The 72,089-nt window shown below is 45.9% G+C and overlaps 2 protein-coding genes across 8 annotated transcripts; one reads left to right on the top strand and one right to left on the bottom strand.

Moving 5' to 3' along the window:
* The first annotated feature begins 46,954 nt into the window (after positions 1-46,954).
* LOC100272398 (chaperone protein dnaJ) lies at positions 46,955-52,410 on the top strand. 7 transcript variants are annotated; one of them, XM_008683133.4, is made up of 9 exons: positions 46,976-47,260; positions 48,474-48,551; positions 48,648-48,723; positions 48,888-48,961; positions 49,055-49,125; positions 49,249-49,289; positions 50,330-50,386; positions 50,676-50,774; positions 51,556-52,410. In XM_008683133.4, exons 1-6 carry the CDS (start codon positions 47,228-47,230, stop codon positions 49,280-49,282), a joined length of 366 nt encoding a protein of 121 aa, XP_008681355.1. In that variant the 5' UTR covers positions 46,976-47,227; the 3' UTR covers positions 49,283-49,289; positions 50,330-50,386; positions 50,676-50,774; positions 51,556-52,410. The 7 variants fall into 7 exon arrangements, 5 of the variants coding, with proteins under 5 accessions (XP_035823669.1, XP_008681353.1, XP_008681356.1 ...); NR_158635.1 differs by having other exon boundaries at positions 47,048-47,260; positions 50,700-50,774; positions 51,556-51,790; XM_035967776.1 differs by having other exon boundaries at positions 46,955-47,260; positions 49,249-50,386; positions 50,700-50,774.
* A 9,085-nt stretch (positions 52,411-61,495) lies between these two features.
* On the bottom strand, positions 61,496-66,553 carry LOC103627578 (DUF740 family protein). The gene has a single exon (XM_008647879.4). It carries the CDS (start codon positions 62,438-62,440, stop codon positions 61,847-61,849), a length of 594 nt encoding a protein of 197 aa, XP_008646101.1. The 5' UTR covers positions 62,441-66,553; the 3' UTR covers positions 61,496-61,846.
* Between the last annotated feature and the right edge of the window lie 5,536 nt (positions 66,554-72,089).

Genomic DNA, 72,089 nt, shown 5'->3' with positions numbered 1-72,089 from the left:
AAGATTTTGGTGAGGCAATGGGGTTAAAGGGCCAAGATTGATTCCGTTTTGGTGCTTGATGCCAAAGGGGGAGAAAATAAAGGCCAAAGCAATAGATGGATCAGCTACCACTTGAGAAACTTTGAAAATAGTATAATAGAGCTTTTGGTTTATTCAAAACTCTTGCATTGTCTCTTTCGTCAAAAGTTGGCTTCTTGTGGGGAGAAGTTTTGACTATGGGAAGTAGGGGGAGTTTTTGAAATCTTTGATCAATCTCTTTTGGAATGACTCTCTTTATGCTTCAACATGTGTGTTTGACTTAGAGATAGAGATTTGAGTTTGATTTGCAAAAACAAACCAAGTGGTGGCAAAGGATGATCCATATATGCCAAAATTGAATAAAGCTCAAATTTATTTTATTTGAAGTGATTTTGCACTTGTTCTAGTTGCTTTATGTTGTTTTGGCATAAATCACCAAAAAGGGGGAGATTGAAAGGGAAATGTGTCCTTGGGCCATTTCCAAGTATTTTGGTGATTGAGTGCCAACTCAAGTGCTTAAATGTGAATTTATGCCATGGATGAATAAAGTGCAAATCAAGAGCAAAGGTATGTTTCTAAGTATTAGTACATTGGTTTTGTGTACTAATATACTTGTCTAAGTATTGGAAACAGGAAGAAAAAGAAAAGAAAAGAGTTGGCTATGTACAGCCAGAAGGCTGCTTCGGTCTGGAGCACCGGACTGTCCGGTGGTGCACCGGACAGTGTCCGGTGCGCCAGGCTGCCTCGGCCGAAGAGGCCGCTCTCGGGATTTTGCTGACGACGTACGGCTAAAATTCACCGGACTGTCCGGTGTGCACCGGACCGTCCGGTGAGCCAACGGTCGGCCGGGCCAACGGTCGGCCGCGGAATCTGCGCGCGACACGTGGTTTGGCCAACGGTCGGAAGGAGGCACCGGACTGTCCGGTGTGCACCGGACTGTCCGGTGCGCCAGATCTGCAACGGTCGGCAACGGTCGGCTGCGCCATCTAAGGAAAGGAATCGGGCACCGGACACTGTCCGGTGTGCACCGGACTGTCCGGTGCGCCCGATGACAGAAGGCAAGGATGACCTTCCAGAATTACTCTCAACGGCTCCTAGCTGCCTTGGGGCTATAAAAGGGACCCCTAGGCGCATGGAGGAGAACACCAAGCATTCCTACAACATTCCTAAGCACCAAGACATTGATCTCGCGCATTCGTTTCATTGTGATAGCATATAGAGCTCTTGTGGAGTTGTGAACTCTTTGAGTTGTGTTGCGAGCTCTTGCTGCGACTTGTGTGCGTGTTGTTGCTCTGATCTTTTGAAGTCTTGTGTGCGTTGCTCATTCCCCCTTGCTCTGTGTTTCTTTGTGAACTTCAATTGTAAGGGCGAGAGGCTCCAAGTTGTGGAGATTCCTCGCAAACGGGATTGAGAAAAAGCAAGCAAAACACCGTGGTATTCAAGTGGGTCTTTGGACCGCTTGAGAGGGGTTGATTGCAACCCTCGTCCGTTGGGACGCCACAACGTGGAGTAGGCAAGCGTTGGTCTTGGCCGAACCACGGGATAAACCACTGTGTCATCTCTGTGTTTGATTTCTTGTGGTATTGTGTTTTGTTGAGACTCCTCTCTAGCCACTTGGCGATTATTGTGCTAACACTTAACAAGTTTTTGTGGCGATAAGTTTAAGTTTTCACAGGATCACCTATTCACCCCCCTCTAGGTGCTCTCAGAATCCAACAAACTGCTTTATGTCTTTACTCATCCCAGGTCAAAGATGTCCAGGAAAGGATTTTGATTTGTTCCTTGAGCCCCTAATTGAAGAACTGCTCAAGCTATGGAAGGGTGTCAAGACCTATGATGCATGTACTGGTAGGAAGATCGACCTTCGTGCTGCTGTACTATGGTGTATACATGTGATTACCCAACGCTGGCCACATTATCTAGGCGAACAACAAAAGGGTATTATGCATGTATTTATTGCGACAAGAATCTGTTGTCTCTGGCAATAAGGAACAAGTTATGCTACATTGGACATCGTCGTTACCTTAAAAGGACACATTCATGGCGGAATAGCTTGGATTTCAATGGTAAGCGTGAAAACAAAGTTGAGCCTGGCAGGTTTACTGTGGATGAGGTCCTACAAGAGCTAGAGAAGGTGAAAGATGTCAGGCCAGGGAAGCAGGCTAACATTACTAGAAATAAAAGGAAGCGTAGTGACGGTCCAAAGATTTATAGCGGAAATCTGGGTTGTGGCAATTGCCATATTGGAAAGATTTGATGCTTCCACATAATCTCGATGTGATGCACATAGAGAAAAATGTATGTGAAAATATTCTTTGCACACTACTTAGTATACCAGGCAAGTCCAAGGACACACATAATGCAAGGCTAGATTTGTATGATATGAGCATAAGACCTGAACTGCACTTGCAACAAGATGGCAACTCAGCCTGCAAGGCTCCACCTGCTCCATATGTGTTGGGGAAGGATCAGAAAGTCGAGTTTTGCAAGTTCCTCAAAGGTATCAAGTTTCCTGATGGATTTGCGGATAACCTAGCAAGATACATAAGTGAAGATGGTTCAAAGGTGGTTGGAAAACTGAAAACACATTCTTGCCACATACTCCTACAGAGAATCATACCCGCTGGCCTTAGAGGACTGGTGAGGAAGGATGTATATGAAGCAATTGCAGAGCTAGGGACCTTCTTCAGGGAACTATGCTGTAGAAATCTACGGATAGATGTTGTGAAACGACTGAAAGGAGATATTCCATTGATCTTATGCAAGCTTGAGAAAATCTTTCCACCTGCCTTCTTTGATGTCATGGTGCACTTGTGTGTCCATCTTCCCGATGAGGCAATGCTTAGAGGATCTGTTCAGTATGGATGGATGTACCCAATAGAAAGGTAGCTAGGCACTTTGAAAAATTTTGTAAGGAACAGGGCTAGGCCGGAAGGATCAATTGCTGAGGCATATATGGCAAGTGATACCTTAACATTTTGTTCTAGGTACATGAAGGATGTTGACACTAGATTTAACCAGGATGATGATAGTGGTACAGAGATGCCATTGCCTAATGACATGTCCGTTTTTAAGCATGGTGCTACTCTTGTTGGAGCTACTAAGACTGAGTACATTGATGATGCTATCATGAATAAGTTAGTTTGGTATGTGCTACATAATGCTGATGAAGTAGAGGAATATTTGAAGTAAGTATCATTTACATGTTTGAGATTTAATTTATGTTTTATTTATTAAATTTGAAAATATTCTTATGAATAAAGTATGCCATGCAGTCTGTACGGGGAGGAGCTATCGCAGCAAGGTGCACGTCCAAATGATGTTGATCGAATGGTTCAACAAGGATTTGCAAAGTGGTTTATGTCCCATGTAATTCACTAAACTTTTATGTTATAGGTTTACTAAAGTTTTTGGTATGCATATGTAATTGCTGAGCTGAGTAATTTTGTTGCAATAGATTGAGAAGAAGCATAATGAGAATCCAGAATTGGTTAGCGAAGGACTGTGGGCACTGTCATGTGGCCCAGCTCGGCGAGTTAAGACTAGTACAGCTTGCAAGATTAATGGAGTGCGGTTTAGCACAGTGGATCGTGAGAAGTTCATGCAGACACAAAATAGTGGTGTAACGACTGAAGGTGAACATAATGGGGAGAACATAGATTTTTATGGTGTCCTTAAAGAGGTAATTGAGTTACAATATAACTCGAATTATCAAGTTCGTCGGTCGGTGGTTCTATTTCGATGCGATTGGTACAACCAAGTAGGCAAGACTGTGGGCATTCAAGATGACAGACATTTCAAATCCATCAATGTGCAGTCATTTTGGTACAAGTCTGATCCTTTTTATCTTGGCAGACCAAGCGAAAAAGATATTTTACCTGGAAGACACAACTCCACAATGTAAAGATTTCCGAGTTGTGCAGAAATTTGAACATAGGAATATTTATGATGTGGCTAAAAAATATGAGGGCAGTGATGATGTGCATCAGGATGATTATTGTTCTGATACTGAGCATATAGTGTAAGAAGGTGATGATAATCAGGTTCTGCACAATGTTGAAGGTGGAGAAGCCACTCTAATTGAAGGCAATTTAGAGGAACTAATAAGAAAAAAGAAGGAAGCTGCTATTATTCTTGAATATAGTGAGGATGAGGAGGAAGATGATACAATGCTTCAATATTTTAATGATGGTGGCGACGACAACAATGATGACATGTCCATAGAAGATGAAGATGAGGATTTCTAGTATTGATAGTTGATTTATGAACAAGCCTATTCTTCAGACTAATACAGCATACTGAAGTGTTCAGTTCAGATTAGCCAATATAACTGTTCAGTTCAGATTCCTGTTCAGTTCAGTTTAGCTTCATGTTCAATTCAGTTTAGCTTCCTGTTTAGTTCAGATTTAGTTCAGAATACAGTTCAGAATACAGTTCAGTTTACAATTCAGTTCAATTTAGTTTAGTTTAGAATTCAGAATTCAGTTCAGTTTAGAATTCAGTTCAATTCAGTTCAGTTTAGAATTCAGAATTCAGTTCAGTTCAATTCAGTTCGGAATACAACATACAGACATATTTGAGTAGACTTCTTTTTCATTTGAGTAGAGTTATTTGTCACAGAGTTGTAGTTGAGATTATTATACTACATAACAGAATTACATTTCAGTTAATAATATTTGCCATCACAGAATTATAGTTCAGCTGAGATTATTATGTAGCAGACTTACATTTCAGTTGATAATATTTGCCATCACAGAATTAAATTTCAGTTGATTACATTTCAGTTGATAATTCTGTTTATGGAGGTGACACTATTATGTGCAGACTACTATGAAGCACAGACTACTAGCAGATCTTATTATGCTAGTAGTAGATCTTTTTTGTCCATAAATTTAAATACTGGGCAGTTAACACTATTATGCTAGCAGCTAAAGTAGAATGGAGTAAGCTAAACCATAGTCTAAATTCTCAAATCGATCTACTATTAGTCTACTGCTTGTCTGTGCACATGTCAGGACCAAAGGGGGCGACATCTGAACTGAGAGCATTCACAACCCTGAACTTTAGCCTCCTGGACAGAGGAAAGTTGATGATTAAATACAAATGCGCTCGGTTACTAATGAACAAACTTGACTAGTGCAATGGTAACCACTTGCTACTGTGAACCTTAGCGTCTAGGGTTCGAGCTTTGGGATAGGTAGATTTTTTTTGTGTTTGTTGACATTTTTCAATAATTTTGTATTCTTCTTTTTTTATTTAGATGTATAGCACCAGTTTCTCCAAATTATTTCAAAATTTTTTGGGGTGTTGACGGAGGTGAAAGGGAAATAGGCTTACACCTTTTCCTAAATGATTTTGGTGGTTGAAATGCCCAACACAAATAATTGGACTAATTAGTTTGCTCTAGATTATAAGTTCTACAGGTGCCAAAGGTTCAACACAAACCAATAAAAAGTCCAAGAAAGAGTTCAAATAAAAAGAGCAAAAAGACAACCGAAGGCTGCCCTGGTCTGGCGCACCGGACTGTCCGGTGTGCCACCGGACAGTGTCCGATGCACTAGGGAGATCAACTCCGAACTTGCCACCTTCGGGAATTCTGGGAGCCACTCCGCTGTAATTCACCGGACTGTCCGGTGTAGCACCGGACTGTCCGGTGTGCCAAGCGGAGCAACGACTACCCGCGCCAACGGTCGTCTGCAACGACTACAGTGAACAGTGTCGACTACGCGCGTAGAGTCAGAGCAGGCGTCAGATGGCGCACCGGACAGGGAACATGACCTGTCCAGTGCACCACCGGACTGTCCGGTGGCCCACATGTCAGAAGCTCCAACAGTCGAACCCTAACGGTTGGGTGACGTGGCTAGCGCATCGGACAGTGTCCGGTGGCGCACCGGACTGTCCGGTGCGCCCTTCGACAGCAGAGTTCCCCAACGACCATTTTGGTGGTTGGTGCTATAAATACCCCCCAACCACCACTGTTCAAGGTATCCAAGCATTCACTACTCCTCATTCAATACAAGAGCAATACACAACACTCCAAGACACAAATCAAAGCCTCCGATCAAATCAAAGTCCCCAATTCAACTCTAGTTCTTAGGACTTGTGAGAAGATCGGCTTGTGTTCTTTTGTTGTTCTTGTTGCTTGGTTGGCTTCTTCTTCCCCATTTCTTGTTCCCAAGATCATTGTAATCAAAGCAAGAGACACCAATTGTGTGGTGGTCCTTATGGGGACTTAGTGTCCCGTTTGATTGAGAAGAGAAGCTCACTCGGTCTAGGTGACCGTTTGAGAGAGGGAAAGGGTTGAAAGAAACCCGGTCTTTGTGACCACCTCAACGGGGAGTAGGTTTGCAAGAACCAAACCTCGATAAAACAAATCATCGTGTCATCCGCTCTTATTCGCTTGTGATTTGTTTTTGCCCTCTCTTTCAGACTCGATTATATTTCTAACGCTAACCCCGACTTGTAGTTGTGCTTAAACTTTATAAATTTCAGATTTGCCTATTCACCCCCCTGTAGGCGACTTTCAATTGGTATCGGAGCCCGGTACTTCATTAAGAGCCTAACCGCTTGAAGTGATGTCGGGAGCTCACGCCAAGAAGGAGATGGTGACCGGCGAGAAGCCCGCCACAAGCCACAGGAAGGCTCCATCGGGAGTCCGGCAACAAGAATAGGGAGGAGTCACCTCCCCGCGTCAAGTCGCACCAGAGTGGCGACAAGAAGAAGAAAATGAAGAAAGTGGTCTACAACGAGACTGACTCTTCGTCACCTTCCACCTCTGGCTCCGACGCGCCGTCCATCACTTCTACCATGAGCGCAAGAAGTTTAGTAAGATTCCCTTACGCTATCCTCGCATTTCCAAACACACCCCTTTACTTTCCGTCCCACTAGGCAAACCACCGGTTTTTTACGGTGAAGATTATTGTATGTGGAGTGATAAAATGAGGCACCATCTAACCTCAGTCCACGCTAGTATTTGGGACATTGTTGAGTTTGGTGCACAGGAACCATCCGTAGGGGATGAAGGCTATGACTCGGACGAGGTAGCCCAAATCCGGCACTTCAACTCCCAAGCCATTACTATACTCCTCGCCTCTCTAAGTCGAGAGGAGTATAATAAGGTGCAAGAGTTGAAGAGTGCCAAAGAGATTTGGGACATACTAAAGACCACACACGAAGGAGACGAGGTGACCAAGATCACCAAGAGGGAAACAATCGAGGGGGAGCTCGGTCGCTTCATGCTTCATCAAGGGGAGGAGCCACAAGCCATGTACAACCGGCTCAAGACCTTGGTGAACCAAGTACGCAACCTCGGGAGCACCAAATGGGATGACCATGAAATGGTCAAGGTTATTCTAAGATCACTTGTATTTCTTAACCCTACACAAGTTCAATTAATTCGTGGTGATCCTAGATACAAGCTAATGTCTCCCAAGGAAGTTATAGGAAAATTTGTGAGCTTCGAATTGATGATCAAAGGCTCCAAGAAAATCATCGAGCAATGTGTCTCCTCCACACCCGATGTGCAACCCGTTGCATTCAAAGCAATGGAGGAGAAGAAAGAAGAGTCTACGTCAAGTAGGCTCCCCATCGACGCCTCCAAGCTCGACAACGAGGAGATGGCGCTCATCATCAAGAGCTTCCGCCAAATCCTCAAGCAAAGGAGGGGGAAGGACTACAAGCCCCGCTCTAAGAAAGTTTGCTACAAGTGTGGTAAGCCCGGTCATTTCATTGCTAAATGTCCATTATCAAGTGATAGTGACAGGGGCGACGACAAGAAGAAAAAGAGAAGAGAAAAGAAGAAGTACTACAAGAAGAAGGGCGGCGATGCCCATGTTTGCCGGGAGTGGGACTCCGATGAGAGCTCCACCGACTCCACCTCCGACGAGGACGCCGCAAACATTGCCATCAACAAGGGTCTCCTCTTCCCCAACGTCGGCCACAAGTGCCTCATGGCAAAGGACGGCAAAAAGAAGATGGTAAATCTAGAGCTTCCACTTAATATGCAACATCTAGTGATGAGGCTATCTCTAGTGATGATGAGGATGATTTGCTCACCCTTTTTGCCAACTTAAACATGCAACAAAAAGAAAAATTTAATGAATTGATTAGTGCTATTCATGAGAAGGATGAACTCTTGGATAACCAAGAGGACTTCCTTATTAAAGAAAATAAGAAGCATGTTAAAGTTAAAAATGCTTATGCTCAGGAGATAGAAAAATGTGAAAAATTAACTAATGAGCTAAGCACTTGCCATGACACTATTTCCAACCTTAGATTTGAAAATGATAAATTGATTGCTAAGGTTGAGAAATTAAATGTTAGTGATGATTCTCTTGTCAACCTTAGAAATGATAATGCTAATTTGATTGCTAAGATAGACAAATTGAATGCATCTCTCTCTAGCCATAAAATTGAGAATGAAAAAATAATTGCTAAGGCTAAAGATTTAAATGTTTGTAATGTTTCTATTTCCAATCTTAGATATGAGAACACTATTTTACATGCTAAGATTGTTGATTTAAGTACTTGCAAACCCTCTACATCTACCGTTGAGCATGTTACTATTTGCAATAGATGTAGAGATGTTAATGTTGATGCTATCCATGATCACATTGCTATGATTAAACAACAAAATGATCATATAGCAAAATTAGATGCTAAAATTGCCGAACATAAATTAGAAAATGAGAAATTTAAATTTGCTCGTAGTATGCTTTATAGTGGGAGACGCCCATGCATTAAGGATGGCATTGGCTTCCAAAAGGGAGACAATGTCAAGCTTAATGCTCCCAAGAAATTATCCAACTTTGTTAAGGGCAAAGCTCCCATGGCTCAAGATAACGAGGGTTACATTTTATACGCTGCCAGTTATCCTAAGCACAAAATTAGGAGAATTCATTCTAGGAAGTCTCACTCTGGCTCCCATCATACATTTATGTATAAGAGTGAGGCATCTAGCTCTAGGCAATCAACCCATGCTAAATTGCCTAAAAAGAAATCTCCTATTGCATCAAATGAACCTAATATTTTATTTAAGACTTTTGATGCTTCTTATGTGCTCACTAACAAATCAGGCAAAGTAGTTGCCAAATATGTTGGGGGCAAACACAAGGGGTCAAAGACTTGTGTTTGGGTACCCAAGGTGCTTGTTTCTAATGTGAAAGGACCCAAGACCGTTTGGGTACCTAAGAACAAGGCCTAAATTTGTTTTGTAGGTTTATGCATCCGGGGGCTCAAGTTAGATCATCGATAGCGGGTGCACAAACCATATGATTGGGGAGAAAAGGATGTTCTCCTCATACGAGAAAAACCATGATCCCCAAAGAGCTATCACATTCGGGGATGGAAATCAAGGTTTGGTCAAAGGACATGGTAAAATTGCTATATCACTTGACAATTCCATTTCCAATGTTTTTCTTGTAGATTCTTTAGATTACAATTTGCTTTCTATTTCTCAATATGCAATATGGGCTACAACTGTCTATTTACTGATGTAGGTGTTACTATCTTTAGAAGAAGTGATGATTTAATAGCATTTAAGGGAGTGTTAGAGGGTCAGCTATACTTAGTTGATTTTAATAGAGCTAAACTCGACACTTGCTTAATTGCTAAGACTTGGCATCGCCGACTAGCCCACGTTGGGATGAAGAATCTTCACAAGCTTCTAAAGAGAGAGCATATTTTAGGGCTAACAAATGTTCATTTTGAGAAAGACAGGGTTTGTAGCGCATGCCAAGCAGGAAAGCAAGTTGGTGTTCATCAGCCACACAAGAACATCATGACGACCGACAGACCGCTTGAGCTACTCCACATGTACCTATTCGGCCCGATAGCTTACATAAGCATCGACGAGAGTAAGTATTGTCTTGTAATTGTGGATGATTATTCTCGCTTCACTTGGGTGTTCTTTTTGCAGGAAAAATCTCAAACCCAAGAGACCTTAAAGGGATTCTTGAGACGGGCTCAAAATGAGTTCGACTTAAGGATCAAAAACATTAGGAGCGACAACGGAACAGAGTTCAAGAACTCACAAATAGAAGGCTTTCTTGAGGATGAGGGCATCAAGCATGAGTTCTCTTCTCCCTACACACCACAACAAAATGGTGTAGTGGAGAGGAAGAATAGAACTCTACTTGACATGGCGAGGACCATGCTTGATGAGTACAAGACCTCAGACCGGTTTTGGGCGGAAGCAATCAACACCGCTTCCTATGCCATCAACCGTATCTACCTTCACCGAATCCTCAAGAAGACATCATATGAACTCCTAACCAGTAAAAGCCCAATGTTGCATATTTTAGAGTCTTTGGTAGCAAATGTTTTATTCTTGTTAAAAGAGGTAGAAAAACTAAATTTGCTCCTAAGGCTATAGAAGGCTTTTTACTTAGTTATGACTCAAACACAAGGGCATATAGAGTCTTTAACAAGTCCACTGGACTAGTTGAAGTTTCTTGTGACATTGTGTTTGATGAGACTAATGGCTCTCAAGAATAGCAAGTTGATCTTGATGAGCTAGATGATGAAGAGGCTCCGTGCGTCGCGCTAAGGAACATGTCCATTGGGGATGTGTGTCCTAAGGAATCCGAAGAGCCTCTACAAGCACAAGATCAACCATCTTCCTCCATGCAAGCATCCCCACCAACCCAAGATGAGGATCAAGCTCAAAAGATCAAGAAGAGCCACCTCAAGAGGAGGACAATGATCAAGGGGGATATGCTAATGATTAATACAAGGAAGATGATGAGGGTCCAAGACCGCTGCACCCAAGAGTCCACCAAGCAATGCAACGAGATCACCCCGTGAACACTATCCTCGGCGATATCCAAAAGGGGGTAACCACTCGATCTCGTGTTGCTCATTTTTGTGAAAATTACTCCTTTGTGTCTTCTATTGAGCCATATAAGGTAGAAGATGCATTAAGGGATTCAGATTGGGTGTTGGTAATGCAAGAGGAGCTCAACAACTTCACGAGGAATGATGTATGGCATCTTGTTCCACGTCCTAACCAAAATGTTGTAGGAACCAAGTGGGTCTTCCGCAACAAGCAAGATGAGCATGGTGTGGTGACAAGGAACAAAGCCCGACTTGTGGCCAAGGGATATTCACAAGTCGAAGGTTTGGATTTCGGTGAAACTTATGCACCCGTAGCTAGGCTTGAGTCAATTCGTATATTACTTGCCTATGCTACTTACCATGGCTATAAGCTTTATCAAATGGACGTGAAAAGTGCCTTCCTCAATGGACGAATCAAGGAAGAGGTCTATGTTGAGCAACTTTCCGGCTTTGAAGATAGTGAGTACCCTAACCATGTCTATAAACTCTATAAGGCGCTTTATGGGCTCAAGCAAGCCCCAAGAGCATGGTATGAATGCCTAAGAGATTTTCTTATCGCTAATGGCTTCAAAGTCGGAAAAGTCGATCCTACTCTCTTTACCAAAACTATTACAAATGATTTGTTTGTATGCCAAATTTATGTTGATGATATCATATTTGGGTCTACTAACAAATCTACTTGTGAAGAGTTTAGTAGGATAATGGTTCAAAAATTCGAGATGTCTATGATGGGGGAGTTGAAGTATTTCTTAGGATTTCAAGTGAAGCAACTCCAAGATGGCACCTCTATCAGCCAAACGAAGTACATTCAAGACATCCTCACCAAGTTTGGAATGAAGGATGCCAAGCCCATCAAGACACCCATGGGAACTAATGGGCATCTCGACCTCGACACGGGAGGTAAATCCGTAGATCAAAAGGTATACCGGTCGATGATAGGATCTCTACTCTATTTATGTGCATCCCGACCAGATATTATGCTTTTCGTATGCATGTGTGCAAGATTACAAGCCGATCCTAATGAAGTTCACCTTAGGGCCGTAAAACGAATCTTGAGATATTTAGTTTATACTCCTAAGTTTGGCCTTTGGTACCCTAAGGGATCCACTTTTGATTTAATTGGATATTCATATGCCGATTGGGCAGGGTGTAAGATTGATAGAAAGAGCACATCAGGGACTTGCCAATTCTTAGGAAGATCTCTAGTGTCTTGGGCTTTAAAGAAACAAAACTCTGTAGCTCTTTCTATCGCTGAAGACGAGTATATTGCCGTAGGCCATTGTTGCGCGCAATTGCTTTGGATGAGGCAAACCCTTAGGGACTATGGTTACAAATTAACCAAAGTTCCTCTCCTATGTGATAATGAGAGTGCAATCCGCATGGCAGATAATCCCGTTGAGCACAGCCGCACTAAGCACGTAGCCATTCGGTATCACTTTTTGAGCGATCACCAACAACGGGGGGATATCGAGATTGCATATGTTAGCACCAAAGAACAATTAGCCGATATCTTTACCAAGCCATTAGATGAGAAAACTTTTACCAAACTTAGGCATGAGCTAAACATTCTTGATTCTAGGAATTTTGATTGATATTTTGCACACATAGCTCATTTATATACATTTGATCATCTCTTTCATGTGCTATGACTAATATGTTTTTCAAGTATATTTCATGTTAAGTCATAGATTGAAAGGGAAATGGAGTCTTCGGCGAAGACAAGGCTTCCACTCCACTCCATCGAATTATTCATCCTTCGCCGTCGCTTCACACCGCTCTCCAATTTGGTATAATCTTCACTCCATAAAAGGGGGAGAAAGTTTGAAAAAGGGCTTATATTTCACTCACAAGTATCCGTTTTTGGCGATTCATGCCAAAGGGGGAGAAAGTATTAGCCCAAAGCAAAAGGACCGCACCACCACCAATTTCAAAAATGTAGTCTTTCAAATTTGTATTAAAAGAAGTTTTTCAATTGGTATCTTATTTTTGATAGAATTTTCAAATTGGTATAACCCCTTTCAAAATTAATATCCAAAACCCTCTTGAACACTAAGAGGAGAATTTCATTGAGGGGGAGTTTTGTTTAGTCAAAGGAAAAGCATTTGAAACAGGGGGAGAAAATTTTAAATCTTAAAAATGCTTCTCGAAATCTTATTCATTTACCTTTGACTATTTGCAAAAAGACTTTGAAAAGAATTTCCAAAAAGAGTTTGCAAAAACAAAACAAGTGGTGCAAGCGTGGTCCAAATGTTAAATATGAAGAAAGCATCCATGCATATCTTATGAAATGAATATTGGTTTAATTCCAAGTAACCTTTGCACTTACATTATGCAAACTAGTTCAATTCTGCACTTATATATTTGCTTTGGTTTGTGTTGGCATCAATCACCAAAAAGGGGGAGATTGAAAGGGAAATAGACTTACACCTTTTCCTAAATGATTTTGGTGGTTGAAATGCCCAACACAAATAATTGGACTAACTAGTTTGCTCTAGATTATAAGTTCTACAGGTGCCAAAGGTTCAACACAAACCAATAAAAAGTCCAAGAAAGAGTTCAAATAAAAAGAGCAAAAAGACAACCGAAGGCTGTCCTGGTTTGGCGCACCGTACTGTCCGGTGTGCCACCGGACAGTGTCCGGTGCACGAGGGAGATCAACTCCGAACTTGCCACCTTCGGGAATTCTGGGAGCCACTCCGCTATAATTCACCGGGCTATCCGGTGTAGCACCAGACTGTCCAGTGTGCCAAGCGGAGCAACGGCTACCCGCGCCAACGTTCGTCTGCAACGGCTACAGTGAACAATGAACAGTGTCGAATGCGCGCGCAGAGTCAGAGCAAGCGCCAGATGGCGCACCGGACAGTGAACAGGACCTGTCCGGTGCACCACCAGACTGTTCGGTGGCCCACATGTCAGAAGCTCCAACGGTCGAACCCTAACGGTTGGGTGACGTGGCTGGCGCATCGGACAGTGTCCGGTGGCGCACCGGACTGTCCGGTGCGCCCTTCGACAGCAGAGTTCCCCAACGACCATTTTGGTGGTTGGTGCTATAAATACCCCCCAACCACCACTGTTCAAGGTATCCAAGCATTCACTACTCCTCATTCAATACAAGAGCAATACACAACACTCCAAGACACAAATCAAAGCTTCCGATCAAATCAAAGTCCCCAATTCAACTCTAGTTCTTAGGACTTGTGAGAAGATCGGCTTGTGTTCTTTTGTTGTTCTTGTTGCTTGGTTGGCTTCTTCTTCCCCATTTCTTGTTCCCAAGATCATTGTAATCAAAGCAAGAGACACCAATTGTGTGGTGGTCCTTGTGGGGACTTAGTGTCCCGTTTGATTGAGAAGAGAAGCTCACTCGGTCTAGGTGACCGTTTGAGAGAGGGAAAGGGTTGAAAGAAACCCGGTCTTTGTGACCACCTCAACGGGGAGTAGGTTTGCAAGAACCGAACCTCGGTAAAATAAATCACCGTGTCATCCGCTCTTATTCGCTTGTGATTTGTTTTTGCCCTCTCTTTCGGACTCGATTATATTTCTAACGCTAACCCCGGCTTGTAGTTGTGCTTAAACTTTATAAATTTCAGATTTGCCTATTCACCCCCCTCTAAGCGACTTTCAGGAGGTGTACCATGATGTTGTGTGCCGGTGCAATTTTTAGAACTAGTTTAACTATTAATGTAATTATTTATTATTTTACTAAATGATAAGTGGCAAAAAAACCTTAGGTAGCTAGAAAATCTAAAAACTTGCATGTACACTTCATTTTGGTGTACAATGTTGACAAAAAATTTCAATTTATTATGACAAAGTGGTGACATACATCCTCCGAAAATGCGTACATCTCTCACATAGAGCCTAGTTACTGAGTGGGAGATGTTCATGCTTGTGATGGATCTATACTACCACTTTCTCCAAATCATTTTAAACTTTAATGGGATGTTTATTGAACCAACCTATGATGTTGTGTGCATTTATGCATTTTTCAGACCTAGTTTACCAATTACTGTAATTATTTGATGCATTTCGTAAAGATATTTATTACAATACCATAACCTAGCTAGAAGAATCTAAAAACTTGCATGGACAATTCATGTTGGTGTACAATGTTGACAAAATAGTTTCAATTTATTCGGACAAAGTGGTGACACACATCCTAAGAAAGACATATATCTCTCATATAAAGGCTAATTACTAAGTGAGGGATGCTATTGCAAGTGAGAGATGTATAGTACCACTATGTCAAAATTATTTCAAAATATTATAACATGATCATAAACCAAACTAATGTGTCCATGAATAGATAATTGCAAAAAAAAACAAAGAGAGAAATAAAAAACAAAGAATTAATATAAAATGGTAGGCAAAACACAAAAAATGTCCTCTTGCGGGTGCTTGAACCTAAGAGCTTGGTCTCATAGTTAGCAGGTCAACCCATTGAGCTATTCAAGTGTTCTTAATATGTACCCAGCGCTAATATATTTAAACGCATTAGCCTCCGCATTGCTAAACAAATTGGGCGCCAAAAACATGTTTCACCGTCGTTACTAAAACAGACGCCGCTGGGACACAATTCCACTCATCCTCTTTCTCCCCCACTCCTCTTCTTTCTCCCCCACTATTTTCTCCAACCCTAATCGCCGCCACCGGGACACGACCGTCGTCGACGACCTGCCCCTCGACCAGGTACCTCACCGCCGCCGCTGGGACACATCCGCCGTCGACGACCTGCCCCCTCGACCAGGTACCTCACCGCCGCCCCTTACCTCTCATCACGTCGATGAGCTGCGTCGTTGCCGACTTCACTCGCCGCATCCCGCTCTATCTCATTGCCATCTGCATTTCTCTCGCCCCTTCCTCCTAACACGCCCCATCCACATTTCTCTCGTCAACCCCTAAACCCTAACCATCGCTGGATTTGGGTCATCGCAGACGACCTTGATGGTGAACACAAGGAGGCACAGAAGTCAGAAAGGTCCACAAGAAGAAGAAGGTAAGCCACATGCCTAATACGAGTAGCACACCTTTATGCATCGGTATCTTATGGTTCACTCTTGAAAGTCGCCTAGAGGGGGGGGTGAATAGGGCGAAACTGAAATTCTCAAAATAATCACAACTACAAGCCGGGTTAGCGTTAGAAAGATAAACGAGTCCGCGAGAGAGGGCGCAAAACAAATCGTAAGCGAATAAGAAGTGAGACACGTGGATTTGTTTTACCGAGGTTCGGTTCTTGCAAACCTACTCCCCGTTGAGGTGGTCACAAAGATCGGGTCTCTTTCAACCCTTTCCCTCTCTCAAACGGTCCCTCGGACCGAGTGAGCTTTTCTTCTCAAATCACTTGGGAATCAAACTTCCCGCAAGGATCACCACACAATTGGTGTCTCTTGCCTCAATTACAAGTGAGTATGATCTCAAGAAAGAATGTGAAAGAAAAGAAGCGATCCAAGTGCAAGAGCTCAAATGAACACTACAAATCACTCTCTCTAGTCACTAAAGCTTTGTGTGGAGTTGGGAGAGGATTTGATCTCTTTTGGTGTGCTTTGCAATGAATGCTAGCTCTTGTATAGTGGTTGGAAGCTGGAAAACTTGGATGCAATGAATGGTGGGGTGGTTGGGGTATTTATAGCCCCAACCACCAAACTAGCTGTTTGGTGGGGCTGACTGTCGAATGGTGCACCGGACATGTCCGGTGCGCCAGCCACGTCACCAAACCCGTTGGGATTCGACCGTTGGAGCACTGCCTTCTGGGCCCGCCTGGATGTCCGGTGGCGCACCGGACATGTACTGTAGAGTGTCCGGTGCGCCAGTATGGGCGTGTCTGACTTCTGCGCGCGCTGGCACGCATTTAATGCGCTGTAGGTAGCCATTGCTCTGCTGGTTCACCGGACAGTCCGGTGAATTATAGCGGAGCAATTTCCCGAGGCTGGCGAGTTCCTGAGGCTCTCTTCCTTGGAGCACCGGACACTGTCCGGTGTACACCGGACAGTCCGGTGAATTATAGCGGAGTGCCTCTGGATTTTCCCGAAGGTGACGAGTTTGAGTTGGAGTCCTCTGGTGCACCGGACACTGTCCGGTGGTGCACCGGACACAGTCCGGTGTACACCGGACAGTCCGGTGTTCCAGACCAGAGGTGCCATCGGTTGGCCCTTTGCTCTTTTGTTGAACCCAATACTTGGTCTTTTTATTGGCTAAGTGTGAACCTTTGGCACCTGTATAACTTGTACACTAGAGCAAACTAGTTAGTCCAATTTATTTGTGTTGGGTAATTCAACCACCAAAATCATTTAGGAACTAGGTGTAAGCCTAATTCCCTTTCAATCTCCCCCTTTTTGGTGATTGATGCCAACACAAACCAAAGCAAATTTAGAAGTGCATAATTGAACTAGTTTGCATAATGTAAGTGCAAAGGTTGCTTGGAATTAAGCCAATAAATACTTTATAAGATATGCTTGGATTGTTTCTTTCTTATTTAACATTTTGGACCACGCTTGCACCACATGTTTTGTTTTTGCAAACTCTTTTATAAATTCCTTTCAAAGTCCTTTTGCAAATAGTCAAATATAAATGAATAATATTTTTGCAAAGCATCTTTAAGATTTTGAAATTTTCTCCCCCTGTTTCAAATGCTTTTCCTTTGACAAAACAAAACTCCCCCTTAATGAAATCCTCCTCTTAGTGATCAAGAGGGTTTTGATATTAATTTTGAAGAGGGTATACCAATTTGAAATTACATCACAAATAAGATACCAATTTGAAAATACTTTTTTAAAGACTAAAAAATTTTAAAATTGGTGGTGGTGCGGTCCTTTTGCTTTGGGCTCATACTCTCTCCCCCTTTGGCATGAATCGCCAAAAACGGAATCATTAGAGCCCTTAAATTACTTTCTTCCCCTTTGGTCATAAATAAATGAGTGAAGATTATACCAAAGTAGGAGTCCTTTTGCTCTCTCCCCTAAAGATGGAGAGTTACGCGGAGCAACGACGAAGGATGAGTTACGGAGTGGAAGCCTTTGTTTTCGCCGAAGACTCCAATTCCCTTTCAATATTCCTATGACTTGGTTTGAAATTCACTTGAAAACACATTAGTCATAGCACATGAAAGAGACATGATCAAAGGTATATAAAAGGGCTATGTGTGCAATTCAACAAAAGAAGTTTCTAGAATCAAGAATATTTAGCTCATGCCTAAGTTTGTTAAAAGTTTGTTCATCAAGTGGCTTGGTAAAGATATCGGTTAATTGATCTTTAGTATTAATGTAAGAGATCTCGATATCTCCCTTTTGTTGGTGATCCCTTAAAAAGTGATACCGAATGGCTATGTGTTTAGTGCGGCTATGCTCAACGGGATTATCCGCCATGCGGATTGCACTCTCATTATCACATAGAAGAGGAACTTTGGTTAGTTTGTAACCGTAGTCCCTAAGGGTTTGCCTCATCCAAAGTAGTTGCGCGCAACAATGGCCTGCGGCAATGTACTCGGCTTCGGCGGTAGAAAGAGCAACCGAATTTTGCTTCTTTGAAGCCCAAGACACCAAGGATCTTCCCAAGAACTGGCAAGTCCCCGATGTGCTCTTTCTATTAATTTTACAACCCGCCCAATCGGCATCCGAATAACCAATCAAATCAAATGTGGATCCCCTAGGATACCAAAGCCCAAACTTAGGAGTATAAACTAAATATCTCAAGATTCGTTTTACGGCCGTAAGGTGAGCTTCCTTAGGGTCGGCTTGGAATCTTGCACACATGCATACGGAAAGCATAATATCCGGTCGAGATGCACATAAATATAGCAAAGAGCCAATCATCGACCGGTATACCTTTTGATCGACGGAATTACCTCCTTCGTCGAGGTCGAGATGCCCATTTGTTCCCATGGGTGTCTTGATGGGTTTGGCATCCTTCATTCCAAACTTGCTTAGAATATCTTGAGTATACTTCGTTTGGCTTAGGAAGTTGCCTTCTTGGAGTTGCTTCACTTGAAATCCTAAGAAATACTTCAACTCCCCCATCATAGACATCTCGAATTTTTGTGTCATGATCCTACTAAATTCTTCACATGTAGACTCGTTAGTAGACCCAAATATAATATCATCAACATAAATTTGGCATACGAACAAGTCATTTTCAAGAGTTTTAGTGAAGAGTGTAGGATCGGCCTTTCCGACTTTGAATCCATTTGCAATAAGAAAATCTCTAAGGCATTCATACCATGCTCTTGGGGCTTGCTTGAGCCCATAAAGCGCCTTAGAGAGCTTATAGACATGATTAGGATACTCACTGTCTTCAAAGCCGGGAGGTTGCTCAACATAGACCTCTTCCTTGATTGGTCCATTGAGGAAGGCACTTTTCACGTCCATTTGATAAAGCTTAAAGCCATGGTAAGTAGCATAGGCCAATAATATGCGAATTGACTCAAGCCTAGCTACGGGTGCATAGGTTTCACCGAAATCCAAACCTTCAACTTGGGAGTATCCCTTGGCCACAAGTCGGGCTTTGTTCCTTGTCACCACACCATGCTCGTCTTGCTTGTTGCGGAAGACCCATTTGGTTCCTACAACATTTTGATTAGGACGTGGAACTAAATGCCATACCTCATTCCTAGTGAAGTTGTTGAGCTCCTCTTGCATCGCCACCACCCAATCTGAATCTTGTAGTGCTTCTTCTACCCTGTGTGGCTCAATAGAGGAAACAAACGAGTAATGCTCACAAAAATGTGCAACATGAGATCTAGTAGTTACACCCTTATGAATGTCGCCTAGGATGGTGTCGACGGGGTGATCTCGTTGGATTGCTTGGTGGACTCTTGGGTGTGGCGGTCTTTGTTCTTCATCCTCCTTGTCTTGATCATTTGCATCTCCCCCTTGATCATTGTCGTCATCTTGAGGTGGCTCATTTGCTTGATCATCTATCTCATCAATTTGAGCTTCATCCTCATTTTGAGTTAGTGGAGATGCTTGCGTGGAGGAGGATGGTTGATCTTGTGCATTTGGAGGCTTTTCGGATTCCTTAGGACACACATCCCCAATGGACATGTTCCTTAGCGCGATGCACGAAGCCTCTTCAATACCTATCTCATCAAGATCAACTTGATCTACTTGAGAGCCGTTAGTCTCATCAAACACAATGTCACAAGAAACTTCAACTTGCCTAGAGGATTTGTTAAAGACTCTATATGCCCTTGTGTTTGAATCATATCCTAGTAAAAAGCCTTCTACAGTCTTAGGAGCAAATTTAGATTTTCTACCTCTTTTAACAAGTATAAAGCATTTGCTACCAAAGACTCTAAAATATGAAATATTGGGCTTTTTACCGGTTAGGAGTTCATAAGATGTCTTCTTGAGGATTCGGTGTAGATATAACCGGTTGATGGCGTAGCAGGCGGTGTTGACCGCCTCGGCCCAAAACCGATCTGAAGTCTTGTACTCATCAAGCATGGTTCTTGCCATGTCCAATAGAGTTCTATTCTTCCTCTCCACTACACCATTTTGTTGTGGGGTGTAGGGAGAAGAGAACTCATGCTTGATGCCCTCCTCCTCAAGGAAGCCTTCAATTTGAGAGTTCTTGAACTCCGTCCCATTGTCGCTTCTAATTTTCTTGATCCTTAAGCCGAACTCATTTTGAGCCCGTCTCAAAAATCCCTTTAATGTTTCTTGGGTATGAGATTTTTCCTGCAAAAAGAACACCCAAGTGAAGCGAGAATAATCATCCACAATTACAAGACAATACTTACTCCCGCCGATGCTTATGTAAGCTATCGGGCCGAATAGATCCATGTGGAGAAGCTCAAGCGGCCTGTCGGTCGTCATGATGTTCTTGTGTGGATGATGAGTGCCAACTTGCTTCCCTGCTTGACATGCGCTACAAATCCTGTCTTTCTCAAAATGAACATTTGTTAGTCCTAAAATGTGCTCTCCCTTTAGAAGCTTATGAAGATTCTTCATCCCAACATGTGCTAGTCGGCGATGCCAGAGCCAGCCCATGTTAGTCCTAGCAATTAAGCAAGTGTCGAGTTCAGCTCTATCAAAATCCACTAAGAATAGCTGACCCTCTAACACTCCCTTAAATGCTATTGAATCATCACTTCTTCTAAAGACAGTGACACCTATATTAGTGAATAAACAGTTGTAGCCCATTTTGCATAATTGAGATACAGAAAGCAAGTTGTAATCTAATGAATCTACAAGAAAAACATTGGAAATAGAATGGTCAGGAGATATAGCTATTTTACCAAGACCTTTGACCAAACCTTGATTTCCATCCCCGAAAGTAATAGCTCGTTGGGGATCTTGGTTTTTCTCATAGGAGGAGAACATCTTCTTCTCCCCTGTCATGTGGTTTGTGCACCCGCTGTCGATAATCCAACTTGAGCCCCCGGATGCATAAACCTACAAAACAAGTTTAGTTCTTGACTTTAGGTACCCAAATGGTTTTGGGTCCTTTGGCATTAGAAACAAGAACTTTGGGTACCCAAACACAAGTCTTTGACCCCTTGTGCTTGCCCCCAACATATTTGGCAACTACCTTGCCGGATTTGTTAGTTAACACATATGATGCATCAAAAGTTTTGAATGAAAGGCTATGTTCATTTGATGCACTAGGAGTTTTCTTCTTAGGCAACTTAGCACGGGTTGGTTGCCTAGAGCTAGATGTCTCACCCTTATACATGAAAGCATGGTTAGGGCCAGAGTGAGACTTCCTAGAATGAATTCTCCTAATTTTGTCCTCGGGATAACCGGCAGGGTATAAAATGTAACCCTCGTTATCCTGAGGCATGGGAGCCTTGCCCTTGACAAAGTTGGACAATTTCTTAGGAGGGGCATTAAGTTTGACATTGCCTCCCTGTTGGAAGCCAATGCCATCCTTAATGCCAGAGCGTCTCCCATTATAGAGCATACTTCTAGCAAATTTAAATTTTTCATTTTCTAAGTTATGCTCGGCAATTTTAGCATCTAATTTTGCTATATGATCATTTTGTTGTTTAATTAAAGCCATGTGATCATGTATAGCATTAACACTACATCTAGTACAAATAGAAGTGTGCTCAACGGTAGATGTAGAGGGTTTGCAAGATTTTAATTCTACAACCTTAGCATGCAAAATATCATTTTTAGTTCTAAGGTCGGAAATAGTAGCATTGCAAACATCGAGATCCTTAGCCTTAGCAAGCAATTTTTCATTCTCAATCCTAAGGCTAGTAAGAGACATGTTTAATTCTTCAATCTTAGCAAGTAAATCATCATTATCATTTCTAAGATTGAGAATTGAAACATTACAAACATTTGAATCAACCTTAGCTAACAAATTAGCATTTTCATTTCTAAGGTTGTCTATTGTCTCATGGCAAGTGCTTAGCTCACTAGATAATCTTTCACATTTCTCAACTTCTAGAGCATAAGCATTTTTAACTTTAACATGCTTTTTGTTTTCCTTGATTAGGAAGTCCTCTTGGGAGTCCAAGAGATCATCCTTCTCATGGATGGCACTAATCAATTCATTTAATTTCTCTTTTTGTTGCATGTTTAAGTTGGCAAAAAGAGTACGCAAGTTATCTTCCTCATCACTAGCATTTTCATCACTAGAGGATTCATATCTAGTGGAGGATTTAGATTTAACCTTCTTCTTTTTGCCGTCCTTTGCCATGAGGCACTTGTGGCCGACGTTGGGGAAGAGAAGTCCCTTGGTGACGGCGATGTTGGCGGCGTCCTCGTCGTCGGAGGAGTCGCTAGAGCTTTCGTCGGAGTCCCACTCCCGACAAACATGAGCATCGCCGCCCTTCTTCTTGTAGTACCTCTTCTTCTCCTTTCTTCTCCCCTTCTTGTCGTCGCCTCGGTCACTGTCACTAGATATAGGACATTTTGCAATAAAATGATCGGGCTTACCACATTTGTAGCAAACTTTCTTGGAGCGGGGCTTGTAGTCTTTTCCCCTCCTTTGTTTGAGGATTTGGCGGAAGCTCTTGATGACGAGCGCCATTTCCTCATTGTCGAGCTTGGAGGCATCGATTGGTTGTCTACTTGGCGTAGACTCCTCCTTCTTCTCCTCCGTCGCCTTGAATGCGACCGGTTGTGCTTCGGACATGGAGGGATCGTCAAGCTCATTGATCTTCCTCGAGCCTTCGATCATGCACTCAAAACTTACAAAATTCCCGATTACTTCCTCGGGAGTCATTAGTGTATATCTAGGGTTGCCACGGATTAATTGAACTTGAGTAGGGTTAAGAAAAATAAGTGATCTTAAAATAACCTTAACCATTTCGTGGTCATCCCATTTCTTGCTCCCGAGGTTGCGCACTTGATTCACCAAGGTCTTGAGCCGGTTGTACATGTTTTGTGGCTCCTCCCCTTTGCGAAGTCGGAAGCGACCGAGCTCCCCCTCGATCATCTCCCGCTTGGTGATCTTTGTGAGCTCATCTCCTTCGTGTGCGGTTTTGAGCACATCCCAAACCTCCTTGGCGCTCTTCAACCCTTGCACTTTGTTATACTCCTCTCTACTTAGAGAAGCGAGGAGTATTGTTGTTGCTTGAGAGTTGAAGTGCTCGATTTGGGCAACCTCGTCCTCATCATAATCTTCTTCCCCTATGGTTGGTACCTGTGCTCCAAACTCAACAACATTCCATAGACTTTTGTGGAGTGAGGTTAGATGAAATTTCATTAAATCACTCCACCTAGCATAATCTTCACTGTCAAAGGTTGGCGGTTTCCCTAATGGAATAGAAAGTAATGGAGTATGTCTAGAAATGCGAGAGTAGTGTAAGGGGATCTTACTAAACTTCTTGCGCTCATGGCGCTTAGAAGTTATGGAGGGCGCGTCGGAGCCGGAGGTAGAAGGTGATGAAGTGTCGGTCTCGTAGTAGACCACCTTCCTCATCTTCTTTATTTTGTCGCCACTCCGATGCGACTTGTGAGAAGAAGTTTTATTCTCCTTCTTCTTTTCCTTCCTCTTCTCCTTGTTGTGGGACTCTCCCGATAGGGCTTTCTCGTTGCTTGTAGTGGGCTTTTCGCTGATTTCCATCTCCTTCTTGGCGTGATCTCCCGACATCACTTCGAGCGGTTAGGCTCTAATGAAGCATCGGGCTTTGATACCAATTGAAAGTCGCCTAGAGGGGGGTGAATAGGGCGAAACTAAAATTCTCAAAATAATCACAACTACAAGCCGGGTTAGCGTTAGAAAGATAAACGAGTCCGCGAGAGAGGGCGCAAAACAAATCGTAAGCGAATAAGAAGTGAGACACGTGGATTTGTTTTACCGAGGTTCGGTTCTTGCAAACCTACTCCCCGTTGAGGTGGTCACAAAGACCGGGTCTCTTTCAACCCTTTCCCTCTCTCAAACGGTCCCTCGGACCGAGTGAGCTTTTCTTCTCAAATCACTTGGGAATCAAACTTCCCGCAAGGATCACCACACAATTGGTGTCTCTTGCCTCAATTACAAGTGAGTATGATCTCAAGAAAGAATGTGAAAGAAAAGAAGTGATCCAAGTGCAAGAGCTCAAATGAACACTACAAATCACTCTCTCTAGTCACTAAAGCTTTGTGTGGAGTTGGGAGAGGATTTGATCTCTTTTGGTGTGCTTTGCAATGAATGCTAGCTCTTGTATAGTGGTTGGAAGCTGGAAATTTTGGATGCAATGAATGGTGGGGTGGTTGGGGTATTTATAGCCCCAACCACCAAACTAGCCGTTTGGTGGGGCCGACTGTCGAATGGTGCACCGGACAGTCCAGTGTACACCGGACATGTCCGGTGCGCCAGCCACGTCACCAAACCCGTTGGGATTCGACCGTTGGAGCACTGCCTTCTGGGCCCGCCTGGATGTCCGGTGGCGCACCGGACATGTATTGTAGAGTGTCCGGTGCGCCAGTATGGGCGTGTCTGACTTCTGCGCGCGCTGGCGCTGTGGGGGATAGATATCCCCTGGGTCCACTAAAGAAGTAAAAGGCCACATGAAAGGCCCAAGGGCCCAATAATTCGAAAGGTCGTTCTTTCGTGGGCCTAGGGAGGAACAACCAGCAAGGGAGAACGACATGAGGCCAGGTTGGTGCAAACCCGGATGGCCCACATCGTCAAGCAAGCGGCTGCAACGGAGACCCGACTTTCCCGCGCTGGAGCTCCCATGCAACGAAGCCGTGCGAGGATAAGTCGGGGAGGATCACGCAGGATAAACTCGAGAGGTTCTCTATCTCTTAGTTACTTGTTGTTATCATATCCAAGTGTATTGCCCCACGGTCGAGTATATAAGGCCTAGGGGGCACCCCTTCAGAATGATCGACTCTATTCTTAGCCACCCACGTAAACTCTCTGCGCCCTCAATCCAGAGAGTCCTCTTGTAACCACGCTCATATACTCACCAGGACGTAGGGTGTTACGCACTTCTAAGCGGCCCGAACCTGTAAATCTTGTCCATTGTCCCTCGTGCGACAGGCACGAACCATTTTGCTACAGTCGTTGACACCGTCCTACTCCTAAAAACACCTTGAGGGGCAACCCCGGGTGTGCGGTCGGACCCAAAACACCGACAGCTGGCGCGCCAGGTAGGGGGTGTGTCGACGATCCAAACTAGCTCAATGGCCGTCACCTTCCACAACAAGATCACCGTGCGTCCCGGATCTGTATTCTGCTTCGGGACAATCTCATCTGTAGCGGATGAAGAGGGAATTCTACGTCGCCTCGCGGATCTGCCGGAAAAGAAGTCTCCTCCAACAAACTCCGAAAATGCTGGAAAGACGCTACCTCCGGCTCTTCGGAAAAAGATTATCTCCGGGAAGGCTGGAGCTGGAAGCTCGCTGACCCGGAAGACTCCGCTGCCTACTTCCCCGACGAAGGAATGGACACAGATCGCGAGGAAGAAGGAGACCAGGGAAAAGCAAGACGTTCTTTCCGTTCCTCTGGCCTCAAAGGAGAACGGAAAGAAAGTCGCCGCGACAGCAGCACCGTTCTACCCCGACATCCTCTTCATCGGGAGAGTGGAGTCACCCGCCATCTCTGATGACGAACCGACCGCGCCTGGAGAAGAACCACCTCAACGAGAATCCCGCCGACGGAGGAACCGACGCAGGAACGTTCGACGACATCACGCGGCCGGAGAACGGGATCCGGAGCAGCCTGTCTCGCGAGACGAGGTCTCAGAGATAGGGGAAACTCCGGAGGAACGCGTCTTCAGGGAACGAAGGAACTCCCGCCGACGTGATCGCCGACGGACTCAGGAGCAAGCCGAGCAAGATGCAAGGCAACGCCGGGAGAATCCGCTCTTCGGGCGCAACCTGAACCCCGACTTCGCCCGAGCTATGAACACGCCGAGCGAGGTCGGAGGCGTTCTAGCTCGGATAGCTGACGGACTTCCTCGGACTCCCGACGCCGAGGGATACCGACGCCTGTTCACTCAGGCGGCCAACCATCTTCTACCGCTCGCTCACCCGCCGAACGATTTGCGACATGCCATCAACAGTCGCCGAGACGCGCGAAGCTCCATCAATGCTTCGCGCGAACGGCGGCATGAGAACGAAATTCGCCGTCGGGAGGAGTATGACCGAGATCATGGCTTCCCGACTCAAAGCCAGGCCGCCAGGACTGAGTCGGCAACAGCTTCAACTGGCGGCACCACCCGGGGACGGTCGAGGAACCACCACCACTACTCCCCTCCCCGGGACAGGCGTCATCCCCGACGACAGGAGGATACGTGCGGAGTATCCGCTCTTACTCCGCGCCTTAGGGCCATCCAATGGCCTCCCAACTTCAAGGTATCCAATGTCGACAAATATGAACCTAAGCAGGATCCAGGGGGTTGGTTAGCCGTCTACACCACCGCTGCTCGGGCTGCCGGAGCATCCGAAGACGTCATGACCGCGTATCTGCCCATCGTCCTTGGGCAAGACGCGCTGCAGTGGCTACGACATCTACCCCGACACTGCATCGACGACTGGGGAGACTTCAGTCGACGTTTCACCGCCAACTTCCAGTCTCTCTCCGACAAGCCAGCGCAACCATGGGACCTCAAATCCATCAAGCACCGGGGGGATGAGACTCTCCGGTCATACCTCAAAAGGTTCCAGACCATGAGAAACCGCATCCCCGAGGTCACGGAGGCGGCCGTGATCGAGGACTTCTACAGAGGATCCAATGACTCGGCTTTCGTCCGAGCCATACTACAAAAGGCGCCGATTACCTCCGAGGAGCTGTTCCGGGAAGCCGACCTCTACATCACCGCCGACGAGCGGGCCCAGGATCTCATCGGAGGAGCAAAGCCTGCACCGGCAGCACCACGACGTGACGCGAACCAGCCATCCGACAAACGCTGGGAGAAGAGGCCTCGAGAAGAAGTACACGCCGCCGGACCACCCGCCTCTCGCGCCCGAGGAGGACCTTGTGGAGGCGAGCGCACGCTGGACGACATCCTCGACGCCCAGTGCCCGTACCACAAGGACATGCGCCACACTCTTCGAAACTGCCGGGACTTCAAGCACTCCGTCGGGCACGGCCGACCCTTCCAACCTCTACCACCTCATCCGCCGAGGGGAGGACCAGATGAACCACAACAGCCCCATCGGCAGGAGGAGGGGGGAGGAGGAGCTTTCCCACGCGTTGACAGGGAGGTCAACGTCATCTTCGGCGGACATGGCTCGCAGGAGAACAAAAGACAACAAAAGCTCAACGACCGCCAGATACTGGTGGCGGCCACCGGTCCTCCCGCCCCATACCGGTGGTCGGAGCACCCGATCACTTTCACTCGGGAGGATCAGTGGCTCAACTTCGACCATCCAGGCAAATACCCGCTCCTCGTCGATCCGGTGATCCGAGAGAGCCGGGTAAAGAAGGTGCTAGTGGACGGGGGGAGCAGCATCAACGTCACCTTCCCCCGTACGCTCCAAGGCTTGAGAGTTCACCTCAAAGAGCTCCACGAGTCGGACACTCCTTTCTTCGGCATCGTGCCGACGGAAGGGGAATACCCGCTGGGCTACATCTACATGCCGGTCACCTTCGGAACTCCGGAGAACTACAGAACCGAGTTCCTGAGGTTCGAGGTGGCGAACTTTGACTGCGGGTACAACGCCATCATCGGGAGGCCGGGACTGGCCAAATTCATGGCCATTCCGCACTATACATACATGATACTGAAGATGCCGGGACCACGAGGAATCATAACTGTGCGCGCCGACTTCCAAGGCGCCGCAGAGTGTTTCCGAGTGGCCATTCAAGCAGCCCTCACCACCAAGCCGTCGACGGTTCCTTCTACATCGGCGAACTCTAAGCCTGAGGAGGACCCCACGGTACCGGCGAATGAAGCTCAGGCCGCGACCTCTATGCGGCCGACTGAAGAAACCAAAAGAATCAACCTGGGGTTCGCTGACGAGCGCAAGACGGCTATCATCAGCTCCAGCTTGGACGACAAATAAGAAAGCGCGCTCGTCCAGTTTCTGCAAGATAACCGAGACGTATTCGCATGGCAACCTGCGGATATGCCGGGAGTCCCAAGAGAACTGGCCGAGCACAAACTGAAAGTCTACCCCCAGGCGAGGCCGATTCGACAAAAGCTACGTCGCTTCACGCCCGACAAGAGAGAGGCCATTCATGCCGAATTAGCTCGCCTGGTCGCGGCTGGATTTATTAGAGAAGTATTACACCCTGAGTGGTTAGCCAATCCTGTTCTTGTACTCAAAAAGAATAAAGTGGATTGGCGCATGTGCGTCGACTATACCGATCTCAACAAACACTGTCCGAAGGATCCCTTCGGGCTCCCGAGGATAGATCAGGTGGTGGATTCCACCGCTGGATGTTTTGTGTTGTCTTTCTTAGATTGCTATTCTGGGTATCACCAGATTAGTCTGGCAAAAGAAGATGAGGAAAAAACAGCATTCATCACTCCGTTTGGTGCTTTCTGTTATACCTCCATGCCGTTCGACCTCAAAAACGCTGGAGCGACTTATCAGAGAGCCATTCAAACATGCCTAGCCGATCACTGGGGCAAGCGTGTGGAGGCTTACGTTGATGACGTGGTGATCAAAACTGAGAATTCGGAAAACTTCATCGAAGATTTACAGCTGGTTTTCAACAGCCTAAGAAGATATAGATGGAAGCTCAATCCTGAAAAATGCGTTTTCGGGGTACCAGCAGGAAAGTTGCTCGGATTTATCGTCAGCCACCGGGGAATTGAGGCTAATCCAGATAAGATTGAAGCTATCATGAAGATGGAAGCTCCTCGGTCACAAAAGAAGGTTCAGCGACTCACCGGATGTATGGCAGCTCTAAGCAGATTTATATCCAGGCTGGGGGAGAAAGGCTTGCCGTTTTACAAGCTGCTTAAGAAGGTGGATAAGTTTCAATGGACTTCAGAAGCACAAGAAGCTCTAGATGCATTGAAAAAATTCTTGACAACACCACCAGTACTGAAACCACCTCGGCGAGCTACATCAACTCAACCGGCTGAAGATTTGCTGTTGTACATCTCTTGCACGACTCACGTGGTAAGCACCGCGTTGGTAGTCGAGCGAGTAGAAGAAGGGCATGCCTATCCGGTACAACACCCTGTTTACTTCATCAGTGAAGTTCTAGGTCACTCGAAGAAAAAATATCCTCAGGTTCAGAAGCTATTATATGCAGTACTTTTAACTGCCCGTAAGCTGCGACACTACTTTGACGACCACAAAGTCATAGTAGTCACTGGTTTTCCAATAGCGGACATTCTTCGCAACAAGGAAGCCATTGGCCGAATAGCCAAGTGGGCTTGCGAGTTGGGATCACACGACATCGAGTTCCGACCTCGCACCGCCATCAAAACCCAAGCACTAGTCGATTTCGTATCAGAATGGACCGAACATCAAGTACCGGATAATCCAGAGACTGCAGAAGTATGGCGAATGTATTTTGATGGCTCGCTGAAGTTGCAGGGAGCAGGGGCAGGGATTCTCTTCACTGCACCTGGAGGCGAACACCTCAAGTACGCCCTCCAGTTGCTATTCCCGGCCTCCAACAATGCAGCCGAGTATGAAGCTCTGATCCATGGATTAAACATTGCCATATCACTGGGTGTCAAGAGATTGATGGTATACGGAGATTCTCTGGTAGTTATCAGCCAGATAAACAAGGAGTGGGATTGCTCAAGTGATTCAATGGGAAAATACTGCGCTGCCGTCCGAAAGCTTGAAGATAAATTCGAAGGTCTGGAATTTCATCATGTAGAAAGAGATCGGAACACGGCAGCCGATGTACTGTCCAAACTCGGATCCGGTCGAAATCAGGTCCCACCCGGAGTTTTCATGCAAGAAATTATGCGGCCGAGTATCTCAATGGATCAAACAGAAGAGTGCAACATCATAGATCAACCCAAGTCAGACTCTGATGACTGGAGACAACCAATTATTAAGTATATAAAGAATGAAGAGGAACCAGATGACAAGAACTCGGCAGAGCGCATTGCCAGACAATCAGCTCACTATACACTCATTGGGGAGGAATTATAAAGGAGGGGCGCGTCAGGCGTCCTCATGAAGTGCGTTCTCCCGTCCACCGGGAAACAACTTCTGGAGGAAGTCCATGCAGGGCAATGTGGAATACATGCAGCATCCAGAACACTAGTCGGGAAGGTCTTCAGGTCAGGATTCTATTGGCCAACATCAAAGAATGATGCAGCCGAGCTAGTTCAGAGGTGTGAAGCTTGCCAATACTTGTCAAAGCAACAGCATATGCCAGCACAGCAGCTACAGACCATACCAGTAACTTGGCCTTTCGCATGCTGGGGATTGGATATGATTGGACCTTTCAAGAAAGCTCAAGGAGGATACACCCATGTATTGGTGGCAATTGACAAATTCACTAAATGGATAGAGTTTCAGCCCATTGCCTCTTTAACCTCTGCTAAAGCCGTGGAATTCATACAAAGCATAATATTCAGATTCGGGATACCAAACAGTATCATCACTGACTTGGGATCCAACTTCACCAGTTCAGAATTCTTTGACTTCTGCGAGCAAAAGAGCATTCAGATCAAGTACGCATCTGTAGCCCATCCGAGAGCCAACGGGCAGGTTGAGCGAGCCAACGGAATGATATTGGAGGCACTCAGGAAAAGGGTCTTTGATAAGAACGAAAAATTCGCAGGAAAATGGATAAGAGAACTGCCTTATGTTGTTTGGAGCCTGAGAACCCAACCTAGCCGGGCCCTGCATGGAAACACTCCTTTCTTCATGGTCTATGGGTCGGAGGCAGTGCTACCTGCTGATCTCAAGTTTGGGGCGCCAAGATTGATCTTCGAAAGCATAGCAGAAGCCGAAGCCACCAGGCTGGAGGATATTGATGTACTTGAGGAAGAACGACTGAATGCAGTAATCCAATCGGCACGATACCAGCAGACTCTAAGGCGCTACCACAGCAAAGCTGTGCGGCAACGGTTCTTTTCAGTAGGAGACCTCGTCCTCCGCCGAATTCTAACGGGGGAGGGACGGCACAAGTTGTCACCCTTATGGGAAGGGCCTTTCATAGTATCAGAGGTCACTCGGCCCGGATCGTATCGTCTCACTCAGATGGATGGCACAGAAGTTGGGAACTCCTGGAATATAGAACACCTCAGAAAGTTTTATCCCTAGCTGTATCTCAAAACTGCTGGGGCAACGATGTAATCTGTAAAGTGGAAATATGTCATCAATAAAAAAGAGGTTTTCAAAGATACTCAGTTCATCTACGATTGACTTGCATTCTTACTTAACTCGGGGTGACCACTATGCCCTGCTAACGGAGCAATCGACTTAAGTCGGCAACGACTTAAGGCGGTGCAACATGCTCACGCTCACTTAACTCGGGGTGACCACTATGCCCTGCTAACGAAGCAATCGACTTAAGTCGGCAACGACTTAAGGCGGTGCAACATGCTCACGCTCACTTAACTCGGGGTGACCACTATGCCCTGCTAACGGAGCAATCGACTTAAGTCGGCAACGACTTAAGGCGGTACAACATGCTCACGCTCACTTAACTCGGGGTGACCACTATGCCCTGCTAATGGAGCAATCGACTTAAGTCGGCAACGACTTAAGGCGGTGCAACATGCTCATGCTCACTTAACTCGGGGTGACCACTATGCCCTGCTAATGGAGCAATCGACTTAAGTCGGCAACGACTTAAGGCGGTGCAACATGCTCATGCTCACTTAACTCGGGGTGACCACTATGCCCTGCTAACGGAGCAATCGACTTAAGTCGGCAACGACTTAAGGCGGTGCAACATGCTCACGCTCACTTAACTCGGGGTGACCACTATGCCCTGCTAACGGAGCAATCGACTTAAGTCGGCAACGACTTAAGGCGGTGCAACATGCTCACGCTCACTTAACTCGGGGTGACCACTATGCCCTGCTAACGGAGCAATCGACTTAAGTCGGCAACGACTTAAGGCGGTGCAACATGCTCACGCTCACTTAACCCGGGGTGACCACTATGCCCTGCTAACGGAGCAATCGACTTAAGTCGGCAACGACTTAAGGCGGTGCAACATGCTCACGCTAACTTAATTCGGGGTGACCACTATGCCCTACAAACGGAGTTATCGGCTAAAGTCATTGATGGCTTAAGTCGGTACAGCATATTTGCGCTCATACAATTCAGGGGATGACTTCCATATCCCACAAACAAACTTCATAATCATCGTGCGTCGTTTCATTACTACAAAATTACGAACTAATGAATTCCGATACAATAAAAGAGCAGTTATATCATCTGAATACCAAACTGAGGCCCTCTAACTCGACCATACTAATACGCGCTCAAAGCGCGCAAAAGGTTTTCTATTTGGCAATGTCTTTTTCAGGAGCGACCGACGAAGAAGGACGACTCGAGGAATCAGGGGCAGCGATCACGTCCGCCCTTATGTCATCAGGAACAACCACGCCGGGTCTCCTCATCAAGATTCGTCCTGCCCGAATAGCCTTGTCCATGGCTTTGTCGCGCTGGGCTTTGAGAGTAACAGCAGTTTCTTCGGCAACCCTAGTAGCCAGCTGAGCAGCTTCTAACTCCTGAGCAATGGATTTCTTAGAAGCTCGGAGTTCCCTGATGGTGGCATCCTTTGCTGATAGCAACTGCGTAAGGCGGGTCACTTCGTCCGAAGATTCCTGCAGCTTGCAACGCTGATTGTCCAGTTCTTCCATTGTAAAACGGTGGCTTCTCTCCAAGATGGTCAGCGAATTGCTAGAATCTCGGTACAATCTATCCAGATTATCGTGAGAAGCAGCGAGGATACGTTTTTCTTCCTGCAAACAAAAATCAACCCCTTCAGAAACTAAACAAGTGATAAGAGCACAGCAAGGCAAGGCACAGTTTTGTAAGTCACCTTTTCAGAGTCAAGCCGAGCATGGAGAGAAGAAATCAGAGCATTGGCGTCATCCAAGGCAGCAGAGACCTGATTCAACTCAGTTTGGCTCAAAAAGTACTTCTCCTCGAAGTCAGCGCACCGACGAGCCATCTCAGCTTGATCTTGGGAATGTTTTTCCTCAAGAGCTGCAATCTGCCGAGTCATTCCTATCAAGAGGTAATCAAACGAAATGAGGTTAGAAGGTAAAACATTCCACGAACAAAGGCAAGGAAGAAGAAGAAAGGACGCTAACCAGCATTAGTTGCCTCCAACTCGGATACACGACGAGGAAGCAACACCGGATTCCAACGCTCAAGAGATGAAGCCACTTCTGGGATGGAAGCACCATGTGACTTCAGCTGGCTGACCATTCCATCCACCAAAGCCTGATAAGAAGGGCGGATGACCATAATGACAACAATTCGTGCAACATAAAGATCAAACTAAAGCACAGCACAGCACCTGGAGGTTGGAAAAGAGCGAAGGGATTCCCAATTCAGGAGAAATCAGTTGATAACCAGGTGCCAGACCACCACCCGAAGCAGCTTGCAGCAGACCAGCAGGAACGAGCTCAGTACGTTCAGCAGAGCTTAATGCCAGACCAGTGGGGATGCTGCCCTCTAAAGCGACCCCCTGATCCAAAATTTGGGCTACCACCATGCAGCTAGAGTGTGGAGGAGATCCTGCGTGAACGTCCATGGAAGTACAGGAAGGAGACCCTGCTCGGACACCCTCGGGGGCTGGGTCATAGTTAGCGCTGCCCACTTGAGTCGGATCATCCCCGGCAGTACCCTCGGGGGCTGGGCAGTGGCTTACGCTCTTCATCTGAGCTAAGTCATCCCCGGCGACATCCTCGGGGGCTGAGCATGCGTCGGCACTATTCTTGGGGTCCAGGCTCTCTGCAGTAACCACTTCTAAGGTTGATGGGCCTTCGATTACTTCCATGGGACCAGGACGATCCAAATCAGTCTCCCGACCCTCGAGATCGCGCTCTAAGGTCGACGAGGCACGGGATGACCTCAACCCAGCATCAGGCACGGCAGCACAAGCCCCTGTCGCATCATCATCCACAGGCTCTGACAACAAGTCCTCTGGGACCATATCCTCTAGAGTTTGATCAAAGTTGGCCAGGGACAGTTCTTGCAGACCAATGAGGGCAGACAATGCAGGAGAAGGAACTCCACTACTCTCACCGTCGGCGATGAGCTGCCGACTGTTTTTCCGAGTCAAAGGAACTTCATCCTCTTCCTCCTCATCCTCCACAGTGACAACGCAAGCAGCACCCCCATTGGGATCAGCAACAGTTTGGGCACACCCATCGGGATCAGTGTCAGTAAGACCAGTTGCAGGCACTTCTTCAGCAGCAGGAGCTAAGGTACCGGCGTCCTCATCAAAACTGGATACTCGCCGGAGGCGTCTTCTCTTTTTCTTTTGCTCGTCAGCAGAAGGCTCGGGCTGACTGGTCCGGCTAGGACGCCTCGGACGGGTGCTGACAGGTTTCGGGACATCCAAAGTTGTATCAATCTCTGGAAGGGGCACCACTGCCAAGGTACCATCAGGAGCAGCATCGGACGAATCCTCGGCTAATAGATCAAGCATGTCATTTATGTCAGCATCATTGGGGTTCAGGGGCACTTCGAAATAAACCTGCCGTTCATCATCAGGAATTGCCCCGAGCGAAGCAACCAAAGTACTGACTTCCTCAGCAGAGGGTCGCACTCTAAGGCCCAAATTGCTGTCGGTCGCAGGCGGATTTGACACAAAAAGGGTGAAAGCTTTAGGAGGAGGCAGGTTCCAGGCCGAGTATGCCACTGGAGCACCAACATTGGACACCTTGCCCCTAAGGATCATTTCTAGACGGCTCACCAAGTCTGCTGAAGGGATTCTCTTGTTGGTAACCCGAGTTGAGTCGGCTAACCCTTGATACAGATATGCTGGATGGGCCCTGTCTTTCAGTGGCTGAATGTTCTTGAAAACAAAATCAGTGACCACAGCTTCGGCAGTCAGACCTCTCTCTTTCAGTAATCCGACTTCAGTAAGCAGCACGCCTGCCTCGGCAACTTTCTGATCCGTGGGGGGCTCAGTCCAACTCGGAGTACGAACGTCTGGCTGTCTTCCTGACCGGGAGGGGAGAGAATTTCCATAATTATCAACTATAAACCACTCCAGACGCCAGCCTTTAATGCTATCTTTGAGGGGTATCTCGAGATACTCGGTCTTCCGCCCACGACGCATCTCCAAACTGGCACCTCCGACCAACTGATGTTGCCCCCCGGCCATCCCAGGACGGCAGTGATACAGATACTTCCACAAACCGAAATGCGGCAGCACACCGAGGTAGGCTTCGCATAGGTGAACGAAGATGGAGATTTGGAGAATGGAATTAGGGTTCAGGTGGGTCAAGTTGATATGATAAAAGTCAAGAAGGCCACGGAAAAAAGGAGAGATTGGAAGGCCGAGGCCGCGGAGAAGAAAAGGAGCATAAACTACTGACTCGTGGGTATCTTCGGTTGGGACAGTAGTCCCGTGGCAGATCCGCCAAGAACAGAGTTCCCGCGGAGGAAGAACCCCGATGGAGACAAGACGGAGAAGCTCAGTTTCGGAAATAACGGACATGTGGTTACCTGCGAAAGGTAACTGACTGTTGGGGTCGATTGCGGGGATCACCGCAGCTGACGAGTTCGCAGTTTTTCTCTTGGGCGCCATCTTGCTTCTCACTGGCGGGCAGAGTAGGAGGCGAGTGGCAGAGGAGATTCAGATGCGGGAATGCAAGAACTAGGGCACGGAAAGCAAAGGCGGCTAAAAGCGCAACTCTTATGGGATATTCTTGAGCCAGATACCCATTCAAAAAGTGCCCAGTCATCACCCGGCGGTTATTTCCGAAATCCTAGCATGCCACGTGGACATCCAACAGTTATTTCTAAGAAAACCGACGTGCCACTCCATCACTCGGTTATTATCCTCAAAATAACTCATGAGGCTGGCTATCACTCGGCGTTGCCTCTAAAACGCTAACCTCGTGTTCAATCGCTCGGCATTACTTCTAAAATGCCGGCGTCAACCTTCAATCACTCGGCGTTGCCTCTAAAACGCTGACCTCGTGTTCAATCGCTCGGCATTACTTCTAAAATGCCGGCGTCAACCTTCAATCACTCGGCGTTGCCTCTAAAACGCTGACCTCGTGTTCAATCGCTCGGCATTACTTCTAAAATGCCGGTGTCAACCTTCAATCACTCGGCGTTGCTTCTAAAACGCCGACCTCGAATTCTGTCGCTCGGCGTTACTTCTAAAATGTCGACGCCGACCTCCAATCACTCGGCGTGGCCCCTAACACACCGACCACGCGTTCAAGCGCTCGGCGTCACTTCTAAAATGCCGACACCGACCTCGTATTCTATCGCTCAGCATTACTTCTAAAATGCCGACGCTGACCTTCTATCATTCGGCGTTGCCTCTAAAACGCTGGTCTTGTGTTCGATTGTTTGGTGTTACTTCTAAAAACGCTGATGTCAACCTTCACATCGCTCGGCGTTGTTTCTACTATATCAAAAGAAACAGATCAACATTCAGAAAAAGCAACACCGAGTCATCGAAAAGGGGGGTAAACGACAGTTCTTCATTAAGGGGAAGTTAATGAAATTACAAACCAACTCTTCGCGAGTTGGTGCTTCCCTACTTCTACTCTACATTACTACTACTACTAAACTACACTATACTACTCTACATTACTGCTACTTTATTCTAACTACACTATACTAATATCTAAAGACCAGTGGCGTTTAGCCACTGGCCTTGCTGCTGCTGCCACCGCCGCCGCCCCTGGTGCTGCCCTTGCTGCTGCCGCCTCTGGTGCTGCCCTTGCTCCCGTCGCCGCCGCTGCTGCCCCCGCCGCTGCCGCTGCCGTCACCGTCGCCGTCGCCACCGTCGTCGTCGTCGCCGTCGTCGTCGTCATCATCCTCGTCCTCGCCGCCGTCCGAGTCCTCCTCATCCGAGGAGTACTCCGACTCATCCGAGCCCTCGAGCCCGGAGCGCTCGATGGCCCAGATGTACGTCCAGACTTCCGCGGCAATCCCCTGGGAGTCGTCTGAATCATCAGACGACGCCGGGGGAGAGACGGGAGCCGGAGACCCCTCGGACTCGGAGGAGAACTCCTCCTCCGAGTATTCCGAGTCGCCGAAGTCCTCAGACGGAGGAGTCGGCTCGCGCTTGCGTTTGTTACTCTTGCCCATGGCGGAAGCAGACGGGAGAGAAGAGAAGGATGCAGTAAAGAACAGCGAAGAGATGTGAAAAAACCAGGGGAGCAAGGGCGTTATTTATAGAAAGGAAAGGCAACCGCTCACCTCCAACCGCGGTCACTGAACAGTCGCAAAGCATTCAATAAGCACTTCCACCCATCTGAAGACACGTCAGGCGGCTGACGCCGTTTCATGCAACTCTACACCCATTGGGACTCTAGTCAACAGTGCAAAGGATATGATTACACTAGATGTCCCATCACATTACTACTCAGAAGTAGCCGGCTAAAACACTCAGCGTACCAAGCCGTCCCTTGCCCACACCCATTGGGGAGGGGACGCCCAGGAATTATCAGTATATTTTTCAAAACGGTCACATCCGTGCAGGGCATGCAGTAAATACTTCAAGACAAAAATAAGATATCAGTAAGGATCAGAGGAAAGCCAAATATAGCCAGCAAAAGTACAAGATATGACCGACAGAAGCGATGTGGGGACTAGACAGAGAACGTCCATCAAACGTCCAATCAAGTTGCAGAAGCAAATAAACTGCATTACCTAGCAAGATATGGATGGATTGCAAATTCGGCTGCTAAAGACAAAATATATGCTGACCTCTGCAGCAAAATATTGGTGACATAATGCTGACCTCCAAAGCATAATGCAAATAACTTCATGCCAAATTCTACAAACGAAAGAGATGATTTTCAGCAAAGAGGCACGAAAGGAAGACCTTCGAATGGGTTATCCTTAAAAAATCCATTTGAAGGTCGGGGGCTACACCCATTGGGTGCACCTCCGGTGCACCCCATGGATTATCATTCTAAACCAATATAGCGCCGACTTCTAAGGCGTGGGACAAGATTGAAAAGACCAATTCTCAACCAAGATGCAGGAGCGCGAATGGAGATAATCTTTGGGGAAGACCTTCGAGTAGATTTGCTTCTAAAATCTACTCAAAGGTCGGGGGCTACACCCATTGGGTGCACCTCCGGTGCACCCAATGAAGTCCAGAATCCTACAATTCAAAATGCCGACCTCTAAGGCACAAGCACAAAACTAAACTTTGGTTAGACGAGTGATCAGAGCAAGAGAAGACAGCAGGGAATCACTTCTTGGACCTTGGATCTTTGAGTTGATTACCTCTAAATCAACCCAAAGATCGGGGGCTTGTGGGGGATAGATATCCCCTGGGTCCACTAAAGAAGTAAAAGGCCACACGAAAGGCCCAAGGGCCCAATAATTCGAAAGGTCGTTCTTTCGTGGGCCTAGGGAGGAACAACCAGCAAGGGAGAACGACATGAGGCCAGGTTGGTGCAAACCCGGATGGCCCACATCGTCAAGCAAGCGGCTGCAACGGAGACCCGACTTTCCCGCGCTGGAGCTCCCATGCAACGAAGTCGTGCGAGGATAAGTCGGGGAGGATCACGCAGGATAAACTCGAGAGGTTCTCTATCTCTTAGTTACTTGTTGTTATCATATCCAAGTGTATTGCCCCACGGTCGAGTATATAAGGCCTAGGGGGCACCCCTTCAGAACGATCGACTCTATTCTTAGCCACCCACGTAAACTCTCTGCGCCCTCAATCCAGAGAGTCCTCTTGTAACCACGCTCATATACTCACCAGGACGTAGGGTGTTACACACTTCTAAGCGGCCCGAACCTGTAAATCTTGTCCATTGTCCCTCGTGCGACAGGCACGAACCATTTTGCTACAGTCGTTGACACCGTCCTACTCCTAAAAACACCTTGAGGGGCAACCCCGGGTGTGCGGTCGGACCCAAAACACCGACAGGCGCGCATTTAATGCGCTGCAGGTAGCCGTTGGCGCCGAAGTAGCCATTGCTCTGCTGGTTCACCGGACAGTCCGGTGAATTATAGCGGAGCAATTTCCCGAGGCTGGCGAGTTCCTGAGGCTCTCTTCCTTGGAGCACCGGACACTGTCCGGTGTACACCGGACAGTCCGGTGAATTATAGCGGAGCGCCTCTGGATTTTCCCGAAGGTGACGAGTTTGAGTTGGAGTCCTCTGGTGCACCGGACACTGTCCGGTGGTGCACCGGACACTGTCCGGTGTACACCGGACAGTCCGGTGGTCCAGACCAGAGGTGCCTTCGGTTGGCCCTTTGCTCTTTTGTTGAACCCAATACTTGGTCTTTTTATTGGCTAAGTGTGAACCTTTGGCACCTGTATAACTTGTACACTAGAGCAAACTAGTTAGTCCAATTTATTTGTGTTGGGTAATTCAACCACCAAAATTATTTAGGAACTAGGTGTAAGCCTAATTCCCTTTCAACTCTGCCTAATTCTTAGTTGCTAACTATTAACCGCATCAATGTTTATACTCTGTTTTTGTGGTTTTCACACTGTATTGTAAATTGATTTTTGTATTAGTTTAAATATTCATTCGTTGTTGTCAGAGATATTGTAAATTGATTTATGTAATCATTGTGCACTGATACAGTTGTGTTTGGTTCCTTACATTGTGTTATATGCAGTCACATCCATGTTTTAGTAGAGAACTTATGTTTCTAGTACTGGTAGAAAGAGATGAGAATATCTTCACTTTTTTTGTTCATCAGCTTGTGTAAATCTACATCGCCTAATCAATGTACTAGCTAGTACTTTGAACATTGTTTAAGCCTGCATAAATATTTCCACAATCAAACAGGCGAAGTACACTGCAGAAGCCTAGATACAGGCTAATGCAAGCCACCAAAGAGTCCCATAATGCCTTTTTTCTTTACTTAGAAGCCAACAATTACGTAGATCAGGGAAAAAACTACAGTTATAGTGCAACCACAATTATGAAATTACAGAATCATAAGCAAGCTTCATTATGACTGAATCTACACATCTTATCTATTTGCTCTACACATGGCACTACTACCTCTTTCCTCTTACCTTCCCTGCAAATAGTAGCACCTCTTAGCTTTTAGTAAAATCCTTTACATTATCTAATACACACAGTATGCTTGTTCTTATCTATCTTGCAAGTAGTTCAACATGAGCTAACTGATTATGAGAGAAGATGGGATAAACAAGTGGAGGAGAATATAAAGAAGATGCAAGATTTGGGTCTGAACAAATATACTTCTGTTCTAAATAAATCTTTATCACCATCTGCATCAACAAAGGGGAAAATGCAGCAAACAAGATAACTAATAGTTCAGTTTCAGATTCATATGTCTCTGTCTATCTCCTTGACGATGACGATCAAGGAGATACTGATGATGATGACACTGAATCTTATGAGCAGCCATAACCCCTGGCAATTAAGGTGCTCCTTCTATCTTCAAAGTAGTGGATGGCAAATAGTTGCATTGCATTTCAATGTTTTTAATCTGGTGTTTAATATATGCTCATGCTTTTAGATTCATCTTCTTTATTTCATACCTCTTAATTAATATATGGTCTTGCTTTTAAATGCACATGACTATTTTTTGTGGACAGTATCCTAGAAGAGCTAGAAACACAACTCTTGCTTCAAAGAAGAAGAGAAACCCCAACATGGCTCCAGGGATTAGGTTCAGCAAGAGAGTGAGGGCAGGTCCACAACCAGAGGAGCAATCTTCAAAAAGGCTTCACTCTACAGAGACAGATAGCCACAATGTACAGGAACCAACAAATGCTAATGATGACATACCAAACAGCCCTACTACACCTAGACTTGTTGATCATTTCAGCAGAGCTGCAGAGGAAGTCATGGCATCTGCTGCTCATGACAATACAAGTGGTGCTGAAGGCAACAACCCTACTACACCTGGACTTGTTGATCATTTCAGCAGAGCTGCAGAGGAAGATATGGCATCTGCTGCTCATGACAGTACAGGTGATGCTGAAGGCAATGTAGCTAGAGATGAAGAAACTGAACGCAAGTTCTAGTTTTTTCAGTCAAATATGGCATCTCTTTTGCTAATTTGCATGAAACAAAGCAATTTCATTATTCAATAAATGCGAATTCTATTTTGTAGCTCCTACACAGCGAGCATCAAGGAGACCCAAGGCAGCAACTAAGGGAAAACAACTGGACAGGATGACTAAAGTTATGCAAAGGAGACTGTCCATAGCTGTTGAGGAAGGCAAAAAAAAGCCACATGAACCTGTTCAAGCTGCCAAGTTTGCATCAGAGGCTAGCATCATTATTCGGGAAACCATGCCTATCCTAACTCGTTGGAAAGATTACAAGGACGACCAGAAATACTACAACAGCTTTGTGTCACAGCTAAATGTAAGTGCATTACTGATTCTATGGTTCACTTGTATACTGCTTAACCTGAGTTGACTATCTATGGAATTGTCATATGCATAGGGGCGCTTGTCCGTTAACACTAAGGACAAGGCAACAAAGGAAGCTTGTACCGATATGCTACGGTCTGCGGTAAAAAACCAACGTTATCGGCTCAAGCAGAAATACTTCAATGGTGTACCTGCAAATGAGATTAGGACAACTTCTCCTGTATCTTACATGACTGATGAACAGTGGAGGGCATTAGTTGCAAAGTGGTCTGATCCAAAGAACATGGTATGGGTATCTTGTCATATATTCTTCTTTCACTATAAGTTTGCAAAGGATCTTCGCATATTGAACCTATGATCTAATCTGACATGTTCATTCTCTTGTAGGAAATAAGTGAAAAGAACAAGCAGAACCGCACTCAAGTCAAGTTTCATCAGGCTACGGGTTCTCGCTGCTATGTGGCACACTTACATGCATATGTAAGTAAATATTACCTTGTACTACTACCTGCACTTTTGCACTCAACAACTTCTATTGCATTTGATCTGAGCAAACATCGCTGTGATTGTTTATCCACGAAACAGAAGCAAAAGAGAAACAGATAAGAACCCAACTTAGATCAGACTGAAGAACTAGATGCGGTGGACGCCTTCAAGACCTGCCATACCAGCTCCAAACGTGGCCTAAGTGAACCGGCAAGAGAAGCACTTGTAAGTTCATTTGTTTGCTTTATTTAGTGTAATTTTTATGAGATCATATGAGGCAACACAGTTAATCATTCACTTGAAATATTGGGTAGAGATCAAACACATTTTGCAGGACAATATCTTTAACTAAGAAAGATTTAGGAAGAGTTTTGCTACTCTCTAGTATCCTTCCACCATTGATGAGTTTCACATTATTGTCAGCTCCAAATCTGCTATAATTTGTCATCACTAGATGTCAAATCTTATAAGTTTTTAATTTTCAGAAAATAGAAATTTTATTGCCTGATTGTCCAACTGATAGTCTTCGGAAAGGAACATGATATCAGGGATCATTTGTGCCTAAATCTCTGCATTTTTACCTCTCCAAAGCAAATGCCAACTGCAATCAGTTTCTGTCAGTGTAGCATTGGTTATTATTTCATTATAAACACCTTGTGTCATATGTCTTCCTCAAATTATTGCAATAACTAACAATTGGCATCTTGCTGTTGCTCATTAGCATTAACATGTAACTGTTTTCTGTCCATGACATTTCAGTCTCATATGGAGGCTTTGAGGGCTGAACCTGTTGCTGAAGGTGAGATGCCAGCATCCAGTGTGCACCTTGTGTCCAAGGTGCTGTCCCAGAGCAGCTCACACCAATTCCGGAAGAGCGTTGGCATCAAAACATCGACATCCTCCAAGGCATCATCATCAAATCAAAGTGAGCTTCGGGAACAACTTGCAGCTGAAGCGACGACTGCTGTTCAATGTAAACTCGACCAGCTCAGGAAGAAATGTGAAGAAGCTGAGGAACATCAGGCGAGGACACAAAGGGAGTTGGAGGAGTACAAGAAGATAACAGAGAAGAACAACAAGGAGATGGAGGAGACCAATGTGCTCATCAAGAAGCTCTTGTCCTTCCATGGTAACTCTTCTTCTTCGACATGAGGGCTACTGGTCAGAGCTGCTGTGTTTGGCCTCTTCTTTGACACGAGGGTACCCAAAAACTCAAGTTGCTCGTGGGTGTCAACTTTTTATTATATGCTGTTATGTTTGTGCAAACTCAACTGAAATGTGAAGTCAAGTGGTGATGCTATGAATTGAGTTCAGTGTTGTCCACTTAGTTTGTATGCTCACTAGAATACTAGTTTTATTCATCTACGGAATATGGAATTGTGTGCTCATTCCTCTGTTCTAGTATATTTTACAATTTCCAATAAAATTATTCTCTGCACATCTGTGACCAGACTGGTGGCATGTAATAAAACATATGCCACGTCAGCGCTGACGTCAGCTGCCACGTCACTAGCCACGTCAACGCTGACGTCATACGCCATCGAGGCCTTTCCAAACGGCTGTTAATGACCAAAACACGACTCTATCTATGACGATATCGTACCGTCACAGAAAGCAAACGACGTTAACGACGCCGTCAGCTTGCCCGGGCAGACGACAGATTATGACGAAAAAGTGCCTTCCTCCATGACCAAACCTGATCGTCATAGAATGAATTCACTTCCATGACAACGCGTATTTCATCACAGAATGGATACACATCGATGACGAAAATGGGCAGTCCATCACAACACAACAAATGTGACGTGACCCCTATGACCAAATTGGACTCGTCACAAATTTGTCACAAATCTTTATCTGTGACGATACCTACATATTCCGTGACGCAATACGAACGTCATCGATGATAAGATCTCTACTAGTGGAGCATGACAAAACCAAAGCCAACTCCAAAGCCACAACATCCGCCACCATAGACTCTGCCTCCACAGACTGAAACCCAAGCACCTGAACCTCAAACACCAGAGCAACAACAAGCGGGACTGGTGAGCAAATGGACATGGACAAGCCCAAAGATTCAGCGAATGTTGTGGCATAAGTTTGGTTGTGGTTGTCATTTCTGTCTTAATGTCGATCAAGAAATTCTGTTTGTGTCTGATGGGTGGATGAAAAAAGGCGTACTAGCATATTCTCCCAAGCGATTTCGTTTAAGGGGTTGGAACATTGAGATTGAGGTAACGCGTCTTGTCCAGCGTTGTTTTGGTCTGGACTGTGAATCCGAATACAAATGTTGCATGATCGAATTGTGTCATTAGATCTCATAATCAAATGTCGTGGGTGATTCAACCAATGGTACATTTATCTCATTATCTGGTTGTTCCATGTTACTTAATGTTACCTGGATTACTTGAGTTAAGCTGCATCACCGCACAAGTGATACATGTTTATTTGAACGTTACAAAGAACATAAAATGTTCTGTATTTATGTTTTATGCTATTTTTAACTCCTGTGGCAATATACGGACACATACCTAGTAAAACTATAAGATGGAGCAGTTCTAGAGTTGATTATGATTCTTAGAACAACAAATAATGTACTCTGTAAACTTGTACTGCAATCCCTAAAACTCCATAGGTTTTGCAACTTTAGAGTTAAAATCTTTGGTTGGCTCTAACCAAACGCCTCTAAGATTGGAGTACATAAAAGTTGACAATGATTTTCAGGAGATTTCATGCAAGTAAGGTTGAAAATTGGGCTATACGGGGCAATCATGGTGTGGGCCCATTGTGCTTTCGATCAATTTTTTTAGGTCTTGTCGTGTCGTATCCAAATACCAAAAACCTAGACATGACTTGACCTAAAAGCACGGCGAGCCAAAGTTGTGCCATGCCAATTAAGCACGAGACAAATAAAAAAATATTATATATATCTAAAAGATATATCTTTAATTTATTTCAACTTTTATATAGATTTAAATTATATAAGAAAGAAAAGCTTTTAATATAAGGATATGACTAGCAACTTGGATAAAATTACTATTTATATTTATTTTTAATAAAAATACTTATAATACACTGAAATGAATATAATTATTAATGTCTTCTATAACTTTTGGGAATTGGTAAAAAAATAGAGTATAAAATAACCATTTAAATGTTACTTTTCCAACCTATGTCTCATTTTGTGCAGTGTTAGTCCAAGTACGTTCTATTTAGTTATATTACGATTCTATTTAGTTATATTGTCTATCATATTCAATTTTAAGGTTGTGTCCATCATTCCCTGTATATAGTTATGTAAAACACCATTATTACTGTATATAGCACTGTTTACATAGTGGACTTCGAAAGTATGAGATAAGGTAGGAAAACCAGTGGAGATAGTCTAAGACACGATATGATCTTTGGACCATGACAAGTTGACCTGATTTTCTTCGTAGAAGGTGTTTAGTTTCAGGGACTAAAGTTTAGCAATTACTTATCACATCGGATGTTTGGATGTCTATTACGAGTACTAAATGTAGTCTAACTATAAACCTAATTACACACCTGAAGACTAAATGACGAGACAAATTTATTAAGACTAATTAATTTATGATTGCAAATCCTTACTATGGCATCACATGAGCAAATCATAGACTTGTTAGATTTAATAGATTTGTCTTATCGTTTATTTGTCATCTGTTTAATTAGTTTTATAATTAAAATCCATTTAACATTTATAATTAGCATCAAATATTCGACGTGGCAGAGACTAAGAGCGTGTTTGGTATGGCTATGTTTTAGTTTAGAGCAGCTCTACTCTAATGTTTGGATGACTACAGGTTCCACCTTCAGCGTGGAGCTACAATTTATAATATTAATCTAAATAGTTTTAAAAATATTTTAATCTAATCAATAAACAAAATGACTTATCTAAATATCTTCTAAAATCTTACAGCTCCCACTCCACGATTTTCTGGAGCACCTAATGACTTACTCCACCAAATTTTCTAGAGTTGGAGCTATCCCAAACAGCGTGTTTGGCATGACTGTGCTTCACTTCAGAGTAGCTCCACTTTCAAAACTCTAGGTGGAGCAGTTCCGCTCTAGAGTTTAATTGTTTTCTCAAAACTAGTGGTAGTGATGAGTAAATAACTCTAAACTCTATATTTAGGTTACATTTGTAGAGTTTTTGGAGCAACAAAAGAGGCACTCTAAAAAATTTACCACAACTCTGAAAACTCCATAGAGTTTGCAACATTGAAGTTGGGGTGTTTGACTAGCCCTTGCTGGCTCCTCCATGGAGTTCTGCTCTAGAGAGCGGAGAGCCATGCCAAACATATCCTCTAGGTGGAGGAGCTCTAGTTCAGAGTTTAGATTGTTTTCTAATAACCACTGACAATTACGGGTAAACAACTTTAAACTATATATCTAGGTTACTTTAATTTCAGAGTAATAAAAGACGCACTCTAAAAAAACTTCAACTCTGAAAACTATATATAGCTTGTAACTCTGGAGTTACAGTGTTTGGTAGGCTTCGCTTAGCTCCTCTTTAGAGTTTTTCTTTGCAGCTATACTAGAGACATTCTAAATTAATTTAGGGAAACAAGCAAGCTCCAACCGATGTCTTGTACTTCTGATTTTTAACCCTAGACGGCCCAAACTTTTATCTAGAATTCTAGGTATAGTATAACTATCTCATAGAAAGAACAAATGTTCTTCCCGATTTATTTCGAAACAACTTCTATTTTTTATACAATATTTTTTCTGTATTAATTACATTTACATTAGTTCGACCGGGTTAAAGCCGCCACCACCATAGGGTGAGAGCCGTTCCGGCCACGAAAGGACAGATGTTCCGCTCGGTTCCACGTCATCACCTATCTCCGTTTGCATATCCATCACGCAAAATGAATAAAAAATTAAAACAAAGGAAAACAGAAAAGCTGCGGAAGTTGTCAAGAACTCCGACGATCCCACATATCCGTCAATCGATCGACTCCCGTTCCCCTCGGAATCGAAATGGCCCCGAGAATTCCAACGCACAAGAAGGGGAACAAGGGAACCAGGCATCGCGAAGAGAGCCCGGGGTGATGAATTGTTACGGTTCATGGACGGAGCAAGCAAGGAGCCTCTCCGCAAGGTAAACACCAACACGCGATTCCTCTTCAATCGCCAGCTGTTTCCCGAGATCTGGTGTTATAACCCTTGTAGATTCGACTCATGGACTTTTAGCTTCAGTTCGACCATGGGGGCAGTAACGGATTCGGAAATTTTGGGCTGAAAGTTGTTCCTTGTGTTGTTGAGGTGCCGGAGGGGAGTGGTTAATTGTGGTGTAGCGCTATGGTGTCAAAAGGTGGATGGAGTCCGTGACATTTTCTTATTGATTTATTTTAGAGCTGCTTTTTTTGTGTGCGCATGATTGATACTACTACTGTAGTATTGCTTTGTTGCGGTATCTCTAGTGCACACAAGCTGTATGGTTGCTTTAGAAGTGGCCAAAATTAGGCTTGCCCAACCGGTGCAGGTGACTTATTTAGCATGCTGAACTGTAGGTAGTATTCTAGTTTGTGGCCGTCGTGTAAGTACATATGCGTTGGCTTTCAGTTCAACCGTCTTTACAGTATTCGGAAATTGCTTAAAATTCAGTGTTGATCATAGAGGCGACACAAATGTTTCCTATTCAGAGCTGGTATGGTCATTACTCCGAATCATAGTATCAGACAATGGCTGGCATAGTATTTATCCACCATGAAAACACACTTAGTTTGCAAGTCTGAATTTGGCATCCTCTACATGAACTGAAACCAGTTAACCTCTTACGAAGTAAGAATCCTTGGTCTTGAACAAATCAAAGCTTCCATGCTTGATGGAACCAAACATTTCCTCACCAGTAACACATTTGTTGAAACAATACTTTCATTACACTCCAAGTACAGCCGTACATTGTTCAGCTTAACCTCATGATTTCTTACTACTGTAGGTCTAACATTTACACTGGTAATCTGAAGAGCTCAATGTGTGGTCGAACAACTGAGCTCTTGTTCTTTAGTTAGGTTCTTAACCTAAATTTGACCTTCTTGCATTGGTAGTGTTCGCTTTTCCAAAATGAATTCCAGCTACCTACCTCAAGCCACAATTTGTCGTGATTTACGACTTTCAGAAATTGAACAAAAACTAAGAGGTTTATTGGCAAGTGTGACAATTGTTTTCTAGCAAATGCTATCTTTTCTAGCAATTGTTTATGGGCTAAATGCCATCATATTTAGAAGAATGTTTATTGCAATATGTCATACCAGTTAATTCATTTTGTATTATATACTATCTTTGTTTCATGAAATTAATTATGATTGCAGGACTACTACAAAGTTCTGGAGGTTGACTATGACGCATCTGATGACACCATCAAATTGAGTTATAGAAGATTAGCTTTGGTAAGATGATGTCTAACCTCCGCTCGTCTAGCTAGTATTATGTATTAGCAAGCAAAGATGTTTGGAGATCAACTCATTAACTCATGCTTCTCGTAGATGTGGCATCCGGACAAGCATAAGGGCAATAGCAATGCCACAACTAAATTTCAGGAGATTAATGAAGCATACAAAGGTATTCTTCCAGCATTTATTACTTAGGCACCAAAACTCTTTACAATCATCCATACTCCCCCACACCAAAAAAAGAAGGAATGGACGATCCCACAACCGCAGACTCATATGAAGCATTCTTACAACCTTACTAATTATATCTCATTAGTTTCTTATTTTTTTCAGTTTTGAGTGACCCAGCTAAGCGACTAGAATACGATGTTTCCGGTTGCTACGAGATCGACCAATATACTTTGCGTGTAAGATTTTCTTGTTCCGTAGCTAGACAGTAGATGTTTGAGACGATTCTTTATGCACTCATTTTATTATCTCTATCCTCTGTTGTATTTCAGGAGTACCTTACAAAATTTAAGGGTATGATACTTACCTGTAATGGCCTTGGCATAGACCATTCTTCTAAGTGGTAAACACAATACAACTGAGTTGTCACCTATTTATTTCGAAATGATGTTATGTTTTCTACTCTTGATTATTGATGGATGCAATGTAAACAACTGCATGATGATATCATATTTGTCGTTTCCAGGGCCCGACATTTGAGGGAACTGAAACCCCATTGATCAACGGGTATGGATTTACTACTCTATGTAAGACACAATGTGCTGTATCACAATTCACAAACAATGGCCCCCTACTCCCCTTAGCCACTTTCTGCCAAAAAGATGCATGTATGTTTACTAATTCCAGATGGAGGATGGTCTGGGCTCCATTCTCAATGTTTAGTGAGTTGTGCTGGAAATTAGGTCGGGTCGGGCTAGCTCGGCCCAACCCAAGCGCATCATGGTTCGAGCCAAGAAAGACTACAAACTTTTGGGTCGTGTCATACCAGCCCAAAGGGTAGAAACAGTGGCTCAGCTCGATCCTAAACCACGTTATGTTTTCGTTGGGCCGTGACGATCAGTCCGACCCATTACCCATATATTTGAACAATATAAAATCTAAATATTACAACTAAATAAAGTCCATAGCTTACTAAATTAAAGATATTAAACAATACTAACATCATTTAACCACATAAAGTGCAAATATTACAACAATGTAAAGTATATAGCTTACTAAATTAAAAAATTAAACAATTACTAGTTAGATGCCCGTGCGTTGCAACGGCAATACAAAATATTTTTACACAATAATTACATAAAAATGAACACCACATATATAATCGAACCCAATATCTCAAAAAAAAATTGGCAACAATCAATACAGAAATAAACTGATACAAATTAAATTATACAATACAAATATCACAAAACAAAGTTTTAGAAGCATGTTATTTAAGAATCTCACAAATTACATGTCCGTTGTCGTCTCGCCACCGAAGTACAGCACACCTCAATGAGAACTTATTCTATAAGATAAGTGATAATCTAGTTAATTTAGCTAAGCTGGACATAATCGTTTAAGTCGTTACTCCCTCCCGACCGTGGCGCCCACTCGATGCTCGTCGATAAGTCGCTCCGCCAACTCATTCTACGCCTTGAACAACCTCAAAGTGGGCCTGCGTTCACTTGCTCTCAACGTCGGGTAGGATAGAAATGAAATCCAATAAGGGACTAAAATAAACAAACAAAACATGACACAAAAATTGACTGTTTCTTGGATTGCAGATAAACTACGCCTCTGCTCATGACAATGAAACACTATTTGATATTATTAGTGTAAAGGTATGGAACTTATCAGGATATCTAGGAAATTTACTGCAATTTATGTATTTTGGTATCAATTATCAATCTGCCAATCAATCATTTTCTTTTGCTTTCTTCAATAAACATTTATTGGCAAGACAGATTAGCATGAATGTTTTGTTACACTTTTTTTTACTGCTTGCAGTATTTTCTACCTTTTGAAATTATGCTTTATAGTTATAAACTAAACATGTATTTATGTAACAATTTAGTTTTCCAGAAACAGTTTTCCAATCTATTTCAGAACATGATCTGGTACTTTGTGAAGTTTTTTGTTTGTTTGCTTGTGCAGACTCTGATGAACCTCTCAATTGACGAGCGATGCAGGAAAAATAATTTGTCCACAAGCATGATTGCATTATCCCAGGTGCTTATGAAAGTTTTTACTTTTTCTTCAATATGAATAGTCTGAACGTGTGGTGTGGCCTGTCTGATCTATTTAGCAGGTTTTAATTTTTTGTTTTCTTAATATCCCTGTGCTTTTCATGCATTGACCAATAACTTAGCGTTTGGAATAGGTTTCTCCTTTTTGTATCATTATGTACTTATGTGTACTTCCAGGGAATACCATATTTTTCATATACTGTACTAAATTGTTTGGACTAATAATAAAAACCCTGAAAAGATTTCTCATGGCTTTCCGCAATTGCAGTTAACTGCAAAAGGTCAGATCTTTATGCCTTTCACACACTGAAACTGCTCAGATATGGTTTTAAAATGGATGTTGTACTGCACAGTGTAATGAATATGCCAAAAGGGAAATATGATAATATGGCTGGCACCTTGGTACAGTCACCAAGCGGGTTCATGATAATACATGTGATGTGTCTTGTCTAATTGACCGGTTTAGATCCTATAAGGATTTGCCACTTTGTGATGTAAGCTTAAGATGAATGCGAGTTTAGGTCATTACAATTCAACATTTCCAAAGCCCCATTTGTAATCTCACTCTGTTAGAAATAAGACAGTTCTTTTTTTTTGGAAAAAAACATTTTTTGCCCCATATGCATGTGCCTTTCAGCCTTTGATTTAATATGTGAACTGAGTACCCAGAGCTGGCACATGCTTCTATAAACTGGTCAGTGGTAACCAAATCTAAATTGGGCCATGTAATGTGACATACTAAGAACAGGTATCCTTTGCTGCAGGTTTGAACTTAGAAGATGGCCCTGCACACTCTGCCTCGACGTCATCTTCACCAGAGCAGACTACTGATGTTGATGGAAGTACCACCGGTGATGTCACCTTCTAAGTATAACTTGGGTAACCTTATTACCTCTTCTCTTACTCCAAATGCTGGTTCGGTGTTATCCATGTTCTCATCATTAACCTCTTAAAGTTCTGAAAAGACAAGGATGAATGCACACTGCACTTCCTACTGCACTTCTTTTGAACCTATCATGCAATGTCCTTCTGCTTGGGTGTGAGCTTCAAAAACACACTGAAATCTACTAAGCTAGTAGTTCATCTAAAAGAAAAGGTGTGTGCTCTGTTCTTTCTATCCAGCATAATTGGCTTCTAATTAGAGATAAACTCCAATACTAAGAACCTTCTGAGGAAGAAAAACAAGGCATTGAATGGTTACAGTTATGTTCTGTGTAATAATGGTTGTGTGGGAACCAGCATCCACCTTCCCTCTGAATGCAGTTTTGGCTAATCATGCTGGAACACAATTCCCATCCAATGTGATCTGAGTCTGCCACCTCTAGACATGATGATTGAAGCCAGGACAAACTTCGGTGATTTAATTTAAAGAGAAATAAATATTAAAGGTGGTTTGATTATTTGGACTACTCTCAATTAATAGCATTATCTTTAACAATGCTACCTGTAACTTCAATATTTGGAAAAGACGAAACAGGAGCTTAGCTTGGTGCGTCGAAGCGAATCAGAGTAGAAGAGATCCCCTCACCCTTTGGAGAGACACTACTCTTGTATCTTCCTCTGTTATAATTTTGTACATATGTAACTTTCTTCATTTTTATAGATATACAATAAATAAATAGGTAGAGGGCTCCCCTCTGGTCCGCTGCAGCCAATCCACCGCCGGCACCGTTCTGGCTGAAACCATCCCCATTGGCGGCCAATGCACCGGCTCCGCCGCTGCGACTCGCCTCCTCCGCTGGCGGCTCTGGCTTGAGCGGGCGTACGCCAGAGCTCCACCGGCAAGCACCGCGCCGGAGACAACGGCGAGCGTCCTCCTGGTTGGTGGCGCACAAGTGAGGAAACAGGCACGGCAGGAGGACAGGAGACAGAATTAAAGTAGGGGCACAGCGGACGCGGGCGATGATGCCGATCGAGAGTCGAGGCGCAGCCGAGGCGATCTCCTTCCATAGCGGAGGCGGATTTCTCGATTTGGGGCGCGGGTTCCTCAATTTGGCGCTGCGGACGCGGATACTGATGTCGATCCCTTCCATAGCGGACGCGGATTTCTCGATTTGGCGCAGCGAAGACGATCTCCTTCCATGTCGCGTGGGTGCAGACAGCAGAGAGGAGAGCGAGGGCGAGAGAGACGGCCATAGACGCGCGGAATTGAGGAAGGGGGTCGCGGGGGCAACGGCCGCGGCGACGCCATGCTTGGCAGGCGGGATCGCGGGGGTTGCGGGGGCTGCGGCAGGAACGCCATGCGTGCGTGGGAAGGGGATCGCGGGGGCTGCGGCAGGAACGCCATGCGTGGGAAGGGGATCGCGGGGGCTGCGGCAGGGACGAGTGCGGGAGGGACGCGGGATGCGGCAGGGGCGTTGGATGCGGTTTGGATGCTCTGGATGCGGCAGAACGTGCACCACGATTAGCTGTGAACGTCTACAATAGGTACTTAATTAGTAGTAGAGATTGGCTTCATTGTGCCATGACGATCTAGGTCCGTCTTTAGACGCTAGTTTGGTGCATATTAATTTGTTTTAAGTTGTGTTTTGAGCTCTTATTTTTGAATGGTTCTGGTGCTGGGCAAAAAAAATACTCTAGTCATGATCATGGATTCTGGGTATGCCATCTCAGCTTTGTCAGCTGCGGGGGTGCTCAACCGTGTAGACTCACTGTTCCATGTAGGCTAGGCTCGCAGCTATCCCGTGGAATGGATTTGATTCCAGATCTCATGGCAAGCAAGTGTACCCGCTGTCCCGCTCCGTGGCCCATGGTTTTCGTAGGGCATCGAAACGGACGTGCGGTATGATGAGACGGCGCCGTGGGCTCGCGCCGTACGGCAGGTTTGATGAGCAAGGCAATATTATGTTGATGTCAGTGACCTGTTTTGTTTATGTAGACTAAGGCGCTGTTTGGTTCCTTTAGTCATTAGACTAAATTTTAGTGACTAAAGTTTAGTCGCTAAAGTATCCCGTTTGGTTCCAGTGACTAAACCGGACTAAAGAACATTAATTGTTGTGAATAATGACTGTTTTACCTCTATTAATTAATGGATGTTTGCTATAAGAAAAAGTGGAGAGGGTAAATAAGGTAAAAATACTACTTTAGTCCCTTTTAGTCACCTCCTTGGTGACTAAAGAACTAAAATTTAGTCACCTCATTTTAGTCACCGTGCTTCTTTAGGGACTAAATGTGACTAAATTTTAGTAACTAAACTTTAGTCACCCCAAACTAAGGCCCCGTTTGGTTTAGGGGACTAAACTTTAGTCACTTTTAGTCCCTAGAAAAGCAAACATGTTGACTAAATTGAGGTGACTAAACTGGGTGACTAAAAGGGACTAAAATATGTTTTTTACCTTATTTGTCCTCCACTTTCTTTTTGAGCAAACATCAACTAATTAATAGTCATTTTTTACAGCAATTAATGCTTTTTAGTCTGATTTAGTCACTGGAACCAAACGGGGTACTTTACCAACTAAAATTTAGTCACTAAAGTTTATTCTAGTGGCTAAAGAAACCAAACAGGGCCTAATTTTTAGTAACTCTTTTATTTTATTTTAGTTTCTAAATTGATAAATAACGAAACTAAAACTGTCTTAGTTTCCGTATTTTATAACTTTTAATAACTTAAGAACTAAAATAAAATAAAATAGAGATACTAAAAATTAATTTATACAAACCAAACACTATATATATCTGGCTCTCCCTCGCACCCTTGGTCCCTTTTCTCTCCTCGGCCTCCGGTGGTGGTGTCACGGTGACGTGTAGGAGTAGGAGAAAAATGAATGTTCTCCCGCACGCGGCGGACAAAAGCTGCGCTGGCTATCCTGCCGATCCACAAGCAAAGCAGCCAGGCGACTGGCAGGCTGCGGCCTGCGCCGCGGTCACTTCCATGGCGTCCGCATAGGGCCGCAGCAGGTCGCGTGTATTTTCTCGGCTTCCCATCGTGTTGCTGCTGACAGACAGACTAGATTCACGTTTCGTGTCTGAGGACGGTTTCTTCGTCCGAGCCGGTGGCGCCTGTTGTACTCCTCCTACTGGATAGTTTGGACGCTCTCGAGCCGCGCCGCGGTCAAGCAACGCTGACGAGCGGCGGACGGCGCGTTAACCTCGCCGGACTGTCGTTCGTCAGTGAAACTTTAAGCGTCCGTTGCCCGCTGAGATGACCGGGAAAGCAACGGGACGTGACGCTCCCCGCTCGGAGACGACAAGGGCGCTGTTGGGGGTGATGGGAGACTGGCTGTCTGGCGCTTCGCCGCGGCCCGCGGGCGCGGGAGAGGATCCCAGCCAGCTCGGTGCCGTGCCTGCCGACCCGACGACTCGGCACATCACGATATTCTTCGCGGGGGCTCGGCCGCACCTGCGTAGCCCGAGACGGCGGGACGAGGACGTGCCGCCTACCGCGCGGCACCCCACCCCACCCGGACGACCCGAGCGGTGGACGCGGGTTCTTTCTGATCTCGCACTCGGCCTCCACCTCCAGAGTGATCCGAACCCCGGACGCTTGTACAGTTGTACGTCCCTCGATGGCTGTGGGCAGTGGCCATATCTTTCCCAGCGGATATTGGGCGTGCTTGTATCACAAGCTACCGGTCGATCAATGATGGACAGGCAGTGACCCTGGCGGGCGGAGTGAGCGCCTGTCCCGCGTGCGTCTCCGAGGATTCGACACAACAGAAGCCTGCCTGTGCAGTGGTGGATTCAACGAGTACGGCACCAGCGCGAGGGAACAGTGACCGCGAAGCGTCAAGCAATGAATCTGCGGTGACCTGCGCTGCGCCTGCTGTGGAGGCAGGGCAGACGGAGCGGCGGGAGACAGGCCAGGCGTAGCCGCGTCGAGGGCTCCACAGTACTTTACGCTGCACTCGCGATGTGGATCCATCTTGTCGGTGGCCAAAGTGCAGCGTTGCTTAACCATCCTACCCGTCTCAGTCCAGAGCACGCCGTGTACCCTTCCAGTATTATGTGTCTGGGTATTTCAGTGTCTGAATTGATCCTACGTTTCCTTTTCTTGAGAGCGCTAATGATGCTCTCGTGTCAGCAGTGCTACAACAGAGAGCGATATGCCAGCCGTCTTGCAGAAGCAGCATCAGGGAAACACAAGCAGTGGGCCGCCTGTTGATCCTGCGAGTGGGCCGAGGCGCAGTATGAGACAACGCGTCAAGAGCACAAGGGTCCATGGGCCTGAGTGGGTGGCATGACTGGCGTTCGGAGAGTATACTTCTTCCACTGGCGTCGCGTGGGAAGGGCAGGAAATGACAGAGAGAGCTGATTCTCCTATTGTAGTTCCTTAGAACTCCTTCTTCCCCTTCCTGCTACTCTCTGTTAATTCTGCTGTAATTCCGCTACATTACTACCAATCAATACGAGTGCCAGTCGAACCCTAACAATTGGTATCCAGAGCCTACGGTCTTGGGAGTGTTGCAAAGCTGGAGTCTCAGCCGTGCCACACACACTTCACTCGTTTTCAGCGCCGCCAGGGAATCATGGATCCGACGATGAAGATCATGTTGGAGGAGATGGACAAGCGTTTTGCGGCGCTGGATTCCAAATGGGATAAACAAATCGGTGATATCTTACGCGACAAGGAGGATCGGGTGGTGAAGTTGGAGCAGGCTCAAGCCGATCTGGTGTCCTGGCGGCCTGCCGTGGACGCCGCCATGGACGACATCAAGCTCGATCTTCGGCGGCTGAACAAGCATGTGGAGCGCTCGGTTCTCGAGTCGGCGGCCACGGAGTCGGGAATCCTTCCCCACCCGGAGCCAGGAGCACCGCGCGTTCCTACGGGCTTCTACACCGACGGCCCTTTTGGGCACCGCGACGACAATGACCTCCGGGATCAGGGATTTGGGTCTGTCATGACCTATCTTCCTGACCCGGTCAAGGGTACGCGAACCGCGCCACATCCTCCTCCCTTATCGCGTTTTCATGGTCCTATGTTTGATATGGCTCCTTCTCGAGTTAGATCGGGTAACATGTCGGGGCAGGGTAACGGCCATCTGCCTAAAATTCCATTTCCAGTCTTCGAGGGTCGGCACCCACGGTTGTGGATTACTCAGTGTGAGAATTACTTTGATATGCACCAGGTTGATCCGAATTCATGGGTCAAAATCGTATCGATGCATTTATCACCCACAGTAGCATGTTGGTTTCAGTCGGTTTTATTCCGTCATCCCCGTTTGTCTTGGCCTCTCCTCTGTCAATTGCTTAATGAGCGTTTCGGCAAGGATCAGTATCAGTTGCTGTTACGGCACTTATTTCACATCAAACAGTTGGGAAGTGTTGCTGACTATATTGAACAGTTTTCATCTCTAGTAGATCAGCTCTCGGTGTATGAGTCTGGGGTCGATCCATTATACTTTGTTACACGTTTCGTAGATGGTCTCCGCGACGATATTCGCGCTGTTATTATGCTTCAAAGGCCTATGGATTTGGATACTGCTTGTTCGCTGGCACTTTTGCAGGAGGAGGTGTCGACCTCTGGTGGGCGGGGTGATTATCGCAAGAGCGATCACAGTTCCTGGGCGAAGCCTCTACCCAAGTCGGCCATGCCTCTACCCCCACCACCTGCCAAGCCAGACAGTTCTGCATCACCACATCTGCTGAGTGATCGTCGTCCACCTTTTCAAGGACGCACGACTGATGACAAGCTTGCTGCTCTTCGTTCCTTCAGACGGGCAAAAGGGTTGTGTGTGCGATGTGCTGAAAAATGGCATCGTGGTCACACTTGTAACCCCACTGTGCAATTGCATGCTCTTCAAGAAGTCTGGGATCTTCTTCCAGCAGATGATTCTCCATATCAGCAGAGTTTACCAGACGCAGAGGAACAATTGTTTGTGGCTATCTCATCTGATGCAGCAAAAGGGGTAATTCCAAAAAGAGCCTTGTCCTTACTGGGTGTCATGCAGAATTTTGAAGTGGTCATCCTTATTGATTCTGGAAGTTCTCATTCCTTCATTAGCCAAAGTACAGTTGCCCGCCTGAAACGTACTACACTGCTTCCTGCTACTGCCCGAGTCAGAGTTGCTAATGGTTCTATTATGCAGTGCTCTCAAATTCTGTCGCAAGCCCACTGGACGGTGCAAGGGGTGGAGTTTGTCTTTGATTTGAAAGTTTTGCCTCTTCAATCCTTTGATCTTATTCTGGGCATTGATTGGTTAGAGACTTTCAGTCCCATGGAAGTTCACTGGAAGCAGAGATGGTTGCTCATTCCCTATCAGGGGTCTCAGGTGTTGTTGCATGGGGATCAAGTGGATCCTATCGAGGACATTGTCATTCAACTGGCTCTCGTTCAAGAACATTTGGTTGAATCTGTACAAGATGAGGTTCAGCCTGAGATTGCTCAACTCTTGAAACAGTTTGCTCTAGTTTTTACCAAGCCGACAGCATTACCTCCAGAGCGTAGCTGTGATCACCGAATTCCTTTAATTCCTGGTGCACATCCTGTCAACATTAGACCTTATCGGTATCCACCAGCCCTCAAAGATGAGATTGAGAAACAAGTTTCTGAAATGATTAAAATGGGCATCATTCAACCTAGCTCCTCTGCTTTTAGCTCCCCAGTCTTGCTGGTTAAGAAGAAGGATGGAACTTTCAGGTTTTGTGTTGATTACCGCTACCTGAATGCCTTAACAGTTAAAGCTCATTTTCCCATTCCTGTGTTTGAGCAACTGATGGATGAATTGCATGGAGCTTGTTGGTTCACTACTCTGGATCTCGCTTCGGGTTATCACCAAGTGAGGCTACACCCTGGGGAAGAATTCAAAACAGCGTTCCAAACGCACCATGGACAGTTTGAATTCAAGGTTATGGCCTTTGGGTTGTCGGGGGCACCAGGTACCTTTCAGGGGGCAATGAACACTTCCTTAGCACCCTTACTACGCAAATGTGTTGTTGTCTTCTTTGATGACATTTTGGTTTACAGTCAATCCTTTGAGGACCATGTTCAACACTTGTCCCAGGTGCTCACTATACTCCATCAAGATCAGTGGTTTGTCAAATTGTCTAAGTGCAAGTTTGCTCAGCAGACCATTTCTTATTTGGGCCATGTCATTAGTGCCCATGGTGTATCCACTGATCCTGCTAAAGTGGAGGCTATTGTCAGCTGGCCTGTCCCTTCAAATATCAAGGAATTGAGAAGTTTCTTAGGCTTAGCTGGTTACTACAGGAGATTTGTGAGGCATTTTGCTGTCATTGCCAAACCTCTTACTACCTTGCTAAAAAAAGGAGTATTCTTCATTTGGACCCAAGAGCAGGAGATATCCTTTGTTACTTTGAAAGAATCCCTTAGTTCGGCTCCTGTTTTAGCCCTTCCTGATTTCACCAAAATTTTTGCTATTGAAACCGATGCGTGTAAACACGGAGTGGGTGCTGTGCTCTTACAGGAGGGACACCCCTTGGCCTTCATTAGCAAACCTTTGGGAGTGAAAACTCAAGGACTTTCTACTTACGAAAAAGAATATTTAGCTATCTTAGTGGCAGTGGAGCAATGGCGACCATATCTTCTCCATGCGGAGTTTGTCATCTACACTGACCAGAAAAGTCTCATCCACCTTAATGAACAACGGCTTAGTACACCATGGCAACAGAAGGTATTCACTAAACTGTTGGGCATGCAATACCGTGTTGTCTACAAGCAAGGGCACGAGAACAGGGTGGCCGATGCATTATCTCGCAGACATCATGAGCACAGCTTATATGCTATGTCTGTTTGTTCTCCACAGTGGTGTCAAGATGTTTTGGCTGGATACTTATCGGATGAGACTGCTCAGTCCCTAATTAGCAAATTATCTATTAACCCAGATGCTGTGCCCAATTTTAGCCTACAGGATGGTCTCCTTCGATTCAAGGGAAAAATATGGCTGGGCAATAATGTTCAGATGCAGCAAGCGGTGTTACAGGCCCTTCATTCTTCTGCAGTTGGTGGGCATTCTGGGATTCCAGCAACATATCAGCGGGTGAAGCAGTTGTTTTCATGGCCCAAGCTCAAGTTGTCAGTTCAGCAGTTTGTGGCTTCCTGCACTGTATGTCAGCAGGCTAAGCCTGAAAGGGTCAAGTATCCGGGATTGTTGCAACCTTTGCCCATTCCTGCTGGTGCGTGGCAATCAATCTCCATGGATTTCGTTGAAGGGTTACCAGTTTCAGGTGGCAAAAACTGCATTCTAGTTGTTGTGGATCGCTTTTCCAAATTTGGGCATTTTATTCCTCTCAAGCATCCCTTCACAGCTTCTGTTGTGGCCAAAGCCTTCATGCAACAAGTCTATCGGCTCCATGGCATGCCATCAGTTATTGTGTCGGATAGAGACCGGATTTTCACCAGCCAACTATGGAAGCATCTGTTTTCCCTAGCTGATGTATCCTTGCACATGAGTTCCGCTTATCACCCACAGTCCGATGGACAAACTGAGCGCTTAAATCAATGCCTGGAAACCTTTTTACGTTGCTTTGCACATGCCTGTCCCCAGAAGTGGTTGGAGTGGTTGTATTTAGCTGAGTATTGGTACAACTCGAGCTGGCATTCGGCTTTGCAAATGTCTCCCTTCCAGGTGCTCTATGGATATGCTCCACAACATTTTGGCCTGGACGTTCTCAAACCCACACCTGTTCCGGTTTTGGATGATTGGCTACGTGAGAAGACAGTGATCACAGCCCTGGTTCGCCAGCATTTGGCACGTGCGCAGAATCGTATGAAAGTGGCAGCTGATAAGAATCGCTCTGAAAGGGTTTTTGCTGTTGGTGACCACGTCTATCTGAAGATTCAGCCGTATGTCCAATCCTCATTGGCTCCTCGGGCAAATCAGAAATTGGCTTTTCGGTACTTTGGTCCTTTTCCAATCATTGCCAAGCTGGGACTCGTCGCCTATAAACTGGCACTGCCTGAGTCATGTTCTATCCACCCTGTCATTCACGTTTCTCAGCTCAAGAAAGCTCTGCCATCGTCGGTATCAGTTGCCCAGTTACCGGATCAGCTGGATGGGTTGCAAGTTCCGCAAAAAATTCTTCAACGCCGCTGGGATCCCAAGGGTAACCTTGAAGGCTTAGTGCAGTGGTCTGAATTACCGGCATCCTTGGCTACTTGGGAAGACTTGACTTCACTTCGTCAGTTGTTTCCACGGGCTCCTGCTTGGGGACAAGCAGCACCTTATCCAGGGGGGAATGTCAGCAGTGCTACAACATAGAGCGATATGTCAGCCGTCTTGCAGAAGCAGCATCAGGGAAACACAAGCAGTGGGCCGCCTGTTGATCCTGCGAGTGGGCCGAGGCGTAGTATGAGACAACGCGTCAAGAGCACAAGGGTCCATGGGCCTGAGTGGGTGGCATGACTGGCGTTCGGAGAGTATACTTCTTCCACTGGCGTCGCGTGGGAAGGGCAGGAAATGACAGAGAGAGCTGATTCTCCTATTGTAGTTCCTTAGAACTCCTTCTTCCCCTTCCTGCTACTCTCTGTTAATTCTGCTGTAATTCCGCTACATTACTACCAATCAATACGAGTGCCAGTCGAACCCTAACATCTCGCCCTTCGAAGCTAATAGTCCAACAACTGCAATTGTACAATGATAAGTGATGCATTTGTCGTTAACTGGCAAGGCGCGCACGATCGATCTCTCAGCCGAGCGTGCGGTTCTATAATAACTACTACTACTACACCATTGCAAGTTGCAACGACGAGGCAGTGGCAGACAGAACATTGGATGAATGTACGTGGTACGGTGGTAGCAGTGGTAGTACAGCAACACAAGATAAGATCAAATTGGAGAGCTCAAAACATCCAATTTGTTGCTACAGAGTGGAGTACAAGCACGCTACAAAAGCCAAGAGACCATGAGGGGTTCACCCACCCACTAGCAGCGAATATGCACACATTACGCCCAGATCACAGGCTTTCCAGGTTTCGTCTAACTTAATCATGGAATTAGCGGCACGCGACGCGATCGCAAAAGCAGAAAAAGGAGCACGAACGCTCCTCCTCTAATCCACCGCCTTGATATAGTTAACTAGTGATTAATAGGTAATGATCCCGGCCACATGACCCCCACACTAACCACTTTCCGGGCATCTGGAGGTGAGGCACCTCGCTCACGCCCGCCCCGCCACGCTCGCCGACAACCTGCGGTGCCGGAACGCCTTCAGCGGGCTCGGGAAGTGCCACCCCCACCGCGCCCGCGCCGCCGCGGCCGCGCTCTTGGCCTCCACCGCTGTGGCGGACACGGAGCTCGAGCGCGGCAGCCCCATCCCCTCGTCGTCGTCCTCCTCCTCCCCTGGCTCCGCGCCCCCCTCCCGCGCCGCGGGCTTCCAGAACGGCGGCCACCCCCAGACCCGCGCCTTCCGCCTGCCGCCCCCGGACGCGGTCGCCGCCGAGGGGGCGGCGAGCGCGGCGGAGGAGCCCGTGGCCACGGACCTGGAGCGCGCGATCCGGTGCTCCCGCTCGATGAGGCTGTGGACGCGGCCGACCGCGTCGCCGGAGGCCGAGGAGGAGGAGGACGGCGAGGCGCACGCCGCGGCGCAGGCGCAGGGCCGCACGTGCGCGCAGTTGGGGCAGAGCCGGAGGAGGCGGTCCCGGAGGCAGTGGGGGCACACCCCGCCGCCGGATCTCGCGGCAGGGTGCTTCCGGCACCTCCATTCGTCGCCTCCTCCGCCGCCGACGACGACCGCGGCCACCGCTGCCTTCATCGACTCACGCGGTTGCTCCTCCTAGGCTGCCTCGCTCTCTTCTCTCTGCGGTCTGCGCGGGTGGGTGAGGGGACGGGCGTTAGTGCGTTACCAGCGTCGCTGTTGAAAAAGAGCGGGGCAACGGCACGGAGCGTCGGAGCCTGTGATAAGGGGCTGAACGGCGTGTAGTTTCGGAGCGGGGAAAGCGGGCGTCAACTTACAAGCTATCTACGGGAGTGCCATTGGCAAAGGTGGCCAGCAGTTGCGCGGGGATCTTCTGTGGTTGAAGAGCAACAACATAAACCGTCCTACTCCTGCAGTTTAACTTTGGTTGGTTCCTTTTCCTCCTTCCCTTTCGTCCTAGTAGTAGTAGTACGTGTGGCAAGTGAGAAGCCGGCGGAGAACGAACCGAAACGCGCGAGCGTGGAACCAGAGATCCACGCACAGGGCACGGGAGACAGCAGCAGCCGTGCTCAGTTTGTTCACAGAAACACAGTAGGAACAGGCACAACACGTCGTTAGGGTCACAGACGATCCCGACTTGGGGTCTACCGATAAGGCTGCCGCCGCACGTGCGGGGCGGGAATGAGCCGTGTGGGGGACAGCATCGGGGGGTCCGCATGTCGGTCTTGAAGTCGTGACCGAGACGCCTGGCCCAGTCTCCTTTTTTTTTTCTCCCTTGCTGACCCCTTCGGCCCTTCCCTTCTTTTATGCTGAGCCCGTGTGGCCTGAGTGCGAGGCTGCGACTGCGAGCAGCAGGCGTACAGAGCACGTACAGCGTCGCTGCCCGCTCGCTGGTTTCCACGTTGGTATCGTGCCGTGTCTACTGCCACGCGCACGCGAGCGTAGTGCGGCCGCGATGTCAACGGTTGTACCGCACGTGTGCTTGACAATCCTCGGACGCGCGCGCGAGCTGTGCTTGTGTGGGGTTCCGCATCTCGGCACGGAAATTTCCGGCTCGAGCTTGATCCGGGAACTGGGATTAGTCCTTTGCTCCTGTTTAAGTAACTCCTAGGGCCGTAACATAATGTGTCAATTAAATGCAGGTGTACGGTGTACCCGCTCGGTGGCGTCAAGCTATGACAACACCAGCGCTTCTTTCGGCGGCCGCGCGCGGCATGCATGCGTGCACCGTGCCCGCACGTCCCGTGCAAATCCGTGCACACGTCCGTAGGGAGTACTACGAGTAGCTGCGTTTTTTTGGGGAAGATATCTTTTGCCCGGCCGGTGCACGAACAGATTGGCTCTAAAAACCACACTGGCTAATGCCAAGTTAGACAGCCTAGAACAGATTCCGTGGTGCGCGGTGCGATACAAATCATCATCAGGGTCAGGGGGCGCTCTCCCCGTGTCCAGCCAAGCAAGTCCACGTACAGACATGCCTTTCGAGTCACGCAAGATCTTTTGGGAGGGGTCCAAATCTCATGTCGAATGAAGCACCAACGTGCTCGTCATGATTATTGGGTCATGCCTCCGACGAAATTATCCAATTTGTTCTTCAAAAGATACCACCAATGCAAGCTAACGCCTCCCTCCTCCTACGAGTCCAGTCCATCAAATATTCCTCATCAAGATGCCCTTCTTTGATGACGTTGAAAGTTCGGTCAGTAGCTACTGAACTTGTTAAAAAAAGGGAAGGTAAAAAAAACAGCAACGTTCCTGCTGTGTTTTTCCTCAAAATGTATTGCTACCCAAAAGAAAAACACACACATATACAAGATTCTCTTCGTTCATTCCTGGTTCGTAGCTCAAAAAGGAGGCACAAAACGACGGGCACATCAGCACACAGTATCACTCGCAGGCGCGCGCAACCACCAAGCACAGACAAAAATCACACAGCGCTGCCGGCTGCGCGGACATGCATGGTGGCTTGCGGCGCAGCCGAGACGCACGCGTCTAAAAATAGCTGGTGCGCGGCGGCACGGGCCACGGGCACCGATCCCGTCCACCACCGCACCGCACCGCACCGCACCACGTACGTCCCGGTAGGTGCCGCCGGCGCCGCGCGGCACATGGGCAACGGCCGGCCACTCGGCCCTGTGTTTTCAATCGCGAGACGGCGCAACCGCAACGCGCAGGAGCTGGCGGTCGGCGTCAAGCAGCATGCTGTATCCCGCCGACGACGGCGAACGGGACCAATTAGTGCAGTCTAATCCCGGCTCCCCTCGACGGCCAGTACTTCAGTGGGGGTCTTAGTCTCGCTGTCACGTTGCTCCGCGTTAATTAGGCTCGTGGAAGAACTAGGTAGGTCAATGATTAGGTGGGGAACTTGAGAGAGCGGTCCGGTCGCTTTCAACCACAAAATCGCTTTTGATATACTACACGTACGCCATTTATAACGGGTGCTAGATCATGTAGCTGAGCATCTGGTGCAAACTCTGGCTGAGCTAGACTAAGATTTATTGAGAGCTTAGGTAATTTTTATGGCTTCTTATGATGTTCTAGTGTGCTGCCTTGTTATTCTCTGTCTTTAATTCTTGAAATCATTATAATTAAAATCATCACAATGCTTTAAACATTTGTTGTGGATATTGTTGACACCACCAACATGCTCCACCAATGATTTGTATGCATGTTTCTAATTACTAAATCTAGTTTAAGCGAGTACCCTATAGCCAAATTGATTTGTCCAACCTGGTTACTTAAATAGAAAACAATAGAAACAATATGCTCCATCCTAAGACTTGCTATATTCTATCTAATTAAATTTAATCTGCCATGATTGTGAAAAAAATCGTGTCACATCTTCAATTTTTCTGTATGAAATTTTATAATACAACATCTGTTCCAAAATGTTTGTCGCTCTGACATTCGTGTCGGTCAGAGTTTCTCAAGTTTGACTAGATTATAGAGCATATTAGCAACATTTGTATCTCCAAATAATTTCACTAAATAATAAATTTAAATATCTACCTAATGATACCAATTATGTACTATAAACATTCACGCTTTCTTTTATCTATTTGGTCGGAGTTTAGAATGGTTGACTCCTCGAAAAGCGAGAACGACAAGCATTTTGGGACAGAGGGAGTAGGTTGGTATGGTCCTTTTGTATATACGCCCTTCTAACTTGATATATAAATTCAGGATCATACTCATATGTTTGTTAGTGTGAAGGATAAGTTAGAAGCTTCGTTTTGATGGACCTTATAGCGGTGAACCTAGAGCAAGGATTTATCACCGATGGACTAGATGCACCGATATCGAGGCCATGTGAATTTCCTATTTTTTGACACGTTGAGGACTCAGAAATCTTTTTATTTATGTTGTCAATTTTCTTGTGAAATACACACTCTATCCCAATTTATAATCCGTTCAACTTTTTTACAGGAAGTTCGATCGTCTCATCTTATTCTAAAAAACTACAATTATTATTAACTTTACTGGGATACTTCAAGTATGGATCTACTTTTTTATTTTTCGCACAAAAAATAATAAGATGAGTCGATCAAACTTTCAAATGAATTATAAATTGAGACGGAGTGAGTAGAATTTAACCAACCTGATTCTCTTGATAAAAATTATGCTTGCTTGTGTTTTTTTTAAAACTTTAATTTTGATGGTGCGTCATATCTGCATGTTTGACTCAGTTCTCAGTGCATTTTGGGGGTTGTGAGTGTTGGTGAGGATATTTGGGTTCTAATGGCAAGCCGCAGCCCAGTTCTTCCACGCTACATGCTTAATCTAGATCCTACATATTAAGGAATTTTCAGCACAACACATTCAATGTTCATACTGCATGCTTAATCTTGCTCTCACGTACATGGCTGACATAACCTAGCGTCTCTTCTCCCCTTTAAATCCTACCTGCATAGCACATAGTTATCTCCGATATTTACAACCCATGTGCCGATTCGAAAATTTGCTTTATGTACAGCCCATCCTTACCGTACCGTAGCCATTTAGCAACCATTTACCTGACAAGTGCACTGCTCATGCTCTCACTTTCCCTGTCTGCTTATCTCTGCAAAATATATTTTTGTACGAGGCACCTGTTGTTTCAGCTAATTTGGTGGCAAACTCTTGCAATTTCGATTGTGCCTTCCCATGATGTTGTATTGTCTAATGCAATGCTCATTTCATCATGTTCTGTATCTCTCCATTCTTCTGCTTTAATGGTGTGCCTAGCATATGTGTAATATCGCCCAGTCAGAGTTCAGCTAGACTCTATTACGGTACAAATTTTTTCATCATGCGGGGGTCCCCACCTGATATATTTATATTGAATCTGAATAGAAGAGCACCAAAAGGATACAAATAGGTCCTGAAGATAGAACACAAAACGTGGCTGCCAGCTTATAGAGCCGACGGAGAGTCCCAGTTCAAACGGGCTGGCAAACGACAAATGGCAGGCCTTGCCTTGTGTTGTGGCCGGGTGGGCTGTGGGCTAGTAGCCGAGATTTGGCGAAAACTTGCTGCGAGGGATAACGAGCAGTGCGGCGGATTTGTTGGGCCCATGGACCACAAATGTACTCGCCAGATCGTATAGGTATGCCGTTTCTGATTCGAAGAACGAAGGCCTATCACACTGTGTAAGCCCAACAAACCCAGTAGTGGAGAAAACGTTTTTGTTCTAGATAATCGAGACATTAGTAACCGACTCTGACTCCACTAATCAACCTTCATCGGACAGAAAAAAAAGAACAGCGAACGACCAGATAACCCGTGACTTTTTTTTTGTTCTGTAAATTCCGATTTCCTAGCTTTCACTTTGTGTATAATTCTGTATGGAACTTATCACCATAATTTCGTAGAAAATTGCTACAGTATACTATACTCACGGTTTTTTATGTATGATTACCGGGCTGATTGGTGTTAGAAATATAGGCATTTTCTGTACCATTTTAATTCCATAAATTAACATTATGATGATAACATATAATAGATAATCAAACATAGAAAACGTGATCTCAAAAATATCCATAACAATATGGATCATGAGAACACAAAGCATATGAAGCATGTAAATCATATAAATAAAATAAGTATATAAACATGGTTCATGGATTATTGCGTAACAACTGGAAATAAACAAATAACAATATAAACAGGATGACTGTACAATTAAAACAGACAGATATAACATATCATAATACGATAGAACAGAGGTACATACGACATATATAATTTGCAGAATATAAAACAGTAACGAACTGAATTGATCATACCCTCCCATGCGTTCCGAGGATCCTGATCCTTGTCCAACTTCTCTTGTCATCCGATCGAGATGAAGACGCCAGGAACCAGCGATGAAGACAACGACAGACGTTGGGCAGTCGCGAAGACGCTCCCAAAAACCTAATTACCGATCCCCCGAGCAGGGTCTCGAACGGCAAGGGCTTCGGAGGCACCTGCCCTCTCGCCTCTCTGTGCGCGCAGAGCCACGAGATGGAAATACCCTCACTCGGCGGCTGAAATGTGATTCTGAAAGTGTTTCTCGCGTGTACCGAGTGACAGGGGTGCTCCTCTATTTAACCTCTCGCAGAGGGAAGCTGAAGGAGAAAGGTCGCCGAGTCACGCCAAGAGTCGGCCAGCTCTAGCCGAGTTATGCCATGAGTCGGCCAGCTCTCGCCGAGTCACGCCATGAGTCGGCAGCTGAAGGAGAAGGGTCACTCGGCTGGCCGACGAAGAGACAGGGTCACTCGGCAGACGAAGAGACAGGGTCACTCGGCTGACGTACGCGGTTAGTGAGTGCTAAAAATTAACACAACCACACCACGCCCGCTCGCCTGCCTGCCTGCCTGCCTCGCCTCGCCACGCCACGCCCGGCCCGGCCGGCGGCGCGCGCGCGCGCGTGTGGCACGCCCTTGTCCATTTCTTGACTTCTCAAGTTAAGTGGAATAAATCCCACCATATAAGTCAAGGCAAAAGACCCTTGGACTTCCAATGTGGCACTATTGGTATTCTCCACCATTACACACCATAGAGTTTATTCAATAAATGGGCCAAGCCCATAAAAGATCCAACAATCCCCACCAAACTCTAGGGTTTGTAATGATGAAGTATCAGAATCACAATCCTTTGATATACCAGTGTTTCGATGGAGACTGTTAAGTTGAACATTCATCTAGAATAAGAGTTTCACTCATTCACAACTGAACAATGGACTATGCCTTGAATTGACAGTTTTGTGCGAAATAAGATTCACTCAAATCCTTTGCTGATACTAGGCTGCAAAAGGGTATTCCCGCTTTTCAGAAGCATATAAGTCACACTTCAGTGTCTTTCATGAGTATTTAGGGATTACCCAAGTCCCATAGACTGTGACTAGCAGTCTGACTCATATAGGTGTATTCCTCAGAAGATGTTCTGTAGGACAACATCTCACCTTTATAAGACTCTTGGAATACATTAAGGTAAAAACCATCCTGCCTTACAGATAGGAAAGATGTGCATCAGAAATGAGTTAAAGAAGGGATCTTTCCTCACAATCTACTCCTAGCTTGTTTCTCCACTCTACTTCACGGGATCTCCGATCACATAGAGCAGGTTACCACTAGAGTAGATCTCACATGGGTCTCATACCCATTTCCCTCGATGCACTTTCTATCACATTGTGTGATAGACCCTTAGTGAATTGATCTGCCAGATTATTTGATGTGTGGACATAATCCACAGTTATAACTCCGGAGTTTTTCAACTTTCTGACAGATTTCAATCTCCTCTTAACATGCCTTGTAGACTTCATGTTATTCCTAGAACTGTTAACCTTTGTAATCACCGTTTGGTTGTCACATTTCATGGAAATAGCCGGTATCGGTTTTTCAACTACCGGTAAGTCCAATAGGAAATCACGAAGCCACTCGGCCTCAGCCCCAACAGTGTCTAATGCTGCGAGTTCTGCTTCCATTGTAGACTTTGTTAAGATAGTCTGCTTGCAAGACTTCCAGGAAACAGCGCCACCTTCAAACAGAAACACATATCCGCTTGTGGCATAAAGCTCATCAGCATCAGAAATCCAGTTGGCATCACAATAGCCTTCCAGCACTTTTGGGTTTCCGGTATAATAAATACCGTATGTCATAGTACCTTTCAAATACCGCAACACTCTCTCAAGAGCACGCCAGTGATCATCTCCTGGTTTCTGAAAGGGAATTAGGCTTACACCTAGTTCCTAAATAATTTTGGTGGTTGAATTGCCCAACACAAATAATTGGACTAACTAGTTTGCCCAGGTGTATAGATTATACAGGTGTAAAAGGTTCACACTCAGCCAATAAAAAGACCAAGTTTTGGATTCAATAAAGGAGCAAAGGGGCAACCGAGGGCACCCCTGGTTTGGCGCACCGGACTGTCCGGTGTGCCACCGGACAGTGAACAGTACCTGTCCGGTGCAACAGGGGACTCAGACTCAAACTCTTCGCCTTCGGGAATTCTCGGAAGCCGGCGCGCTATAATTCACCGGACTGTCCGGTGTGCACCGGACATGTCCGGTGCTCCAAGGAAGCTCGGCCTCCTGAACTCGCCAGCCTCGGGTTCGCGCGGCAGCCGCTCCGCTAAAATTCACCGGACTGTCCGGTGTGCACCGGACTGTCCGGTGTGCCAGCGGAGCAACGGCTCCCTGCGGCGCCAACGGCTCCCTGCGGAGCATTTAATGCGCGCTCAGCGCGCGCAGAAGTCAGAATCGCCCATGCCGGTGCACCGGACATCAAACAGTACATGTCCGGTGTGCACCGGACACCCAGGCGGGCCCACAAGTCAGAAGCTCCAACGGTCAGAATCCAACGGCAGTGATGACGTGGCAGGGGCACCGGACTGTCCGGTGTGCACCGGACTGTCCGGTGCGCCATCGAGCAGAAGCCTCCAGCCAACGGTCAAGTTTGGTGGTTGGGGCTATAAATACCCCAACCACCCCACCATTCATTGCATCCAAGTTTTCCACTTCTCAACTACTACAAGAGCTCTAGCATTCAATTCTAGACACACTAAAGAGATCAAATCCTCTCCAATTCCACACAAAGCCCTAGTGACTAGTGAGAGTGATTTGCCGTGTTCATTTGAGCTCTTGCGCTTGGATTGCTTCTTTTCTTTCTCACTTGTTCTTGAGATCACAACTCCATTGTAATCAAGGCAAGAGGCACCAATTGTGTGGTGGCCCTTGCGGGGAAGTTTTGTTCCCGGCTTTGATTAGAGAAGAGAAGCTCACTCGGTCCGAGGGACCGTTTGAGAGAGGGAAGGGTTGAAAGAGACCCGGCCTTTGTGGCCTCCTCAACGGGGAGTAGGTTTGCAAGAACCGAACCTCGGTAAAACAAATCTCCGTGTCTCACTTGCTTATTCGCTTGGGATTTGTTTTTGCGCCCTCTCTCTCGGACTCGTTTATATTTCTAACGCTAACCCGGCTTGTAGTTGTGTTTATATTTGTAAATTTCAGTTTCGCCCTATTCACCCCCCCCTCTAGGCGACTATCAATTGGTATCAGAGCCCGGTGCTTCATTAGAGCCTAACCGCTCGAAGTGATGTCGGGAGATCACGCCAAGAAGGAGATGGAGACCGGCGAAAAGCCCACTACAAGCCAAGGGAGCACTTCATCGGAAGAGTCCCGCACCAAAAGGAGGGAGAAGAAGAAGAGCTCCTCCAACAAAGGGAAGGAGAAGAAATCTTCTTCTCATCACAAAGAGAAGAAGGAAAAATCTTCTTCCCACAAGCCGCATCGGAAAGGCGACAAGCACAAGAGGATGAGGAAGGTGGTCTACTACGAGACCGACACTTCATCAACTTCTACCTCCGACTCCGATGCGCCCTCCGTCACTTCTAAGCGCCAAGAGCGCAAGAAGTATAGTAAGATCCCCCTACGCTACCCTCGCATTTCCAAACATACACCTTTACTTTCCGTCCCACTAGGCAAACCACCAACTTTTGATGGTGAAGATTACGCTAGGTGGAGCGATTTAATGCGATTTCATCTAATCTCGCTCCACAAAAGCATATGGGATGTTGTTGAGTTTGGTGCGCAGGTACCATCCGTAGGGGATGAAAACTATGATGAGGATGAGGTGGCCCAAATCGAGCACTTCAACTCTCAAGCCACAACCATACTCCTTGCCTCTCTAAGCAAGGAAGAATACAACAAAGTGCAAGGGTTGAAAAATGCAAAGGAGGTTTGGGATGTACTCAAAACCGCGCACGAGGGAGATGAGCTCACCAAGATCACCAAGCGGGAAACGATCGAGGGGGAGCTCGGTCGGTTCCGGCTTCACAAAGGGGAGGAGCCACAACACATGTACAACCGGCTCAAGACTTTGGTAAACCAAGTGCGCAACCTCGGGAGCAAGAAGTGGGACGACCACGAAGTGGTAAATGTTATTTTAAGATCTCTTATCTTTCTTAATCCCACTCAAGTTCAATTAATTCGTGGCAATCCTAGATATACTAAAATGACCCCCGAGGAAGTCATCGGGCATTTTGTAAGTTTTGAGTGCATGATAGAAGGCTCGAGGAAAATCAACGAGCTTGGCGACACATCCGAAGCTCAACCCGTTGCTTTCAAGGCGACGGAAGAAAAGAAGGAGGAGTCTACATCAAGTCGACAACCAATAGACGCCTCCAAGCTTGACAATGAGGAGATGGCACTCGTCATCAAGAGCTTCCGCCAAATCCTCAAACAAAGGAGGGGGAAAGACTACAAGTCCCGCTCCAAGAAGGTTTGCTACAAATGTGGTAAGCCCGGTCA

Source organism: Zea mays, chromosome 5 (assembly GCF_902167145.1).
Source record: "Zea mays cultivar B73 chromosome 5, Zm-B73-REFERENCE-NAM-5.0, whole genome shotgun sequence".
Taxonomy (NCBI): domain Eukaryota; kingdom Viridiplantae; phylum Streptophyta; class Magnoliopsida; order Poales; family Poaceae; genus Zea; species Zea mays.
Note: the sequence above shows the minus strand (reverse complement) of the source record. Positions and strands in the feature narration are given on the sequence as shown.

Coding starts and splice junctions, on each gene's coding strand:
- LOC103627578 (XM_008647879.4), bottom strand. CDS start 62,440: ATGAAGGCAGCGGTGGCCGCGGTCGTCGTCGGCGGCGGAGGAGGCGAC.
- LOC100272398 (XM_035967776.1), top strand. CDS start 47,228: ATGGACGGAGCAAGCAAGGAGCCTCTCCGCAAG. Junction 47,261..48,473: donor GCAAGGAGCCTCTCCGCAAG/GTAAACACCAAC, acceptor TTATGATTGCAG/GACTACTACAAAGTTCTGGA. Junction 48,552..48,647: donor GTTATAGAAGATTAGCTTTG/GTAAGATGATGT, acceptor TGCTTCTCGTAG/ATGTGGCATCCGGACAAGCA.